At 37.8% G+C, this 72,089-nt stretch overlaps 1 long non-coding RNA gene across 1 annotated transcript; it reads right to left on the bottom strand.

The window, feature by feature from the left end:
* Positions 1-15,916: 15,916 nt before the first annotated feature.
* Positions 15,917-57,651, bottom strand: LOC116468592 (uncharacterized). Its single transcript, XR_009213744.1, has 3 exons — positions 57,621-57,651; positions 25,962-25,993; positions 15,917-16,013 (listed from the first exon to the last, which is right to left on the bottom strand). It is a non-coding gene; the product is annotated as an uncharacterized LOC116468592 (long non-coding RNA).
* Positions 57,652-72,089: the final 14,438 nt, after the last annotated feature.

Here is a 72,089-nt window from a genome sequence, read left to right as displayed (position 1 = left end):
CATTACATTGTCAGATTACGAATTCCAACAAAAAACACTGGGAAACCATGGTCTTGAGCCAACCACCAACTCTGGAGTAGGTGCAGGGATTCTTTCTGTTCCCCATCAATAGTACCTTGACCATATCCTTGGCCACATGCCCTGCTCCCTATGTGGCTCTATCAATTGTGTCTTTTGACAACTCCTTCATTAATGCTCTTTTGAAAAATAATTTAAAGGTCTCTTGAAGATAACAAATACTTCTTGCCCTAAATCCCTCCCCCGAACCATCTTTTGTAGCAGGTTAACTTCCTGTGCTCAAAAACATGCTTTCCACTTTCTCTGCTCAGAAGAAGGGAGTTGGAAGCTGCCCAACCATACTTAAAAACAAAAATGGCAGGTAAATTTTATCAGTCTTGTGCAAAAAACCTATAGAAGAAAGTGGGGCTAATATCCTGCCAGCTGGAGCAAGTCATTTCACAAATTTAATATAATTTTCTCTACTAAAGTGCTTACTAAATTGAAAAAAAAATACTTTTTTTAGTAATTGTAATTCTGCAACTGTGTTCAGTAAGTACTTTTGTACCATTATCATTCAGAAAAGGTGAACAGGACCCAATTTATGGCACAATTTAGCAATCAGTCCAAATTCACACCCAGTTTCCAAGTTATTTCTCACCTAGGAGTTGCCTTTATTCTCAGAAATTTTCCATTGTGGTTCTGAAATTGGTCTGGCTACTTACTGCAAGATGTGGACCTGTCTTAAGCTTATTGTTAACCGAAATAAAATTCTCTTTAGAAATTTAGCAGTGGACTTTCCTACATATTTCATGGAATTTCATTCCATGTTAGGCCCAAACAAATGAGATCAGTTTCATTGGCTCAGCTTCCCTTAGAGATGAGAGTAATCATTCACTCTTAGAAAAGAAGACAGAGGCTGACTTTAGAGAGGGCATGTAGAGATGTTTGACAAAGATACTTGGATATGCAATTAGACATGATTTGATATGATTATTACACTAAAATAATATCACATAGGCTATCATTTTATTAGATGGAACATTGAAACTATTGCCCCGGAAAGGCACTGAATATTTACCCCAACTCTGTATTTACTTCCATCCATACCCTAACTAGAGAAGGAGCTAGAACTTGGATTATCTCAGCGGAAACGCTAAATCAAGAAAGAGGTATCATGCAGAATATGGGGACTTATAAGTAATTTCCTCTGTCCACAACATGAATTCCGTCAATTTAATTTTTCAGATCCAGATAATTTCAGTAGCGTAAGAAAATCGCTATAGATGCTATTGGTAACTCACCTATCACCCATGTACTGTACTCAGGTAGTTAGCAGGTCTCCAGTCCACTGCTTTTCCTGAGAGCTTTTGCAGGAGACCTGGCTGTCTGTTTCTTTGCTGTAAACTAGTCAGTTTAAAAGTGGTCCTAGGAATGGGACCTGTTCAGGAAAGAATGGATTTTATGCCCTGCTTATTGCCTTCCAAATGCCAGGAGCTTTTCAGAGTAATAACAACTGGTATAAAAAGAGAATTTGAAATAAAAGAAGCTTTTATTGCCCTAGAAAGAGGCTGCCCATAAACTTTCCACCTGCTTTAACCGCTGGGGAATGTGTGGGTATCCACGATTTCTGGCCAATGAGAATTTACCTTTCCTATTAGCCTCATATCCTCCAGAATAAAGTACATGATAAAAAATGGAGCAGGAAAACAGGATCAAACCCCTTTAATTGCAGTTGTCAAATGTATTCCAGCCTAGCACTTTACGCATTCTGTCATCAAGAGGATATTTTACTGCTGGTGCTGATGCTTTACTCTTATGGAAAATCTTTCATCTTAGAATATCAAAGATTCCTACAAACACTAATTCATTAATTGAGCCTCCTGATGACTGTTCATAAAAAACAGGAAAACGTATTTCAAAATGAAAGAGATTTAAAATTCAGGTTGTTTGGGTGGCAGCTTCAGTGAACAAAGAATGCCATTTCACTGGTGTCATTGTGACCCCTCACAAATCAGTCACTGCATCCAGAACAGACCTTTCTATAAAAATGCAAACATTTTTCAGGTGAATGTTTCACAGGTTTGTCTTTAGTATCTAATGAACCTTCTTCGTGGCACTCGGTCAAATCATTTGTCTCTAATTCTGTTATTCCTTTGTTCTCTTTCTCTAATAGAATGTGAAACCTTGTGAACTTGCTAAGATTTATTGGTTCCCTTCAGAGTGGCTGTAGAAAACTGTGGTGTTAAAACCCCACCCATAGGGAGAGGGAAACCTGCCCTGCATCAAAGACAGGTTTTCAAAAAAGCTGTCCTCAGAAGCAAAGGCAATAAACATATTTGGCTATTTTGGTCTTAAGTAGTTAAAATGTTGAAACTCAAATAAATCAAAATAAAACATTATCACCTCAAATCACTATATAAATAAAAGAGACTGGAGAATATTTTCTACTCTTCTATCATTCAATAAGTATAATTTAAGTAGAGTCCTGGCCAATCCACTGCCAGTGTGTGGCTGTTTCTCAGGAGGTTTTAAAGTCCAGCTTGGGTTAATGCATGCTCTTGCCTAGTTTGAAAGAAAGGTCGATGAGGCACAGGAAAAGGTACAAGAAATGTGTGCTGAAAATTCTACTGCCTCCCTTCCTAACTGGAATACCACATGGGATTCTAAATTCTACAATTTCTGAATCCATTCAAATGCATTTGAGGTTTGCCAGTATCATAACCAGTAATGTAAGGAAGAATTTCATTACCTGGTCATAAATATTCCCATGAAGTAGTTTGTAAACCCATGCTTAGAGAGCCCCCATGACCAAGACACTCAACTAACATCTAGTGCCTATAAGGTATAAGGACTGTGTTGGTATCACCTTTGACTCCTCAGGTTTCTAGAAATTAGAACCCAGGTCTAAAAATACACACTTAAAATTCAATTATTTTTATTAATAATAAACTAATTTTCTAACTTTCTCTCTCTCCCTTAGCACTGTCCCAATAATGTAGCAGAGTGAATAAAAGTCAAATAAGACAGAAAGGATGTGAACCTCAGATCTCAGCTTCACCCCCTATTATTTGTGTGACCTTGGAAGAAGTTATTTAACTCCTTCAAGGTTCACTTTCCTAATCTACAAAGTGAAAGCAATCCCAGTAAATCCTGCAGAGGGTGAGTAGTGCACAGTAGGCATTCAATAAATGTCATATATGTGGACACACAGGGACTCACATTCACATATATTTTGTGCTTTTTAGAGAAGATCATACATAAAGATTTAGAACCTTCAGGAAAAAAGAAAATACCCAGAATCCAGCCAGAATTATGCAAGACATAATTATATTATGCAAAACATATTCCTACATCAAAACCTATCAAATGGCATATATATACCAAGGGACAAAAATCTAAACAACGCCCAACAAGCAACATTATAGTTTTGATAATGAACAGAATGGATAATTCACAACAGTGCTGGAACTACTCTCTCTCTCTGTAATCCCTTCTGCAGATCAGCACTTAATGCAAAGATCAAATTATCATGAAATGAGACAAAGCCTCATAAACATATGGCAAGGTTCCTTCAAGGTGGAAACCCAAGTCTAATTTTCTTCAAGCCACCGTGATAGACAATTTTTTTTTCATTTTTGTTATCACTTTTAAAGTATTCATGGAGTGAATTTCCTGAGTCTTCATTAGGCATATTTAGAAAAATTCAAAGAATAAAATCTCGTTTGTTAAACACTTTATGTCCTAGCTGGGCTGCCAAAGTATATTTTTTATAAAAAGCTCAATTACAATACAAAACTGTGTGGGATTAATCTCAAAGGGAATGGATTCTTTAGCTATGAAAATTCAGAGGACAGAATAAAACACGATGGACCATTCTCATCAAGAAATACAACATGGGGCCAGGCGCTGTGGCTTACCCCTGTAATTCTAACACTTTGGGAGGCTGACGCGGGTGGATCACTTGAGGTCAAGAGTTTGAGACCAGCCTGGCCAACATGGTGAAACCCCATCTCTACTACAAATACAAAAATTAGCCGGGTATGGTGGTGCACTCCTATAGTTCCAGCGACTCAGGAGGCTGAGGCAGGAGAATTGCTTGAACCCGGGAAGCGGAGGTTGCAGTGAGCTGGGATAGTGCCATTGCACTCCATCCTGGGCAATAGAGGGAGACTCTGTCTCAAAAATAAAAAAAAAATAGAAATATGACATGGATGGAAACACTTGATATGAGCTTTAAAAGTCCAGTAAGATTGAGACAGACAGAATCTGTAGGCAATCTTGTTGGGTATGTAAATAAGAGTAAATTGCACAAACACAATTAGGGAGCAAAATGTCAAGTGGATATATAGTGTGGGAAATGAGATGAGGCTATGCTAGACAAAATGGAAGAGGAAAACACATTCTGGCTTCTTTGGGCATTATATTAAGCACAGTCACCACCTTCTGGTGAGGAGATTTGCAAGATTTACATGCTTATGACTAGAAAAAATAATAAAAGTTTGACTGCAAAATAATATGAGCCAATGATGAAGTATGTAACTATGTAAAGACTAACAACATTTGGGTTACATTAATAGAACTATGGCATCTTAAAAAAAGAAATGACATAGGCCATGGTTAAAGAACTTCATTCAATTCCAGATACCACATTTTGGTTACAAATCAAATGCACTAAAAATTGTATTCAGACAAGAGGTGAAACTGGAAACTAGTTTTGTAATTAAGAAACAAGAAACTCTGTCTTATGAGGAATGACTAACATGCTTACTGCAAAACAGGTCCTTAAATAGTTGGAGAGTTGTATGTGGAAGAGAAGTAGAGTACTCTCAGAAACCACTGAAAGAGTGGGTTGCAGAAATCTATTGGACTTTGGTTCTCAATGCCAAAAAACCTAAAGTACTGGGAACTACATAAATTGGCAGATGATGATGACCCCATCACTAGAAATATTATAGCAGAAATGAAACCACAGTTTGTATCTGTTCCATACAATGACTTCATATTAGATGGGAAATTATACAATGTGAACTTAAAAGTTTTTACAACAATACAATGTTAATATTTTAATTCCATCCATAAAACTGAGCTTAAACAAATAATAGTTCTATATACAATTTTAGTTATGTGCTAAATTGTCTAAAGATTTCCACAACAGATAATTGCTACAGGAAATAACAGGCATCTGTCCATTAGAAATCTTCTATCTGTCTTTGGGCATATTTTCCACAATTTTACCACTTGGAAAAGAAAACAATTCTGAATTTGAACGTATGTCACCATAGTTAAGTTTTTCTCATGCTGTTTAGTATACCCATTTTTAAAGAGTGTCAGGTTTAAAAGATGCAACTTCCTCTCTGTTTTTGCATTTTTGTAAAAATGATATTATACAATGGAGCTCTATTTCAACTATTTATAAATAAAATATTTCCTTTTTATCTCATTCATAAGTTTTTCTTAACCATTGCTGGACTTCTTAGCTTAACTCCAACATCTTCAAGTTCAAAGTTTTATTATTATTAGAAACAGAAACACCTATTTGTGAACTGCATGATCAAACAATGGTTATGTGTGGTAATAAAGCTATTACATTAATACAGAGTCATTAATGCAAATAATCCAGGGATGCAAGGCTGCTTAATAAAGTAGCAAGATAAATCCATCCAGTCTGGGGATGTTTGGATTTTCATCCCTGCACAGATGAGGATTTCCAACCATCTATCTCAGACATGACTGCAGGAACCCAATTCTGTATCTTTTACTATGTCACCCTACAGGTAAAATTTTCATGCCTCTATTTCCTTCACCTTTATCTTCCTTATGAAGTTGTTGGCTTATGTTCCTGCGAATTAAGTTGTGCTGGTTTTCTTCCAGCTCATATGGTGACTTATAGAAAGAAAACAGTTGAGTTATTTGCATGACCTTTTATATTCGTTTTGCATGAAATGAAATCATGTGCTTTTCTTGTAAAAGATACTAATGCCACTCAGCAGTCTATAGGGTTAATTGTTAATGAGCATGACATGCAGCACTGGGTAAGAGTATGACTTTAAAAGCTACAAGCTATAAAGGTCACATATCAGTGGAGTGGCAAATTTTTATGGCATATTGCTAGGAACCTGGTCCGTTCTATGCTCACAATCATGTTATTCTTTGCCTAGTGTAAGCTGTATGCTTTGACAGCATACTAGAGTTTTTTTATTGGAAAACATTGTGTCTTAAAATCTTTCCAAATAACTCTGTGTTCGACCATGGGATTATGTGGCTGGAATGAACCTTAGATATAGATAATATATCAAAGGATTAATAGTATAACTAATAAAGTTATAATCCAATGATAGAAGTTCAGATCAAATTTCCTAAAATATCTATAGAAAGAATACCAGCGGCTAGCTATCACTGCCTGTGTACTCATAATTCCAAATAGCCCTGAGTACTACAAAGACAGTGCAAAAGGTTATGTCACAGGGATTGACTGAGAAGTTACTCTCAAATGGGTGATCAGAGAAGGCTTCCCTGAGGACAGGCATTTGACCTACAGCTTGCATGGTACAGAGAAGCCAGAAAGTTTAAGCTCAGGCAAAGGCAATAGCAAGTGCAAAGCCTAAAGACGGAACTAATAATGAGTGCTGTTAGAAAAAGCAGAGAAAGCCAGGAAGAGTGTATACAATGGAAAAGGTACAGTGTCATTCACAAGGAGGTCTGGAAATCAGCAGTGCACAAAATATGGCATTGGATTTTATTCTATGGGAAATAAGAAGTCATTGATAAGGTTCAGGCAGGGAAGTTACGTGTTTCTAAGTAACTGCTGCTAGGTGAATGGCTGGTAGGTTGTCAAGATTAGAAATCTGGAGACCGGTTGAAATGGTCTTGAAGTTGCCCAGCTGAGAGATGAGTGATGATGGCTGAATTGGTCATCAGTGGAGGTGAAGAGAAGTAGACAGATCTAGTGTAAAGTTTTTGCTAGAACAGAAAACATAGTGTCTTCAGTGCCCAAATCAACAGGGTTGCACCCCTTGTAAAATGAAATTCAGGCCGGGTGCGGTGGCTCATGCCTGTAATCCCAGCACTCTGGGAGGCTCAGGAGGGTGGATCACCTAAGGTCAGGAGTTCGAGACCAGTTTGGCCAACATGGTGAAACCCCGTATCTATCAATAGTACAAAAATTAGCCAGGCATGGTGGCGCATGCCTGTAATCCCTGCTACTCGAGAGGCTGAGGCAGGAAAATTGCTTGAACCCAGGAGACAGAGGTTGCGGTGAGCCAAGATCACCACATTGTACTCCAGGCAAGATCATGCCATTGTACTTGCCTGGGTGACAAGAGCAAAACCCTGTGAAAGAAAGAAAGAAAAAGAAGGAAGGAAGGAAGGAAGGAAGGAAGGAAGGAAGGAAGGAAGGAAGGAAGGAAGGAAGGAAGGAAGGAAGGAAGGAAGGAAGGGAGGGAGGGAGGAAGGAAGGGAGGAAGGAAGGAAGGAAGGAAGGAAGGAAGGAAGGAAGGAAGGAAGGAAGGAAGGAAGGAAGGAAGGAAGGAAGGGAGGAAGGAAGGGAGGAAGGAAGGAAGGAAAAATTAATTTAGGGTCTTTGTCAGTCTTTTAACTACTTTGACCTCTTGCACAAACTTCTTCTTGGAGAGAAGATGTGAGTAAGAATCAACATATTTTTCTTTGTTTTCAAACAGAATATAAGCAAAATCATTTCAAAAAGACATATTTTTTTATAAGAATCAATTTGCTTTGGGAATCTGTTTCTACAAGAATCATAGTTTTAAATGCCTCACTTCCATAAATTGTAAATTGAATTAATGATTGCTGGAATTTATACTTGAAAATCTCTGGGGAGATGAGTTTTGTGGAAACTAACCTAGGAACTGACATACATTCTGCAGTAACTAATAGAATGTAATAGAGACAGTTTAACAACTGCTGATAGGAGGGAAAATGGGCTTTCAGTGAGGACATCTTCCCTCATTTGCTACAGACCAGGAGTTCAGAGGAGTCACCTAGTTTTGCTCAGTAACCAAAAGAGATTAGATTTGAAATTGGAATGAAATACACCATAACCATGAGAAAAAAAAAAAAAACTGATTGGGATTCAGGCAACTGGTACAGAATTTCTGGCTGCTTTTTATGTGAGGATTATCCCATCTGGTTTTAGTCAGTAAAGGGGAAAAGCAGTCTCTGCTGTCGGGATTCACCAATCTTTCACTTGCACAACCTGCTTATACATTGCCTGGTGACAGGAGTCTGAAGCAGGTGTGAAGCCAGCCCATTGCTGTTTTCTCATGGATAGTGACATTATCTACTCACGGGCTGTTACAACATCAAATAGAGCTCTCTGGATGGTAGAGCTAGGAGGCTATTGGGCCAAGAACTTTGATTCTTTTAATTTTTTCCTTTTACAGGTTATTAAAGATAAGTTTCCTTTTTCTTTTTTAAATTTTATTATTATTATACTTTAAGTTTTAGGGTATATGTGCACAATGTGCAGGTTTGTTACTATGTATACATGTGCCATGTTGGTGTGCTGCACCCATTAACTCATCATTTAGCATTAGGTATATCTCCTAATGCCATCCCTCCCCCCTCTCCCCACCCCACAACAGTCCCCGGAGTGTGATGTTCCCCTTCCTGTGACCATGTGTTCTCATTGTTCAATTCCCACCTATGAGTGAGAACATGCGGTGTTTGGTTTTTTGTCCTTGCAATAGTTTGCTGAGAATGATGGCTTCCAGTTTCATCCATGTCCCTACAAAGGACAGGAACTCATCATTTTTTATGGCTGCATAGTATTCCATGGTGTATATGTGCCACATTTTCTTAATCCAGTCTATTGTTGTTGGACATTTGGGTTGGTTCCAAGTCTTTGCTATTGTGAATAGTGCCGCAATAAACATACATGTGCATGTGTCTTTATAGCAGCATGATTTATAATCCTTTGGGTATATACCCAGTAATGGGATGGCTGGGTCAAATGGTATTTCTAGTTCTAGATCCCTGAGGAATCGCCACACTGACTTCCACAATGGTTGAACTAGTTTACAGTCCCACCAACAGTGTAAAAGTGTTCCTATTTCTCCACATCCTCTGCAGCACCTGTTGTTTCCTGACTTTTTAATGATCGCCATTCTAACTGGTGTGAGATGGTATCTCAGTATGGTTTTGATTTGTTCCTTTTTCTTTCAGAGACAGAACCCAGAGAATTTCTAATATGTACATGTGAACTTTTTTCCTTGCTTTTTTGTTTGCTCATTTCCCCCCAAATCCTCAGCATCTTATGACTCTCCTTACTCCCGATATGAATAGTACTATAAATAGTACCACTTTCAAATCAAGGATTACCAAACCTCTCTGAGAGCAAAGAGACATGAAATGATGACATTGGTTAGGGGCCCAAACGATAATCTCCATTTAAACAACCAATGGGGAACCCTAAGAGGAAGAACAACGTCTGTGCCATCCCAACTGGTCTTTTGTCTCTTACCTAAAATTTGGAGGAAAAAAATAACATCTTCTAGAGAAAATATCAGAACTGAACATGTAAACTCGCTCAATTGATGCTTCCTGCAACAAGCAGCTATCATGGATAACCTTGCTAGACCAGCTGCTGAGACTTTCCTCTTGTCACTATTGCCACTCAAACTTATGCCTGAATTTTCTAACAATATTTCTTTGTCTTTTGAATAAGAACCTGTCATTAGGAACACATGATGTTGTCCAATACATAGTATCTGCTTCACTGGTGGAGTTCCTGAAAATACCACCCTCAGCCAAATGGTTAGGGCTTTCATGGCCTTAGGAGTCATATATACGCTTAAGCCAAAAAGTAAAGGAATACCACAAGTCGATGTAAAATTGGCCAAATTACTAAGAGTGCAAGAGAGAAAGGTTATTTTTTGTAAGAGTTGGATGTGGCCATAAGCTCAGAAGTGGAATGCATGACCTCAGTCCCTTTAGTTGCTGGTGTACTCAATCTCATAGAGACACTTTCTCCTTCCGCTGTTTCTAGAGATCATCCTTTCCACAGAGATGGCTTGGCACAAACTACTTTATCTAACCTTTGGAAGTGCCAATGTCTGAACCAGAGCAATCCAGTGACTTCTGGAGTGAGCATTGCTCCGTCACTCAAGGCACATGCTGGAACCAATTGGTCATGAACAAAGCGCTGTAGGACATGCCTATACACATACATATGCATATACACACTCATATAGACATATAGACACAATGACACATGCACATGCAGAAACATACACAGATACATATCCACGTACACATGGAAAATGTTCTCAGCAGCTGAAGCCCTCAATGAGAGCTGGAGGTCCAAGACAGGGACACAGACAGGACATAGAAATAGGGGAATATCTACCTAGAGGAAAATAAGTGATTATATGAAAAAGATACCTGCACACACATGTTTATAGCAGCACAATTTGCAATTGCAAAAATATAGAACCAGCCCAGATGCCCATCAGTCAGATACAGTGGATAAAGAAAATGTGGTATATATATATATATATATATATACACACACACATACACACACACACACACACACACACACACACCAGGGAATACTACTCAGCCATAAAAAGGAACAAAATAATAGCATTCGCAGCCACCTGAATGCAACTCCAGATCATTATTCTAAGTGAAGTAACTCAGGAACGAAAAACCAAACATCATATGTTCTTACTCATAAGTAGAAACTAAGCTATGAGGATGCAAAGACATAAGAATGATACAGTGGACTTCGGGGACTTGAGGGAAAAGGTGGGAGGGGTGTGAGGGATAAAAGACTACACATTGGGTACAGTGTACACTGCTTGGGTGATGGGTGCACCAAAATCTCAGAAATCACCAATAAAGATTTTATTCATGTAACCAAACACCACGTGTTCCCTCAAAACCTATTGAAATAAAATAATAAATTGGTAACAAACAGTTACCTTCTTAAATATACAGTTATGTGAGATTTGAACAACACATAATGATGCATAACTGCAGCCATGCAATCAGAATATATTGTGTTGCTATCATGGCCCCAAATTCTCTCATACCCATTTGTAGATAACTTCTGCCCTCATTTGATCCTCTAAAAAGCCATGATCTGCCTTCTGTCAATATAACTTTGCCTAACCCAGAAAGTCATTAAAATGGACTCAAACAAGTACAACAAAGAAATAGGGGGATGTCATTAATCCCAACAAAGTCAAGTTGGTCTCACAGCTGTATTATTGTTACAGCATCCAAACTGAGATCTGAAATGGCTTCTTAAACAGTTTATTTTTTTTTCCTGTCAAAATTTGCCACAAAGTGTTGGCTTAGAATGGATGGTTCAAGCCTTTGCAGACATTGTGATACCACAATGTGTATTTCTGATTTCTCACCATCAATGTGGCTTTCTTTGCCTCAGCGCATAGGCCTTCAAGTACCTGCTTCTGGAAATAAAGTTATGTTCAGAAAGTAGGAAGGACCTGAGATGGAGAGTTTCCTGACTCTCAAAGTTTGGTTAGATTTCCCTTCTGTTTTTCTAGCAGTATTCTGTGCCTTCCCTTATCATAGCACTAATGTTAAATATTATAATGGATGTCTTTCCCAAGAGTCTGAAGGCTCTTGGAGGGCAGGGTTTTCTCATATCTTCTATCTAGTAAGGTCTTGCATATTGCCTGGCTCCTAGTGAGGTCTCAGTAGTTCTTAAATAAATTACATATTATAGTTCCCACTTGATGCTTTAATTAAATATGAATTCTTAAAGTTGAATTTATTTATTCATCAAAAAATTATTAGCACCTACTATTTATGCTTGGTGATTACAAAGGCAGTAGTTACACAAATAGAAAAAGCAAACACTCTTAAAAGGTTTATTTATAAAGGGTGTGTGTGTGTGTGTGTGTGTGTGTGTGTGTGTGTAACAATGGAAGGACATTTTGAGATGGTGTTCAACTACTTGAGAAGATTTTAGAAATTTCACACTGTAATAAAACAGTGTAATTTAATCTATGTTGATTTGCATAATATAGTGTATTATCTAGACACTGCCTTTGATCATCACCCCCAAAAGAGAGGCATGTTCTTAAAATACCTTTGTTTCTGATAACAGAACTTCCTTATCTCAGTATGCGATGTAAGCCAGGTAGAATAGATTTAAAGCAGACTTGGACCTTTTTAAAAGAAATCTACATGGTTGTAGATGTTTGTTTATGTTTTCCCATTTTATGTATCTTGCTCATTCCTGGTCCCTGTGGACAGCCTGAATAAAAGGTCAGGTTACTGTCAACTGTGAGAAAGACTGTTTCAGAAATGCTTCCAGCTGAGATCTCCTAGGAGATGTCACACCTTGACATGTGTGTCAGGACTTAAGGAGATGCCTTTAAAATTCATATGTAAATATGCCATTTGATGTTGTGCATGTAGATGTTATGGTTATATAAGTATGCATGTGGTATGTATGTGACAGCATATAAATGTGTACATGTGTGTTAAGTGCATAATTATATGTGTTATATATGCATGTTTGGGTTGTATATTAGTGTATGCTGTGTGTCTGTGCATGTGTGTTGTATGGGGGCATTGAATGTATATATGTTATGTTTAGGGGTGTGTGTGTATATGTATGTAAATGTAGTGTGTATGAGGAGAGACATTTCTGTCTTTTTTCCTATGTACATGCTCAGGAAGTGAAAGAGAAAATATGGCATTATCTGTGGAGAATACAGCCTCAAATTAAACAGATTAAAAACAACCTTTCCTAGGCTGTCAGAGAAAATGTTGAAGGGTTTTCAAAAAGAGAAGGAAATCTCTCGGGCAACCATATCTATATTTGCATTGCTTGTTTCAGAATAAAGACAAAAAATACAAATCCACAGCACACGCTTTTGACACAGAATCATATTTTGAAAAGTGCTGGTTGGTAGCACCTCCGTGATGTGCCTGCCTGTGACATTTTAAGATCACAAATTGCTGCTAAGAAACACTCTCTCTTTTCACATTTACGCTTTAAAATCCTTTTCTTCTTAATGGTTAATTAGGTCACTAATCTAAAGAAGCTCTTAAGAGGAAGATGAAATGTTGACATTTTGCAATTATTTGCTACTGTGAATAATACATAAACATACTACTTATGGAGAAAGTAGCTTTCAACCCCTTTTTCTTCCATGAAAGCTCATGCTGACAGCAGAATCCCTGTGCCTTGGGTCACAGACAGCCACGCTACCTCCTTTTCTGCTTTAGGTACTTTGGGTGATTACATTGTGCTTTTCCAAAGTGCAGAATCAGTAAGGGAGAGTCTGTGTGTGTGTGTGTGTGTGTGTGTGTGTAAGTATATTGATCTTGTCTACTTCCAGTTACACCACAAGTGTTAAAACACTAGTACATCATTAATTACTTGAAGTAGAAACTCTTTTAGAAATCAGCTTAATCAGACATAGATAATATTCTAATAATTTAATCCTACAGCAAGCACTTTCTAAGTTCTTTAGTAACAGGATTATGATAAGTATGAGTAATGCAAAGACGACTAGGACACAGTATTTGCCCTTTAGAAGCTAAGGAAGAGATAACTTACAGTATTCAGCCATATTCAGGGACTATTGTAAAAGTATACAATGAAATATTATTCACCCTTAAAAAAGAAAAAAATCTTGCAATATGCAACAATAGGAATGAATCTCAAAGACATTATGCTAAGTGAAATAAACCAATCACAGAAGTACAAATACTGCATGATTCCACTTAGGGAACTATTTAAAATAGCCAACTTCAGAGAATCAAATAGCAGAATGGTGGTTACCAGGGGCTGGAAGTGGGGAAAATGGGAAATTGCTAATCAATGGTCATAAATTTCAGTTACACAAGAGGAATAAGCTCTAGAGATCTGCTGTACAGCACTGTGCCTATCATCAATAATACTGTAATGTATACCTAAAATTTGTTAAGAGGGTAGATTGAATGTTAAGTGTTCTTACCATAGTAAAATGAATCTTCCGATCTCTGTCGTGTCCGTTATTTGAGATGGAGTCTTGCTCTGTCGCCCAGGTTGGAGTGCAGTGGCGCGATCTCGGCTCACTGCAAGCTCCGCCTCCCGGGTTCACGCCATTCTCCTGCCTCAGCCTCTCCGAGTAGCTGGGACTACAGGCGCCCGCCACCACGCCCCGCTAATTTTTTGTATTTCTAGTAGAGACGGGGTTTCACCGTGGTCTCGATCTCCTGACCTCGTGATCCGCCCGCCTCAGCCTCCCAAAGTGCTGGGATTACAAGCGTGAGCCACCGCGCCCGGCCAGTAAAATGAAATTTTAAAAATTTGACTTATTTTGTTATGCCTCTGTACTTCAAATGTTTCTTCTTCCATCTTCCTTCAATCATTTAATCCCATTGTCAAAACCACCATCAATAGCCTCACCTCTCTAAAATCTCAATTTCAAACACTCCTTTCTCTTAACTTAAACTTCTATTATTGTGGCTCTCTTATCCCCATGACTTGACACCAGTATATTATAAAGTGAGCAACCTTCTCAGCATCTTCATCATTATTCACCTGTATCTATCCACCATAATCTTTTTCATGCATTGCTGTGTAGTCTTCCCTCTGGCTTCTTTGCCCCCAGCTTTGTTCCTTTGTTTTAACAGTCTCTTAAATCATATATTAGATCATGCCAGTCACTTCAGTACATGGTTGCAGAAGGAAATAACAAATTATTTAAATCTATCCACTTGTGTTGTCCTCATTGTCCTCACCCTAATCTAGGCTCACATAATCAGAAAACATGGTGCTGAGACTTCTACCTTCTGGTAATTTTTTATTTTCCTAGCACTGATGTAATAAAATATCCAGAAGCTGAGTGGCTTATAACAAAAGAAATTTATTTTATCACAGTTCTGGAGGCTAGGAGTCTAAAATCAGTATGTCACCAGGATATGCACTTTCTGAAAGCTCTGGGGAAAAAATCCTTCCCTTACATTTCCTAGCTTCTGGTGGATGCTGGAAACCCTTGGCATTCCTTGGTTTACAGATGCATCACTTCCATCTTTGCCACTTTCATTATATAATCTCTTTCCCAGTGTGTCTGTGTCTCCTTTCCTCTTCTTACAAGACACTAGTCATTAGATTTAGGGTCTCACCCTAATCTAGTATGACTTCATCTTACATCAATTAATTACATCCGCAAAGACTCTATTTTCAAATAAGGTCACATTAGGAAAATTCAGTTGGAAATGAAGGCTTTTTTTTTGTGGAGGGGAGCAACACTATTCAACTCACTATAGTAGTAATTTAGTCCTAAGGAAGACACAATATATTCACAAACATGAGCTCATTCAAACTCTCAATGACTTGGTGTTTTCATCTTCAAAAGGGGCATTGCACCTGCCATGTCTTCTTCACTGAGTGGTTGTGAACATTTAGATGAACATTTTGATAGAAAATAGTTGCATACTACAAGGGCCAATACACATATATTAAACATTTTTATTATATGGAAAGCATGTTGAGATATATATCTCAACATGGAAAGCATGTTGAGATATATAATTCTTACACAAATAAGAAATAAAATACATCATTTCTTGCACTTTAAATTTAGAGTGCAATTCATTATCCTAATTTGCACATTCAGTTTCTAGTATATCTTCAAATATGTATTAAGAATCAATGTTTTATTTAATTGAAAGTAAATTTAAAGATTATCTCTTATTTTCTTACATTTCAGTGATTGGACAATTAAGCCTGAAGCAATTAAATTATTTGTCCAGGTTTCTCCAGCTCATTGGCTGAAGAATGAGAACCCAGTTCTCCTTGCTCCCAAAAGAAATGAGCAGCTAATATAAGATGTTAAGTGACCTGAGTGGCTAGTAATTCTCAGTCTCTCCTCTTTGCAGACATTCTTCTTGGAATGTTTCTTAATATCAGATAGAGCAGGTAGATGGTGGAGTTAAAAAAGATGATTTGAATTCAGCTGAGATATAGTCTAGTCATTTGATACTGCTCATGTTTCTTAATCTTTCAGATTTGGTTTCCTCAGCTGTAAAATGAGAACAATATTTATTCACAGAGTTAATGTGAATATTATTTGCTTAACATGAATAAATCACATAAATCATAGTCCCTTCCAGGTTTCTTAACTATGTATACATAAAGGTGATTTACTATGCATACATATATACACGCATACATAAACATACACACATTCCCCACACATGCAATAGCATGGCAAACAGTCACACTCAGTAAAAGAGATATGATGATGATGATGTGACCAAAATAACAGAGAAATGAGAGTGCCTCAGGGAAGCAATTATAACACACTTTTTCTTAAAGAATTAATAGAAAGCCAGCCATGTAATCAGACCCTGGTAGGTTCTTTGCTTATGTCACCTTAAAAAATTTTCTCAGCAACACTAGAAAATAAAGATCCTGGTTTTATGGATGAGAAAATTAATGATCAAAACATTCAACTAAGTTGTCCAGACCCACAAACTTAATATTTGCTAAAGACGGATTTCAAATGGATGTCTGTCTAAAGGCAAAGGTTAGGATCTGTCTTGGAGCTGATAGGCACAGGCTGTGAAATATGTAGAAATACAGAAACTAGAATTGGAGCATTACTCAGCATAGTTATTTAGAAAGCCTCTTTGACACCCAGGCACTGATGAACGAGCGAGTAAATGCATGCTTCTGCACCTGGCAGTTTCCAGACACCTTCCAAGCTCAGATTCTGCCTCTGCTCTGCCTCTTGGGATGACTGCTTGATTAATGAGCTCCCATTCATAAAGCCTTCTGATGAGGAATACGCGCCATGGCTGTAAGTGGTAAGTCATATCATTGTTTGGATTGGCACTGAGACATGCAGGCAAAAGCTTTACCCCTGTGGCTAGGGAAATGGAGGGATAATATAATCAAATCTGTGGATTCATGCTCTGCAAGTCTGTAGGCTTATCGTAGGGGGCCACTTTGAGTAGAAGTCAGTTGGATTCCTGGCTGAATGTTATGTGTTCCAGTTCCCTATGTTTATTAAGTATTTTCAAGATTATATCTTAACCTAATCCTTTCCAAGCCTTTGGAATTCATTCTAGTTAGCTCACAGATGGATGAAACACAGAAAAAGTTAAAGAAAATGCTTCTGGATTGGTTTTCCCTGAATGTTTCTGATTTAGGGCAGAATTTAGGTAGGAAGAATAAATTTAAAATATCTATGAGAGATACACAGAAAAAAATACAAAAGCTTAGGCTTAACTTCCTGTGTGTAAGCCTCACCAAAGAGCTAACAAAGAAATGCTGTGTGCTTGCTAGGCCCTGGGCATCTCAGGATATATAGCTGAGTGTGTGCTTATGTTTTAGTTTACCTGTCTGAAATCTCTAAGTGTGTGTCTACACAGCTGTAAGATAATGGATTGATTTTTAAAAAATAATCTAGTCAGTGGTTTTTATTTTGCAGGGTGCTAAACAACCTATTTGATTTTTAAAAATAAACTTCCATTTTAAAGTGCAGTAGACACAGACCAAATGAAAGTTGGCTTATTTGTCCCTTCTAGGTTTATGTTTCTATGAATCAATATTTTTAATTATATAGCACCTTTTCAATAACTCTCAAGTGTGTGTGCAACATATAGTTTCCAAAGAATTAGTCAGAAGTACTTTTGCAAAATATAGTATGCTGGCTTGTAAGGCCAGTCTTAGCATGTGCATAATCATTTGTTCATTCTTTGGTCATTTATTTAACAAATGTTTTTGGAACAACTATTATTTATGAGAGGTGGTAAAGGAAATGATGGGTATGTATGAGTTTAAAAAGAAAAACACGGAAGGCTCAGACTTGAAGACAGGAGTTTCTTTAGAGCTGTATGGTGATGTGCAGACATGTTCTCATGTATTTGTCTTACGGGCTGCAAATAACAGGTGCCACATGAATAGGGATCATTAAACATACACCTAATGAAGTTAAAAGGATTCATTAAATGATACAGTAGTTTGATATTTTAGTCATCATGATTCTTATGTACCACCTTCTCAGTGTCTGAAATGCCACAATAAGCAAACTGTTATTTATTTAATCTTAGAAAAGATCTTGCTTTTGAGATAATTTTCAGTTTAAGGCAAATACCTTCTTGTAAAAGTAGAATAAGTAATGACTAAGTTCCCTTCACCACATCAAATCCTGGGGACACACATAAACACATATATACATGCTCTGAGAATATATAAACATATATGTAGTATTATATATAAATATATATAATATATAATATGTAATGTATTATATAATGATTATGTAAAGTTGTATTTATATAAATATTATATACATTATTATATTACATATAACAATTTATATATAAATTTATAATGTATATTTATATATTTATATATAATATATATTTAAATATATTGTGTCAAAACACACAATACTTAGTAAATATAAAGAGAAGAAAAGTAATATCCCAGTGGAGCAGTCTGCTGGACACCACCCTAATCAAGTGATCAAATTGAGCACACATGCAAGGGTGCAATGGGAAGGACCCAGCAGGTGTGTCTGTCTGTGACAGTCTTGCCAAGGATGCATAACCTGACTCTAATTGCAAGGAAACCTCAGAAGAAACCCAAATTGCAATAACTGGCCTATAATGGTTAAAAGTGTCAAGGTCATGAAAGTCAAAGAAAGGCTTTCATGGAGGCATTTTAGATTGAATGTGACCAAAGAGACATGGAAAGTAAATGAAAAAGATTCCTTAAAGGGCATTTCTGGGGCAATTATAGACACTTGACTAGAGTCTACAGATTAGGTGGTAAGTAGTGATGCAGCAATGTTACTTTTCTAGTTTTCATGGTTGTACTATATTATGTGCGACAAGTATTGGCAAACTTTTTTCTGTAAAGATCCAGAGTACATATTTTAGGCTTTGTGTGCCATACAGCCTCAGTCACAACTACTTAAATCTGCCACTGTCGTATAAATGCAGTCATATACAACATGTAAACAAATAAATGTGGAAGTATGACAATAAAACTTTATTTACAAAAACAGGTAGCAGGTGAGGTTTGGCCTGTGAGCCACAGTTCACTGACTCCTGATATAGAAAAATGCCTTTTTCATAAAAACAAACATATACACTGAAGTTACCAGGGGGTATTGGGAAATCTAATAAGAAAATTACTATCAAGTGGTTCAGGAAAAGAAAAGATGCTGCATTGTACCTGCAAAAATTTGAGATTGTTTGAAAATAGAAATACTTATATACAAAAAATCACTCTATCTTAAACATATTAGACATCCACAAATATAGTAAGCCTTGGAAAATTTAAGTGTATCCAATGACTTAACGTGTAGCTCTAGTGAAGCTAATAACATTAAAGATGACCAAGAGTAGTTTAAATAAAATTCTTTCATGTAATTGAGAGTAGAAAACTGCAATATCACCAGATAAACACATTTTAAATATGTAACATTAAAAAAGCATATAATACTAAGTTTTAATTAAACTGTTTTAAGTAGATTTTTGAGTATTTCTGTTACAGCCCCCAAATCTTGCATTTAATTATTTAAATTGGGTAAAATAATTCATTTGGCTCTTTTTTTAATTGGAAAAACAAGGGACTTTGATCAAATTCAGATTTGTCTAATATCAGTGTATACGGTATCTCCCGCTTCCCTTTCTGTAGAGTTTAGCCCTTATACTGAGGCAATCTAGTTAGCAGAAAAGTCAAGCTTTTTGAATCTGAGTAACTTACCTAATCAAATGAGTTCCAGTTCCCTCAGTATAAAGTTTAATTACAGTGCGTATGTGAACTAAATGGTCTTCTTTTTTTCTTGGCACTTAATGTATTCTCAATATTAATTTCTTTCTATATCTCTTTTACTATTTACATTCAGTTTTTTGCTTTCTATCAGCATCAATACCCGAGAAATGCTATAGAGATTTTCGAGGGAAAAAAAACTTTTTTTTTTTGCCTTCCTGGCAATCCAAATGGTGCAAAATATAAAGCTAACATCAAAGTGGGCAATTGGCAAACATTTGGTGGCAGACTGACCCAGTGAATGTCACTCTGAATTTTATTATTTCATTGGCCCATTCAGTACATGTTCTCCTTTTTTGTTATAAGTATCCCGTCCTGAATATTTGACTACTTCGGGAAAGTACAAGGTAGGCAGAATGGATTTATGTTTTAATAAATTAAATTAATTTTATTTCTATTATGTCTTAGGGCCTTGAAGTACAGTGCAATGATAAAGTTGCCATCCCTTTTTAGGAATGTGTCTTTGCCAAAATCCTTACCAGCCTGCCCACAGAATCAGGCACACAATACCTCTTAACACAGAGCTATTTCAAATTAAAGTAAAACGTAGTTCAACGCTATAAATGGAGAGACACAGAGACACACACACATGCACTCACACAGAGTAGAAAAAACCATGCCTGTCGAAACACATCAATTTTATAAATTAGGTAGCCACTACCGCATAGTTGAACTATAATTAGGTTCTTAATTCTGTTCTTACACCAGAACATTGTCTATTACTTTTATTGAAATAACTAGGCTTCTTCTATTAGCAAGATTTTCTTAAAGAACATCTGATCATTTAAATTTATTAAGACACAGCAGCAATGCCCTTTAACAGCCATGAAGATTGATTGGTATTTTCATTAAAACCTTTTAAAGAAGCTATATGAAGTACTGATGACATTTCCCAGTATGAGTGCCCAAAAATAAAGCATCATTAAAAAAATAATTTAGCAAATCCTCTAATTGTGTATCTATTATATGGCCAGATATAAAGATCCAATGAGTTCTGTACAGAAATTATAACTAGATTCAAAGAGCAAGCAGGCTACCAGACAGGCAAGACATATACAAGTGAAAAACAAAAAGCAGCTACAACACAAAGAAATTCATGATCAAGGTTTAAGAATGACACATATTATTCATGGGCTTCAGAGGATGGAGACTATCTTGTTCAATTGGGTTGATCAGAAAAGCCTCAGGGACCAGACAGCTTCTTAGTAGGAATGAGAAGCGGATGTTAGATTACCAAGAAGCAGTGTCAAAAACAACAAACTCTGCAGATCTGTGGGGTTGTACTTATGCTGGCTTCCTGCCAACAACATACCTGATTTCTGTTGTGTCTGGGAGTCACACAAGGGCTTTACTCATATTTTTAAAAAGGAAGACTCGTGTTTAGAGAGATGTCTCTTATTAAGACAGAGATGCTACCATCTCACCTTCCAGTGCAATGGTAGAATAATCCTATGTGAATGACTCTAAACGTCTACATTCACGTTCGCACACTTTCAGGTCATAGGCAGGATGAAACTCTTAAAATGTTTTCTGTGGAGCATAAAAACATGTTTATACATGCTTTCCTTTTGCTTGTCTTGGGGATATTTTAGGGCAATTCAAGCAACACTAATCCTTGCACGTTTTTACATTCTGAAATGATCTTTTTTTCCCTGCTAACATATTCCCACTCCTAGTCAAGGGCACAGCAAATTATCCTCTATCTTAGTCAGAAAAGTAAAGCTCACCCTAGATTCCTGACTTGCCACTAATATCCAATGCATCAGAAAGTCCTCTTACTTCCAACTTCCAAGTATCTCCAATTCTATTATTCATCATTATTTAGGTCAGATCTCCCCTATGTCTAGTCCTACCTAATTTGCACCACTTTCCTCCTTGCGTGTTGTACTCTAGACTCACTGAAATACCTTTTATTTTCTCAGGGTTTGTCTATGTCCTTTGTACTTTGTCCACAGTGATCCCTCTGCTAGAATGACCAACAGTCCCCCAGGCTTCTGAGCATGGGTCTTCTTTTCCAGAAATTTTTCTGCAGTTTTTCTCCCTTGTTGGATTGTGTGTCTATTCTTTGGGTTCCTTTGGAGTCCCTGCTGTATTACATCATATCACTAACCATAATATGCAGTAATTGCTTATGTGTGTCTCTCTTTCTTTAAGAGATCCTAATCTCCTTAAGTAGTTACCACCACCCCCTGAACAGATAGGCCTGTGCAGAAACTCTTTCAGACTCCCTATTCCTCTCATAGTACATGACACATATGAGGTACTCAACAACTATTTAGGGGAGACAATAATATTTTAACCAATGTTTTCAAACCAGAGGGACCCCAATAGTGTACTTTCTGATAAAATGAATTCTGGCCTTAAAAGAGAAAAATTAGGAATAGTCAACATTGAATTTTATCTGATTATATTTTATTGTAATTTTTAATGCATAAGTATTTAATATTCCTCAAATACACTGTGAATGGCTCCTCCCAGATTAAGAATTCTACCTGTTAGGGAAGATGACATTTGCTATGGTTTGGATGTGGTTTGTCCCCATTAAAACTCATGTTGAAGTTTAATGGCCAGTGAAGCAGTGTTGGGGGTGTGGTCTAATGGGAGGTGTCTAGCTCACAGAAGTTGATCCTTCATGAATAGATTAATGCCTTCCCATAGGAGTGAGTGCATTTTCACTCTTGTAAGACTAAATTAGTTACTAAAGTTTGGGTTGTGATAAAAATGAGTTTGGCTTCCTGGACATTCTCTTATTTCCCCTCTCACCATGGGATCTCTCTGCACATGCCTGCCTACTCTTCTGCTTCTCTGCCATGTTTCAACCTAGCACATGGTTCTCTCCAGAAGCTGGACAGATGAGATGCCATGCTTTTGAACTCCCAGCCTGTAGACTTGTGAGCTAAATAAATCTCTTTTCTTTATAAATTACACGGCTTAAGTTTTCTGTTCTAGCAACACAAAACAGACTAAGAGGGAAAATTCGTACTGAGGAGTGGGATGCTGCTATAAAGATACTATAAAGCAGCTTTGGAATTGGTTAAGGAGTAGTGACTGGAAAAATTTGGAGCAGACTATAAAAAGCCTGAATTGCCATAAATACAACATTAAGGGTGATTGTGGTGAGAGCTCAGAGAAAGACAAAAAGGTGAGGAAAAGTTTAGAACTTCTTAGAAATCGGTTAAGTGGTTGTGACCAAAATGCTGCTAGAATTATAGATGGTAAAATAGAAATTAAAATAAATATTTAAAAAATAATAAATAAAAATGGTGAAGGCTGTTTTAATGAAGTCTCCTCATGGAAATGAATAAAAAACTTATTGGGAAGTGAAGGAAAGTTCATCCTTTTTAACTATGGGAAAGAATTTGGCTGCACTTTTTCTATGCTCTAGGGGTTTGTGGAAGGCTGAACTTAAGAGTAATGAAATAGTGCATCTGGTGGAAGAAATTTTGAAGCAAGAAAGCGCTCAGGCTGCTGTATTGTTACCTCTAACTACTTATAGTGAGCTTCTACAGAAAAGGGAAATAGAGCAAAAAGATTTGGAAAATTTGCAATCTGGCTGTCTGATAGGGAATAAAAGACTATTTTCAGAGAGAAACCCAAGGGTGCAGCCAAGCAGACTGCTTACTCTTACTAAACATTATAATATATAAAAGGGAACCAGGTGCTATGCATCAGAACAATGAAAAAGCCCTGAAGGCCCTGAAGACATTTCAAAATTCTTCAAGGCCACCCCCTCCCATCACAGGCTTAGAGGACTAGGAGGACAAAACATTTTTGAGGAACAGCCCCAGATTGCTGCTGCCCTGCTCCACCTTGGAACACTGTTCCCCACATCCCTGGAGCAGCCATGGTTCAAACGGTCCCAGGTATGACTTGTACTACCACTCTAGAGAGTGAAAACCATAAGTCTTGGTGGTTTTCACATGGTGTTAAGTCTGCACATGCACAGAATTCAAGAGTTATGGAGGCTTGGTGGCATCCGCCTAGATTTCAGAAGATGTACTAAAAATCCTGGGAGTCCAGGCAAAAACCTGTCACAGGGCCAGAGCCACCATAGAGCCATAAGCCTAGTGGAGCTATTGAAGAAGGGCTGCTGCCATGATACCAGAACTGTAAAACTACCAGGATATAATTCTAGCCTGAAAAAGCCACAGGCACAGAACTCTAACCTGTGAGTAGTCACATGGGCTGTACCCAGCAAAGCTATGGGTATGGGACTCCCCGAGGGCTTGGACATCTGCCCCTTGCTCCCATATGTCCTGGAGACAGCACATGGAATGAAAGACCATGCTAGAGCTTTAAAATTTAATGTCTGCCCTGCTGGGTTTCAGATTTGTGTGGGGTCTATTACTCCTTCCTTTGGACGAATTTCTTTTTGGGGGAATAGAAGTATTTACCCTATGACTGTACAACTATTATACTTTGGAAGTAAATAATTTGTTTTTGATTTTACAGGCTTACACATGGACTTTGGACTTTTGAGTTGACACTGGAATGAGTTAAGACTTTTGTGACTATTGGGATAGAATGATTATATTTTGTACCCAAGAAAGCAAGAAAGGCATAAGTTTTAGAGGGCCAGGGGCAGAATGCTATGGTTCGGATGTGGTTTGTCCTCACAAAAACTCATGCTGAAGGTTAATTGCTAGTCTGGCAATGTTGAGAGGTAGGTCCTAGTGCAAAATATTTGGGTCATGGGAGCAGATGTCTCATGAATAGATGAATGCCCTCCCATGGGAGTGAATGAATCCTTGTTCTCACAGACTGTATTAGTTACCAGAGAGCAAGTTGATATAAAAGTGAGCTTCACTTTCTCTACTCTTTCTTGCTTCCTTTATTGCCACGTGATCTCTTTGCACACACTCACTCATTTTTCCACTTCTCTGCTGTGTTTTGATCCAGCATGTAGCCCTCCCCAGAAACAAGTCAGATGTGGTGCTATGTTCTTGGACTTCCCAGCATACAAAATCATGCGCTAAATAAACCTCTTTTCTTTGTCAGTTACCCAACCCCAGGTGTTCTGTGACAGCAAAACAAAATAAAGACAACATCCATTAAACATATTAAATGAATTCCCACTTAGTGTGAAATCCAAGAAATATAACTCTATTAACTTTTATCTATTTTTCCTGTTAGTTTACTTCTTTTGGTTCTTACAAACAAAAAACAAAAAACCTAGCCAACTGTTTGTATAAATTTAACAGATAGCATTAAATTCACTTAGAAAAATAGACCGATTTAGAATAAGGTCAATATAAGTGAAGGTCAGCTACAGTTTAGAATGGAGTCAAGGGTTGATGCCACCTCACACATTCATTTAAATAATTCTAGATGCACAGTCTAGCTGTGGAGTCTGCAGAGAACTAATCTCCACCTCCTGAGGAGAAAGAATGTGGACATAGGCCATTCAAGGACATGAATAAAAGTTAACAGACTTTGTTCCACCAGAAAACTGGTGAAATCTGGGTCTTTGGGCATGATTCCTAGAGAAAAAAAACTAAAAACTAAAGTTAAATCTCAGATTCCTCACTTATTAACCATTTTATATTTATGAGGCTTTATCTGGGAATAATAAAAAGATACAAATTTCATGGGAAAAAAGATGCAAAAGAGATAATGTATATGAAAGCACATTTAACATTAAATGCTATTATAAAATTGTATGAAATTGTATAATAGACATTTTTTGTGTAATTGTATTCCATAACGTAATAACATGCAAATATAAAACCATCCTCAATAGAGTTTATTTTCCTAGTATCTAAGATATATTTATATTTTCTATTTACTTCATGGCAGGAATAGCCACTATCAGTTGCTAGATAATACACTGAACAATTAGGAATTTTGAATTCTGTTGTAACCATTAGCAGACAACCATGTTATGTTAAACAAGCCACTCAACCTAAGATTATGTCTCCAGGTATCAAACAAGTTTGTCCCCAGCTCTAATATTTTTAAAAGCTGTATGTTTATTTCTGAGATTTTAGTATTTTTTCTCTTCTACTTTTCATTTAATTTTAAGACAAATCTAATACAGGAAGTAAGTTAGAACAAAAGATGAAGACTTAAGGGAGAGTGACTTTGAAAATGGATTATTTCTTAAAAATACAAATTATAAAATTATGGGTCACAGAAAAATTAGTTTCCACTCCACTTCTCTCAAGCACATAAAAGCACTTACCAGCAGAACAGTTGCAACAGCTCAACGGTGCCCTGGAAAAGAAGAATTAGAGAAATGAGTCATTCTTAATGATTTTTGCCAAGGAAATATTCAAAATGTAGCTAGATAGGGCAAGATTAGAAAAAATTTCCTTGGTTGGAAAGTTTTCAGTGGCCTAGAAAAAAAAAAAAAAAAACACCCTTAAAACTCCATAAATACCAGTTAATTGGGAAAAAAATTATCATCTAATATTAAATGCTCATTAACAAATAACAACAAAACACACACAGAGATACATATACATGCAAAAACAGTTACTAAAATAAATTCACATATCAAATGCCCCATAAGTACAAGGTATTGGGGGTAACATTAAGAGCTCTAAGATAACTCCTTGTCTCAACAAATATATAATCTAGGTGAAAAGAGAGACATACATAGATGTTCTGAATCAGTTAGGAGGACCACGACATCTTTCATCATCACTTGGCTTGATTCTGAAGCTCTGACTTACATATGGCAGATACATACTTCCTAGATCTTTATTATCCCAGAATTGTCTCCTTCACCTTCTTGATGTGGGTGTGCAGCTAAAGTGAGCTTACCTAGCCATCAGAGTCTCTACGGAATTCTCTGCATATTTCAAATCTGGTCTGCATGTGACATTTCTGTACACTCTTAAGATTCCTACCTTTGGACAAGAAACTGGGTCATGGGAGCAAGAGGGAGTTGGAGGAAAGAAAAGAAATTGGTACTGATTATCTACTTATTGCCCTTTCTTTTGACATTGTCTTGTTTCTCTGACCACAGTCTTGTTCTGCCAGATTTGTTTCATTTTCTGCATGACTTCATCTGGATGGGCATTTCAAGCTGTGATTTCCAAGTTTGATCGCCCATTGTAGACCCTGTTATCACTGAAAAAGAGGCTTTAAAGTTCAAAGTAAGCTAGAATGAGCAATGTCTTAAAAGTTTGTATCTTTCTGATCCTTCTCTTCTGTTGGCTGCTTCAAAGAATGTCAAATTATTGTACATTGTGTAGCAAATATCTCCAATGGGTATTCTTTAAAAATGCACTCAGAAAACCAGTCTTCCAGCTGAAAGGTTTGATGGTGAAACCCCTTGTTATTAATGTAAAAAACTCGTTCTGTGAGCAGAACTTCAGCAGCCACAATTCTCCCACATGGTTCCCAGCTCATTGTTCTTGTCCTCAAATAGTGACTGAGGTGATCTGAATATTTCCAGATTATTTGAAGTAACAATTGAACTCTGTTATCCAGATGCACTGCATTCCCCACCACCTTCAGACACCAAAATGCCCCAAAGATGCTTTTGTACACCCTCCCTATTCAATCCTAGGCATGTTGTTAAAGCAAATGAAACAATTAAATCTTCTTTAACAAAGCATAGATATTCACCAGTTCTTACTCTTCCAGAATTCTAACCACAATCCATTCTTCTGTGAATGTCAGTTTCTATGGATCTGAGTTAAATAGATAATTGCTCAATTTCTACAAAAATGTTTTTATCTAATCTACTGGCATGATTATTTTTTACCTTCTTAGAGCTCAAAAAAGAGTTTTGAAAATACACGTAAAAAGGGAGCCCCCACCCCAGCCAAGGGACGTAGTGATTGATTGTGTGACCTTGCCCGGGAAACTATGCTTTTCCTATAGATCTTTGCAACCCGTGGATCAGGAGATGCCCTAGTGACCCCATGATACCAAGGCCCTGGGTCCGAAGCATAGAGCTGTGTGGATTCTTGGTGGCCCCTCAGGCATGCATGGAGACCCAGGAGGTTTTGCATACTCCAGCCCTGGGAATTCCAGTGAGATAGGAGATCCTCTGTGCACTCCCCTCGGAAGGGGGCTGAAGCCAGGGAGCCAAGTGGTGTCACTCTGTGGGCCCCACTCCCATGGCACCTCTGGCACCTCACAAGTTAAAGACCCATTGGCCAGCCAGCTAGTGGCAGCAGACTGGAGACTGCCTGAAATGAGTTCTCTGGGAGAGGGACAGCTGCCATTTCTGCAGCTCAAGTCAGCTGTTTTGGCCTGCCAGCTCCAGGGAGTCTGGGCAGTCCGGACTGGGAGGAATTTCCCACGGCGCAGCACAGCTGCTGTGGCAGATCATGGCAAGACGGCTTCTTTAAGTGGGACCCCAATCCATCTCTCCTCACCAGGCGGGAGGAGAACTTCCCTATGGGAAGCTCAGCAATTCCAGCCAGAGTGTTAGGGACAGAACTCTGATCTCTCCCTGGGATGGAACCACTGAAGGCAGGGGGACAAACACCATATTTGCAGTTCAGCCTGCTGGCTTTGGAATGTCCAGGCAGCCTAGATGAATAAAGTTCCCCTCAGCACAGCACACCTGCTCTGCCAAGGGGCAGCCAGACTGCCCTTTTTTTTTTTTTTTTTTTCTGAGATGGAGTCTCACTCCATCACCAAGACTGGAGTGTAGTAGCTGATCTCAGCTTACTGCAACTTCTGCCTCCCAGGTTCCAGCGATTCTCCTGCCTCAGCCTCCCGAGTAGCTGGGATTATAGGCACACGCCACCATGCCCAGCTAATTCTTGTCTTTTTAGTAGAGACAGGGTTTCACCATGTTGGCCAGGCTGGTCTCAAACTCCTGACCTCAGATGATCCACCCACCTTGGCCTCTCAAAGTGCTGGGATTACAGGTGTGAGCCACCGCACCTGGCCCAGACTGCTTCTTTAAGCAAGTCCCTGATCCTTTTCTTCCTGACTGGGTGAGACTTCCCAATAGGTCTCCAGACACCTACAAGGAGCCTTGGGGCCAGCATCAGGTCGGTGCTCCCCTGGGATAGAGCTCCCAGAGGAAGGAGCAGGCTGCCGTATTTGTTGTTTTGTAGCCTTCACTGGTGATATCTCCAGGTATGACACAGCGCAAGGTGACTAGGGTCTGGAGTGGAACCCCAGCAAACTGCAGCAGCCCTATGGAAGACGGGACAGACTGAAAAACAACAACAACAACAACAAAACAGAAAGCAACAACAACATCAACAAAAAGACCCCACAAAAACCCCATTCAAAAGTCAGCAACCTCAAAGATCAAAAGTAGATAAGCTGAAAAAGATGATAAAGAATTAATACAAAAATGCTGAAAACTCAAAAAGCCAAAGTGTCTCTTCTCCTCTAAATGATTGCAATACCTCTCCAGCAAAGACACAGAACTGTGCTGAGGCTGAGATGAATGAATTGACAGAACTAGGCTTCAGAAGGTGGGTATAATGAGCTTCGCTGAGCTAAGGAGCACGTTGTAACCCAATGCAAAGAAGTTAAGAATCATGATAAAACATTATATGAGCTGATAACCAGAATAACCAGTTAAAGACGAACATAAATGACCTGATGGAGCTGAAAAACACAACATGAGTACTTCACAATGCAATCACAAGTATCAATAGCCAAATAGACCAAGTGGAGGAAAGAATCTCAGACCTTTAAGACTATATTTCTGAAATAAGACAGGCAGATGAGAGTAGAGAAAATAGAATGAAAAGGAATGAACAAAACCTCTGAGATATACAGGGTTATGTAAAAAGACTGAACCTATGACTGACTAGGGTCCCTGAAAGAGAAAGGGAGAACAGAAACAAGTTGTAAAACATACTCCAGGATATCATCCAGGAGAACTTCCCCAATCTAGCTAGACAGACCAACATTCAAATTCAGGAAAGGCATAGAACCTCAGTAAGATAGTTCATGAGAAGATCAACCCCAAGACCATAAAAATCAGATTCTCCAAGGCCAAAATGAAAGAAAAATTTTCAAGGCAGCCATAGAGAAAGGCCAGGTGACCTACAGGGGAAAGACCATCAGACTAATAGCGCATCTTTCATTGGAAATCCTACAAGCCTGAAGAGATGGGAGGCCAATATTCAATATTCTAAAGAAAAAAAATTCCAACCCACAATTTCACATCTGGCCAAACTAAGCTTCATAAGTGAAGGAGAAATAAGATCCTTTTCAGACAAGCAAATGGGGAGGGAACTCGTTACCACCAGCCCTGCCTTGCAAGAGCTCCTGAAGGAAGCACTAAATATGTAAAGGAAAAGCCATTACCAGCCACTACAAAAACACACTGAAGTACACAGACCAGTGACACTATGAAGCAACAACATAAATACGTTTGCAAAATAACCAGCTGATATCATGATAACAGGATCAAATTCACACAATATTAATCTTAAATGTAAATGGACTAAACGCCCCACTAAAAAGGCACAGAATGGCAAGCTGAATACAGAGTCAACCTCCATTGGTGTGGTGTCTTCAAGAGACCCATAACACGTCAAAGACACAAATAGGCTCAAAATAAATAGATGAAGGGGCCGGGCACGGTGGCTCATGCCTGTAATCCCAGCACTTTGGGAGACCAAGGCAGGTAGATCACAAGGTTAGGAGATTAAGACCATCCTGGCTAATACGGTGAAACCCCGTCTCTACTAAAAATACAAAAAATTAGCCTGTAGTCCTAGCTACTCAGGAGGCTGAGGCAGGAGAACGGCATGAACCTGGGAGGCGGAGCTTGCAGTGAGCTGAGATCATGCCATTGCACTCTAGCCTGGGTGACTCCATTGCAAAAAAAAAAAAAAAAAAAAGAGATGAAGGAAAATTTACCAAGCAAATGGAAAAGAACAAAAAAAGCAAGGGTTATAATCTTAGTTTCTGACAAAACAGACTTTAAGCCAACAAAGTTTGAAAAAGACAAAGAGCATTAAATAACGGTAAAGGGTTCAACTCACTGAGAAGTGCTAACTATCCTAAATATAAATGAACCCAATACAGAAGCATCCATATTTACAAAGCAAGTTCTCAGAGACCTAAAAAGAGACTTAGACTCCAGCACAATGATAATGGAAAATTTAAATGCCCATTGGCAATATTAGACGGCTCATGGAGACAGAAAATTAACAAAGGTATTCAGGACCTGAACTCACCTCTGGATCAAATAGACCTGATAGATATCTACAGAACTGTCCACCCCAAAACAACAGAACATACATTCTTCTTATCGCCACATGGCACTTACTCTAAGACTGATCACATAATTGGAAGTAAAACATTCCTCAGCAAAAGAACTGAAATCATAACAAACTGTCTCTCAGATCACAGAGCAGTCAAATTAAAACTCAAGATTAAGAAACACACCCAAAACCACACAACTACATGGAAATTGAACAACCTGCTCCTGAATGACTCCTGGGTAAATAATGAAATGAAGGCAGAAATCAAGAAGTTCTTTGAAACCAATGAGAACAAAGAGACAAATGTATTAGAATCTCTGGGACAAAGCTAAAGAAGTGTTAAGAGGAAAATTTATAGCACTAAATGCCCACATCAAAAAGCTAAAAAGATCTCAAATTTACAACTTAACATCACAACTAAAAGAACGAGAGAACCAAAAGCAAACAAATGTCAAAGTTACCAGAAGACAAGACATAACCAAAATCAGAGCAGAACTGAAGGAGACAGAAACACACAAAAAACTTCAAAGATATCAACGAATCCAGAAGCTGTTTTTTTCTGAAAAAAATTAATAAAATAGATAGACTGCTAGCTAGACTAATGAAGAATAAAAGAGAGAAGAATCAAATAGACATAATCAGAAATGATAACAGCGATATCACCACTGACCCCACAGAAATACAAACAACGATCAAAGAATACTTTAAACACCTCTATGCACATAAACTAGAAAATCTAGAAGAAACAGATAAATTCCTATTCACATACACTCACCCAAGACTGAATCAGGAAAAACTCTGGCCTGTAGGTGCCTTATTTCCCTAAATGGACCAATAATGAGTTCTGTAATTAAGGCAGTAATAAGTAGCCTACCAACCAAAAACACATAAAAAAGCCAGAACCAGAAGGATTCACAGCTGAATTTTAACAGATGTGCAAAGAAGAGCTGGTACCATTCCTATTGAAACTATTCCAAACAATTGAAAAGGAGGGACTCCTCCCTAACTCATTTTATGAGGCCAGCATCATCCTGATGCCAAAACCTGGTAGAGATACAACAAAAAAAGAAAACTTCAGACCAATATCCCTAATGAACATAGATGCAAAAATCCTCAATAAAATACCAGCAAACTGAATCCAGCAGCACATCAAAATGCTTATCCACAATGATCAAGTTTGCTTCATCCCTGGGATGCAAGGTTGGTTCAACATAAACAAATCAATAAATGTAATTCATCACATAAACAGAACTAAAGAAAAAAAATGAATAATTATCTCAGTAGATGCAGAAAAGGCCTTTGATAAAATTAAACATCCCTGCATGTTAAAACTCTCAATAAACTAGCTATTGAAGGAAAAGGACATAAATGGACACTTCTCAAAAAAGGACATTCATGCAGACAACATGAAAAAAAGCTAATTGTCATTGATCACTAGAGAAATGCAAATCAAAAACACAGTAAGATACTATCTCATGCCAGTTAGAATGGCAATTATTAAAAAGTCCAGAAACAACAGATGCTGGAAAGGTTGTGCAGAAAAACGAATGCTTTTACACTGTTGGTGAGAATGTAAATTAGTTCAATCATTGTGGAATACAATATGGCAATTCCTCAAAGATTTAGAGGCAGAAATTCCATTTGACCCAGCAATCTCATTACTGGTATATACTCAAAAGACTATATATCATTCTATTATAAAGATACATGCATGTGTATGTTTGTTGCACCACTATTCACAATAGCAAAGACATGGAATCAACCTAAATGCAGATAAATGATAGACTGGTTAAAGGAAATGAGGTACATATACATCATAGAATACCATGCAGCCATAAAAAGGAAGAAGATCATGTCCTTTGAGGGAGATGGATAGAGCTTGAAGCTTTTATCCTCAGAAAACTAACACAGGAACAGATAACCAAATAAAGCATGTTCTCAGTTATAAGTAGGAGCTGAACAATGAGAACACATGGACACATAGGGGGAATAACACACAACAGTGCCTGCTGGGGTGGGGGAGAAACAGCATCAGGAAGAATAGCTAATGGACTGTGGGCTTAATACCTAGGTGATGGGTTAATCTCTGCAGCAAACCACCATGGCACATGTTTACCCATATAAGAAACCTGCACATCCTGCACGTGTACTCCAGAAGGTAAAATAAAAGTTGATGAATAAAAAAATGAAAAAAATTGTAGGATATTTTGACTATTTGCTTTATTAATTTGTGTTGAAAATCCTTGATGTATATTCAATTTCTTCTCTTAGTAATGATACATGTAATTTGAATTTTAATAAATTAAGAATATATAAAACAGTAAAGTATTTAACTCTATAAGATTAAGATAATATTTTGTTTTATAAATTGGTTTACATTAAGTATTTAAATAAAGTGTATTGCATTGAATATCACGTATCACCAACTTAAGCATTCAACATCGTATTATTTTTGCGGGTAAAGTTAAGCTTCCTGGTTGAAAAGGGAAAATATTTCACAAGTGCAGGTAAACATATATAATCTGATATAAGCAAAAGCAAATAAAAATGAAAACTAACAATGTGCCTAAAAGAGATATGCAAGAAACCTCATTAATTTGGACCCTACATATCTTAAACATAGAATTATACAGACACTGACTAGATTGAAATTGGTCATTGAACTATCTAACTACAAAGCCTTATATTTCTGAATGAAGTTAAAATAAAATTGCTCAAGTGGAGTGAAAATAGGTGCCTCCTTGAAAATTAATGCTTTGAGTACAGTTGACCCTTGAACAATGCAGGGATTAGGGACAACAACCCTCCAACAGAGTCAAAAACCCACATATAACTACTACTTGCCCACTATTGATCAGAAGATTTACCAACAACATAAATAGTTGATTAACACATATTTCGTATATATATATGTGTGTGTGTGTGTGTGTATATATATATATATATTCTTATAATACAATAAGCTAGCAAAAAGAAAATGTCACTAAAAAATCATAAAGAAGACAAAATATACTCTTCGTTAAGTGGAGGTGGATCATCATAAAGGTCTTTTCCCTTTTCATCTTTACATTTAGTAGGCTGAGGAAGAGGAGGAAGGGGAGGAGTTAGCCTTGCTGTCTCAGAGGTGGCAGAGGCAGAATAAAACCCACATATGAGTGGACCCTTGTAGTTCAAACACATGTTGTTCAAAACCCAACTGTACTTAGAAAATTATTAGTATCTTTATTTTTGAATTTTGGTAGAAGTGCTGGTTATAAATGATTCTTATCTATCCCTACATTATGTTCTTCAGGGACCTTGAGGAAAACATGAAAGCAAACTGACTCATAAGAAAATTAGTATACTGTTTGATTGTGATCTGTATTATTTAGTTGTTTTTATTTGGTCCCGACTATATAAACTCATTAAACAATATTTGAGAACACTAAGTGTTCCTCTATTGCTTTGAAAAAAATTAACTTTTTGTTTTGTTTTATTTTTAAATGTTTTATTATTTTTAAAATGATGTATTTGGAGCATATTTGAAGCATTAATAGTACATTGTTCTGAGGCACATTGGGTTTTTCTGCCTGCCCTCACCAAGACCAAACTGCACGCGTGTAATAACTTTTGTAAATCTTAGATAAATTTTACAACCCCATCTCAACGTGCATGCTGAAGGAATGAGTTATCACCTCACTGTAATATTTTCTTTAATGAACCGTTATTCCATTCTTTTGTTGCTGTGTACTTATTTGAAAACGAATGAAAAATTCTCTTCTTCCTAAAATGCATTTAAAAAGTACAAATTTTCCCTTCCTTCTCCCAGGAACTCTAGCCAAGTCTTATTATGTTTAGAGTTCGTTTATCCCAGAGGGCAATTCACATCTTTTTGTATTTCTGAATCATAAGAATAAAAAAAAATAAAGCTGTAAATGCAAATGTAAAAACCCTCAAAATGACACTGATTTGTATGTGTGATTGAAATAATATCGTTGGATTGTCTTTAGGGAGATGTGGGCTGTTGTTTCTAGGGAAAGATACTGCTCCCAGCATGGGAGAGAGTTGAGTTCTAAGTACATGGAAAAAAAGAGGCATAGAGGGGTCTGTGACTGGCCATAATGCTCATGCAGGATAGAACAAGTATCCAGTAATAGCAGGGTCTGGGAATAGATGACTGGACACTGAGCATTAATCATCATTCCATTGGGACCTGCAGTGAAAGAGGTGGATACCTGATTTCTAGTGGACCATGGTGATTAGAACAATGAGTCTTACAATGAAGCTCAGCATTGGTAATGTTGGACTGCCCAGAGGGAAGTCTCTCTCCCACAAGTATGCTCCTGAGAGAAGTTTCTGAGCTGGATATGATTGCATTCAAAAGATAAAGAAATGTGACCTTTCTTTCATTTTATGCATAGTGGAGAAAAACATACCTACTATTAAAACATTGTAATATGAGAATCCAAAATAAAAACGTTCTCTTTCTTAGGAAATACACTTCAGTAGTTTGGTTAAGGCTCTTAAGTTATTAATAACAAGGTTTGATAGATTTTTTTTTCTTTTTTTGAGACAGTCTCACTCTGTCACCCAGGCTGGAATGCAGTGGCGTGATCCCGGCTCACTACAACCTCCACCTCCCTGGTTCAAGCAATTCCCCTGCCTCAGCCTCTTGAGTATTGAGTATCTGGGATCACAGGTACAAGCCAGCACGTCTGGCTTTTTTTTTTTTTTTTTTTTTTTTTATTTGGGGTTTCACCATGTTGGACAGACTGGTCTCAAATTCCTGACCTCAGGCAATCTGCCTGCCTCGGCCTCCCAAAGTGCTGGGATTCCAGGCGTGAGCCAACATGCCCAGCCTAGATTTTTTAAATGATGCATTTAGAGCACAGAGAATAACACAGTTTTGTAATGTAGTTGTTCTGTTTTGTTTTAATGCTGTCTTGACCCACTTTTGATCCCTGGCTAGAAGCCAATCAGTTTCCCCCTTTGCTCAACCCATTAATTCCAAACCTCAACCACCTCTCATGTCAGGCTCTGACTCTAAACACAGCCCTAATTATCCCAGTGCCAGGTACCAGATAACCAGAGACAGTGTCTATGCCCCAGAGGCTGCTGAATTATTGGAATTAGCCAATCCTAAACTTGCTTACCCTGCTTTGCCTGTTCCTTCTCGTGGACACCACAATAAAGGTGCTTGTCCATAGTTTCCCTTATTCTTCTTCTGTCCTGTGACGAACCCAAGGGCTTACTCACATGACCATGTGTCATACGGATGCACTTTCTGCAGGGAACTATGAGTATTAAAAACAACTGTAAAGCTCTATCTGATCTCTCTTAATCTGAGTCTGACCTCCCCATATCTCACCCAAGGTGATATGGCTGAAACATGTTTCCCATTTACCACCAGAGCCCATTTCTGTGTGCATTTGAGGCTGGGAATTTGGGTCTGCAGCTTTTCTGCTGGGTCTCACTGCATCTTCTAAATACTTATCTGTTCTTTCTGTAAACATTTTTGCCCTTTTGAAGCTAAGTATCTCCCAGTCTACCTTATTTAGTCACGATTTTGGATATAGATATGCTGTTGGTTCTCTTCTTCACTCAAGGTCCTAACATTTTGCTGGGTGACTTCAGTACCTACTTGTCTATTTGATAACCTGGCATATTGGTTCATATTTGTTATTCAACCTGCTGATGTCTATTGTTCTTCACTTCTATTCATCTTCAGCCTCTTGTTCCCAAAATTACACTTGGGTATGCTTCACTTCCAAAAGCAGTTCTGAAGGCCAGAAGTCCAAATCCAATTTCACTGAGCTGATAGTCAAGGTGTTAACAGGGCTAGTTTCCTTCTAAAAGCTTTAGAAGAGAATCCTTTTTCTTGCATTTGCCAGCTTCTAGACACCACCTAAATCCTTGGCTTGTGATCCCTTCTCTATCTTCAAAGCCAGCAGTGTAGCAGGAATTTGACTATAAATAATAAATTTCAGGCTTTGAGAACAGAGGTGCAGAGTAGATCTCCATCCAGGTCTCAGGCTGGCCACTGGTTTGTGCACACATGGGACTAATCAGAATAACAATGATAATGCTCAACAATCTTGAACAGACAACGGAACCAAGCCCACAAAAGGCAGATTAGAACTTGCACCCCAAGTGTGACATGGCCAAATGCATGCTGAAACAAACCAAATCAAATTAAAATGACAACAATGTTGATTTTAGGATTTAAATAAGACCCAGGCTATTATAACATAATTGTCAAATGTTTAGTAAGAAATTCAAAATTATGTGGCATAAAAAGGAATGAGGAAAATCTCAAATCACAAGAGAAAAGATAATTGACAGATACCAATCCAGCAATGACACAGACGTAGGGACAATTAGAAGACTTTAAAGCAGCTATTATAACCATGCTCCAGGAAGTAAGGACAGACATTCTTCACATGAACCAACAGTCTCAGCACAGATAGAGATGATATAAGGAAGAAACAAATGGAAATTTTAGAACTAAATAATGTAATTTCCAAAAATCCTGGATGGGATCCATGACATATGGGAATGACAGAGGAGTCAATGAATTTGAAAATATAGGGATAAAAATTATCCAATCTAAACAGAGAAAAATTCTAAAAAGTGACAGAAACTCATTGACCTGTTAGATAATATAAAAAAGTCTGGCATTCATTGAAGTTTCAGTAGGAAAGGTGAAAGATAATGAAGAATAAGTACATTTGAAGAAAAAAATGACAGACAACTTCCCAAGTTAGATGAAGAATGCAATTCAAAATGTTCATCAAACCCCAAAGAAGATAAACTCAAAGAAATCCATGCCCAAGCATATCATAATCAAATTTCTGAAAAATAAAGACAAAAAAGAAATCCTAAAGGCAACAAGAGGAAAATAACACTTTCATATAAATAAGCAATGATTCAAATAACTGTGGATTTCTCATCAGAAACCACAGATACCATAGGAAAGCAGAATAAAATTTATAAAATGTTCATATAAAGAATTAGCCATCAGTATTCCTATCTCCAGGAAAAAAAATATTCTTTAGAAATGAAGGTGAAATAAAAATACTTTTAGATGAAAGAAAAAGAAAATTAATTTTCAGCAGATATACTCTAGAAATATGTTAAAGGTTTTTCACATTGTAGGGAAATGATCTAGAGGGAGACTTGGAACTTTAGAAAAGAAGGAACAGAATAAATAATAACTATCAGAATAAATATACTCGTGTATTCTCCACTTCTTAAATTTTAAAAACTGATTTAAAGAAAAAATATGTAATATTACCTGAGGAAGTTTCTTTTTTGTTGTTGTTTTTGTTTGTCAGTTTATTTGCTTGAGTCAGAGTCTTGCTTTGTCACTCAGGCTGGAGTGCAGTGGCACGATCATGGCTCACTGCAGCCTCGACCTTCTGGGTTCAAGGGATCCTCTCACCTCAGCCTCCTGAGTAGCTGGACCTACAGGTGCTTGCCACCAGGCCTGGCTAATTTTTGTATTTTTTTTAGAAATGAGGGCCAGGCGCGGTGGCTCACGCTTGTAATCCTAGCACTTTGGGAGGCCGAGGCGGGCGGATCACGAGGTCAGGAGATCGAGACCACAGTGAAAGCCCGTCTCTACTAAAAATACAAAAAATTAGCCGGGCGTGGTGGCGGGCGCCTGTAGTCCCAGCTACTCGGAGAGGCTGAGGCAGGAGAATGGCGTGAACCCGGGAGGCGGAGCTTGCAGTGAGCCGAGATCGCGCCACTGCACTCCAGCCTGGATGACAGAGAGAGACTCCGTCTCAAAAAAAAAAAAAAAAAAGAAATGAGGTCTCACTATGTTGCCCAGACTGGTCTCAAACTTATGGGCCCAAGCAATCCTCCTGCTTTGCCCTCTCAAAGCTCTGAGATTACAAATGAGAGCCACCACACCAGGCCTATGTGAAGAAGTTTCAGTGTATATGGATGCAATATAAATGACAACTACAACATGAAGGAGGAAGGGAAAAAGAATGTAGACAGCGGTAAGTTTACTACATTTAATTTGAAGTGGTAAATTTACTACATTTAATTTGAAGTGTTAAAATATTAATTCTAAATAGGCTCTAAAATGTTAAATATACATATTGTAATATTGAGAAACCACTAATATATACAAACCAATGTTAAAAAACTCAATAAACTCATTTAAAAAGAACACTAAAAGTATTCAAATTATTCAAAATGTCATAAAAGAAGAAAGAAAACAATTATAAAAAGGAGAATGAACAGTAAACAAATAATAACATGGCAGACCTAAATCCAAACAAATCAATAACATGAATGCAAATGACTATTTAAATTAAAAAACAGAGATTACCAGAATAGATTTTTGTAAGACTCAAGTATATGCTGCCTATGTTAAATGGACTTCAAATAAAATGATATAAGTAAGTTAAAAGTAAAAAGATAGAAATTAAAATACACCATGTGTTTGCAATAGGAGTAAAAAAACTGTTTTGTTTCTATTCCTACTCTCAATACAGAATTTAGGTCACCTCTGGTCACCTAAATGTATGGAGATTTCACCCCACTAACAACTATCACTCCAGAAGACAATGGTGTCATATAATCCAGTTCAATTCTGATACTATTTTCCTGGAGATAGCATAAGATCCCACAGGTTGAGAGCTCAGTCCCACAAGACTGTCCCCTACTTCAAATGCCAATCACAAGTAGTAGGTTGTCACCTACACTTATGACTGAGTGGCTGTAAATCAGGGTTCCCATGACTCCCTCCTTAGGTTTGATTAATTTGCTAAGACAATTCACAGTAATCAGAGAAACACATTAAATGATTGATTATAAAGGATATTACAAAAGATCCTGATGAACAGCCAGATGATAGAGATGCACAGGGCAAGGCATGTGGAAAGGAGGGTAAATCTTCCATGCCGTCCCCCAGTGCAAAAACATCTAGGCACCTCCATGTGTTCAGTAATCCTGAAGTTCTCTGAACTCTGTCCTTTGGAGATTTTATGGAGGCTTCATTACATAGGTGTGACTGATTACATCATAGGCCATCAGTAACCAAATCAACCTTTAGCACCTCTCCCCTTCCCAGAGGTTGAGGGATGGGTTGAAAGTTTTAATCTTCTAATCATATGGTTAGTTCCCCTGGCCACCAATCCCAACTCAGGCTATCTAGGAACTCCTTAAGAGCCACCTTAATTAGAATAAAAGATGCTCCTGTCACCCAGGCAATTCCAAGGAATTTATGAGCTCTGTGTCAGGAACCAGGATCAAAAGCCAAACATATATTTCTTACTACATAATATCACACCATGCAAACTCTAATAAATAGAACTGGGTAATCAAAAGAATATTAATAGAAGACAGAGTAGACTTCGCGGCAAAGGAAATTATGAGAAATAAAGAACAATGTTACGTAAAGATAAAAGGGTCAATCCACCCAAAATTCAGCAATCCAAAATATGTATGAACCAAACAATGAGTTTCAAAATGCAAGTAGAAAAAATTGGTAGAACTGAAAGTAGGATTAGAGTAATTCCCAATTATCTTTTGAGACTTTAATATCCCTTTCTCAAATATTGTCCAAACTACTACACAAAAATTCAGGAAAGATGTAGGACTAAATAACACTATCAATAAATGAGATACAATTGACATTTACAGAAGTCTCTACCCAATGCAACATAATACATATTCTTATCAAGTGCTCATAGATCATTCATCAAAATAAAAAATATTCCTTGTTTCATAAAACAAACTTGAATAAAATTAAAATAATTGAAATCATACAATGTGTTCTTTGATTAAAATGAAATTAAACATTGATAATTTAAAGAAAATTTAAAAATCTCCAAACACTTGGAAACAAAACAAAACAATTCTAAATAACCTGTGTTTTTCAAAAAAGAAGTCTCAGGGGAAACTTTAAAAAATATTTTGAACTGATTGAAAATGAAAATACAACATATCAAAATTTGTGGGATTGAGCCAAACAATGTTTAGAAGAAAATTTATAACATTAAATTATTATATTAGAGTAGAAGAAATGTTTCAAATAAAAAATTTAATCTTCTACCCAAAGAAACAGTTGTTTAAAAAGACCAAATAAACCTAAGCAAGTAGAAGAAAGGAAATAATAACGGGCACAAATCAATGAAATTGAAAAATAAACAAAGGTCAATTTTTTTAAAAAGATCAATAAAATTGATAAGCATTCAGCCATGTTCAACATTTTTAAGGAGAAAAAATACATAAATCATAAGAATCAAGAAAAAAAGAGGAGATATCACTAGCAATTGCACAAACATTAAAAAAAGAGAAAACTGCAAATAGCTCTATGCTAAATAAATGTCACAACCTAGATGAAGTACACCAATCTTATAATAGTCATATTACCAAAATTCACACAAGAAGATGATGGACTCATACAACTTGATTTTAACAACCACTATGAAGCTACAAAATCAAAAGAGTGTGATATAGATAATATGTATAATCTTGTATTTATTAAAAATTAAATTCAGCCAGGTGCAATGGCTCATGCCTGTAATCCCAGCATTTTGAAAGGCTGACATGAGAAGGTCTTTTGAACCCCAGAGTTTAAGACCAATCAGGTCAACAGAGTGAGGCCTTGTATCTAAAAAAAAAAAGGAAAAAAAAAAATCAATAAAAATTACATATAATTTATTATTAAAAGTTTTTGGAAAAAAAAGTCTCCAGACCTAGGTAGTTTCATGAGTGATTGCTACCAAATACTTAAAGAGGAATTAATAACAAGTCTACACAATTCCTTCTAGGAAATAGGAAGAAACACTTCCCAAATGATTTTATGACACTAGATTATCCTGACACCAAGACCAAATACAAATCATACATCCTCCTGAAAGAACTCACCAAAAACCAAACAACAAAAAAACTGTAGACTAATTTTTTTCATAAACATAGACACAAAATACTAGTAAATCAACCCAGCAATATTTGAAAGAATAATACACCATCACCAAGTGGGATTAATCCTGAAAATGTGAGGCTAGTTCAATCTTTGAAAATCAATCAATGTCATCTATTATAGTTACAGAATAGAGAAGAAAAACCACATGGACATATGAATTGATGTAGAAAACTCATCTGAGAAAACAACTTGCATAAATCATAGAAAAAACGCTTATCAAATTAGTAATTGAAGGAAATGTCCTCAACATGATAAAGAGCATTCACAGAAAAACTACAGCTGATATTTTAAATGATAAAAAACTGAATGCTTTCTCCCGAAGATCTGGAATCAGACAAAATTGTTTGCTCTACAACTCCTATACATCACGCTGAATGATCCAGTCGGTGCAATAAGGCAAGAAAAACAATTCTATAAGATGTACAGAGAGCAAAGAAAAAATATTAACTATTCACAAATTGTACTATTGTCTTTATAGGAAATTTTATTGGATCTACTAAAAAGCAAACTGAAAACCGAACTTAGAATTAATATCATTTACAATAGCTTTAAAGGAACAAAATGCTTAGGTATAAATTTAATATACATCCAGGTACAGGATTTGTATGCTGACAATTATAAACACTAATTAAAGACATCAGAGGAGACCTAAGTAAATGTAGATACATATCATGTTAATGGATTGGAAGACTTGATATAGTTCAGAAGTTAATTCTCTTCAAGTTGATCCCTAGAGCTAATGCAATTCCACATAAAATCTCAGAAAAATATAACTTTAAAAAGTACAAATTGATTCTATAATGTTTATGGAAAGGAAAAAGACCTTTAACTGCCAGAACAATTTTGAAAAAAAGAACAAAGATGATGGACTCATACAACTTGATTTTAACAACCACTATGAAGCTACAAAATCAAAAGAGTGTGATATTGATGAAGGTAAAGTCACATAAATCAATGAAACAGAATACAATCCAGGAATAAATCAACAATATAGCAAATTGGTTTTGACAAAGATGAAAGTCAATTCAATGAATAAAGGATCATCTTCTGAAAAATAGTTTTGGGAAAACTGGACCTTCATAAGTAAATGAATAAGCAAACAAACAGCAAGGCTGCTTCAATCTAAACCCCACACTGTATTATGATTCATAAATCTAAATATAAAACATAAAACTATAAAACTTCTAGAAAAAAACAGAAGGAAGTCTTTGTGGCCTTGGGTTAGGCAGTGAGTTCTCAGATATGACAACAAACACTGTCTATACAAGAAAAAATAAGTTATACCTTATCAAAATTTAAAAAATAATTATTCTCTGTGAAATACATTGTTAGAATAAGACAAATTCCAGATAGGGAGAAAGCACATATCTGAAACACAACATATTTCCAGACTATGTAAAAAATTATTCACAAATACTCCTTAACTTTGTGTACTGGAGAAAAAAAGTATAAAATTATTAATACCACCACAATTATCAAATCTCAATATTAAGAAAACAACTCATTAAAAATGGGCAAAATACTTGAATAGCTGTTTCCAAAGAGGATATACAGAAGGTGAATATGACATGAGGAGATGTTCAATATCATTTGTCATTAGATAAATGAAAATTAAAACCACAGATAAGATACTATTACAAATCTATTAGGATGATTATAAAAAAAAACTGTGATAGTACCAATTGCTGGCTAGGATGTGAAAGACCTAGAACTCTCATACATTCCTGATGGGATTCAAAAGGTACAACCATTCTGGAAAACTGTTTGGCAGTTCCTCATGAAGTTGAATATACACTTATCATATGCCATTGTAATTTCAATCCTACACATTTACCCTGGGTGAAAATTTATGTTCGTGCAAAAACCTGTAGATGAATATTTATGGCAGACCTCCAAACTGGAAATAACCCAAATAGTTTTCAACAAACGAATTAATAAACTGTGGTATGTCTCTACACGTAAATACTAATAATACTAATGAAAAGGAACAAACTACTCGTACATACAATAGCATCAATATATCTCAAAGGAATTATGCTGAATGAAAGAAGCCAGTCTCCAGAGGATCATATAAATGTATTAATCCATTTACCTGAAGGCAAAACTCGAGTAATAGACAACATATTAGTACAAGGGAGATTTTTGAGGTTGCTAAAACTGTTATGTATTCTGATTGTGGTGGTTGCAACCTAAACTTATCTGTGTTAAAACTCAGAACAGTACATCACAAAAAAGCCAATTTTACCATATTTAGTTTAAAAAATAAAATTCTTGAAAATATCTGATTCGACAGGGGTGAAAAATACATTATTTTATTTGCTCCTAGGGTTTTACTCATACTCCAGGTACATCTGAAGTATTTTCAATATTGTTTTGTTTATGTCCAATATGGTAAATGGTAGCAGGAGAGCAGGAAACAATTGTCTTAGAATCACAGCCCAAGGCTAGGTCAAGGCTTATGTGTCACGATTTTAAAGACATTGTGAACAGAGCCGCCATATTGCCCACTTCCATGGCCACCATACTGCCCACCTCCATGGGCACCATTCCCGTGTAATGCCACTGAATGCTGCCCCTTGGAGTGGCCTATATTATGAATACCTTGCCATCTCAAAGCATTATTCCTTCATCCACGCCCCTCACACACAAATTGCTTGTGATACTTCAAGTTTCACTAGTAAAAGTAACTTCACTTATTTAATGTAAGACTCTAATCTTTACTTGAAATGCCAGTTTTGAGAGAGGTCATATTCATACTAAGTTACTATAGTGGCATGCACATTAAGTCATATCTGTACCTTTTATAATTTATTTTTTAAATTTTTTATTGTGGGAGAGAATAAAGCCATTATATATATAGGAAAAGTCAAGCGGGTTGTTTTGACAATTAATGTCTTACAGAAATTAGGTACTTGTGTTCTAGATTTATTATTTCTGGGTTTGCTTGTTATTGCCACCATGTAAGAGCTATGGGATTGGGAAGACATTTACCCTTAGTTTTCTTATGTGTAAAATGGCAATAATAATAGTACCTACCTTATAGAGATATTCAGGATTAAATTAGTAGAAAAAGTATAGTGTGTTCTATTAGCTCTCAACAAATAGAAACTTAGTGAGAAGGAAGAGGCACGGGAACACTGGAGAAATTTCCCAACAACTTACTACTTTATTTTGCCTAAGGCTAGTGCATTAAATCTAAACTCATCCATTTGTAAGAGCTCTATATTCCATGATCTCAGGTAATGATGATCAGGGTTACCCCCTTGGTATCTCTAGTGGGCTTGTGGCTATTTTCAAAGCTAGATAAGTATTACTGAATCTTAAAAAAAATAAAATAAAAACAACAACAACGAAAAACGCTTCTCTTCCTGTCTTTTAAACCTCAAGTTGTAAAATTCTGTGCAGTCTAACTAACCCTGAAAGGGTTCCCCACGGTGTGGTACACACTAGAGCAATTAACTGATTACTGCTGTTTTGAAAATGTAGCCTTTGGCACCGTAATAACCACCTCTTCCCAGCAAGACACAGTCTTGTTTATCATTATTGGTTTGGACTCTTCTGAGAGTCTTTGACGCATATGACAAGGCTCATATCCAAGCCAATTTGAATTAATTTCTTCCATAAGATTCCATGAAACACTGGCAAATGCTTTTCAAAATCAGAGTCCCTTGCACTTTCACACTTTCTTCTATTTCCACTTCTCTTCCCATTGACATAAATTAGAATTAAGTATTCATATTGAGCAGAAAACAACTCCTTTGTTTTACACAGTTATGGAAAGTTTACCTATTGAAATGTTATTGGATAAAAATCACAGAGTTATAGTTTTAAAGCTGGAAGTGATGAAGCAAATTATGGTTTTATTCATGGATTGGAAATAACAATGATTTTTAAAGTATATTTTCCAATAAAGATCACACATAGTTGTTTCTTCCTTTTACCCAATACACCTTGCTTAACCACCTCTCTTCCTTCCTCTCCAAACACAAGTGTTCAGTGCTAGTACCTACATTTGTGGTCACTTCAGCATTTGTTCATGCAATTATGTATGTGCTCTTGACCACCTCCCAACCTCTGAAAAAATTAAAACCTTTCTTACCCACCCTAAATTCAAGCAGCTTGTCTACCTCTGGTCTTCTCACTGCAACTCACCCAAGTGGCCCATCTTTTCATATCTATACCCTTCCACTCTTCAATAAGATGATAATGTCTCTACAGCAGGTAGCATGACAGTGTAAAATGATACTTTTATTAAAAGCACGTTTATTTTGTGATCGACCCCTTGCTCTGCCCCACTAGAAGAGTGTCAACTGAGAGAAGTCACATAATCTCTCAGAGCCTTAACTTACCCATTTACAAAATGAGAAGACACTGTAGATTGTTAAGGTGCCTGATAACAGTGAATGTGCATAGTCATGTTCATTTCCTTCCAACTTAATATCCTCTCAGGCAGGAATTGCAGTGAGATGACCCAAATGTACCCTTAATATTGACCAAAAGTGTGTTTAACATTATGGTTTGAATGTTTCCAGACCAAGCATGCCTCTCTCCAGGTTTCCCTGTCCCTACCACTCTCCACTGTACAAATGTGGCCACCATAAAGTATGTTACTACTTTATGGCAGTAACTTGTCTACTTTTTAGAGACACTTGCATTTGCTAGAGTCCTTAAAACAAGTGTTCCATATGTAAATACAAAGTTCAATACATAAATGAAAAATTGGTAAAGAGGAACCATTTTCTCTGATGGTACATATTTCTGTTGGTGTGTAGGGCTGTATTCTTTAACCACCAAAGCAATAGCTATTTCCAAGACAGTCACTGATTTCATTTGTCACTTTATTGTCAGAGTCAGAGAAGTGAATTAAAGCTGGAGCTGTCATCATCATTTTTTGAGAACATTCCTTTTCCAAGCCCAGGTTATAGTTTGTTGTTTCACTGGATAAAAAGGCATTTCTTAACAGAAAATGTGGTCCGCACCTTCACTCATGACCTTCTCTTTTCCTGAAACACCAAAACACTTTTCCACAAATAGAGCTCTCTTAAAATCAAGGCCAGAACTAGGCAAATATAAAATCACATTCTTTTATATATGATATCTATGCTCAGTTAGAGGAGAGACTGGATCAAAGACCAAAGAAGGCTGGTGTGTGTTGACAAAGGCACCAGGAATAGAAAGTTCCTCTCAGCTTTCAGGAATTCCTGATGATGTGGATGTAGACTGAACAAGGCCACTGGTAGGTCATAAGTAGCCTCATATGAACTGGTAAAAGATGCCCCTTCTTGGTGGATGCAGCATGGCCTGGCAAGCTAAGGCCTGGATAGATTTTTGTTCACACTCATTCCCCTTGGCCATGGGCCAGTGTATAGTTACCATCCTGCAGAAATATACAGGGAGGCCTGAGTAGTGAAATTGTATTTTGATGTTCATATTTTCTTTATGCCTCTTTATATTTTCCCTTTCCCTTTCTTTCCCATTCAAAGGCCTCTGTGTTCAGAGAAGAGGGCAGAAAGAACTGCTGAAATCAGGAAGATGAAATCCCACTCCAGAACATTCCAAACTAATGACTTGGGATAGGATCTTTCTGCTTGAAAGAGTCATAAAGAAAAAAAGATACAACAGATTGAGGAAGAGGGAAGAAGGTCGAGCAAGGGTGTGATTGAGTCCCAGTGAGAAGATCCCTGAAAGAACAAGTAAATATGACAGAAAGAATGACTGTGACTGGAGCAAAAAGGACATTTATAGTCTTCCAAGCAGAACATGCCCTTGTTGGTAAAGTAATAGTAGGGACTACTGTACCCTAAGATGAAATCTGGAAATTAGAGAGGCCATGCAGGCAGGAACAAGGGACATTTCAATAGTGACCTTTGTGGGTTAATATCCAAGAATCTAAGCCCCCCTCAACCAAAAACTGTTCTTCAGTCATAAGACCTGCCAAAAACTGGCATAACCCTAGGGAAGTGAGGGTCATAGGAGGTGGATCCCAAAAAACTATGGTTAAAGTTTCTCCCAGTCAACATGGTAGTATCTAAACAATAATAAAGTGTGAGTTATTTGAAAATAATGTGATATTTGGGAACATTCCTGTCTTTGTATGACACTTGTTACCATCTAGGAAATCTACCATGAAGGTCATTACTATAGTCATTGGAGGGGGAACAGTGCCTGCCACAGTCTCCGTTCCTATTGTAGTTGGGCCCATTCTCAAACTGGAGGCACCTCATTCCCAGACAGATAAATGCCAAAGAAAAAGATGATGTGATATTTTCCTGCCTTTTCCCCGCCTTCACAATGATATGGCTTTGGTATTATTTCTTAAAATCAAGCAAAGACTCATTAAATATGGGCAGTGGGTTATCAGCCAGTCTGTGGGAGAGGTCTGTATAAGATAGGGGATATTTCAGATGTCCCTAACATGTCACCACCTTTTCTCTGTTCTCAGGCAGTTGCTACCTGATATAGTTTGGATATTTGTCCCCACTCAAATACCAATACTGGGGGTGAGGCCTAGTGGTAGGTGTTTGGATTATGGTGGCAGATCCTTCATGGCTTGCTGCTGTCTTGATGCTGATAGTGAGTTCTGGCAAGATTTGATCAATTAAAAGCATGTGGCACCTCCCCCCGTGCACTCTCTTTCTTGCTCCTGCTTTCACCATGTGACATGCAAGCTCCAGCTTCGCCTTCCACCGTGAGTAAAAACTCCGAGACCTCCCCAGAAGCTGAGCAATGTCGATGTTATGCTTCTTGCACAGCCTTCAGAACCACGAACCAATTAATCCTCTTTTCTTTATAAATTATCCAGTCTCAGGTATTTCTTTATAGCAATGCAAGAATGGACTAACACACCACCATGGCAGCTACTTCCTCTTCTGCTCGGAGGAGAAGTCTGACTCTAATTCAAAAGATACAGCCAATTTCCGTCATCCTCAGCACTGTTCTCTGCCACCCTGCCCTGGCACAGGGACATTTCCCAGAGAGAAGGTCTAAAACGTTTCTGCATGACTGCTTGGCACAAGTTGATACTGCAGGACTTAGAATTTTGGGAGAGCAAACCACAACATATGTACATATTTAAACTTCTCTTGCAGGGAGAGAAAAGATTGTCACCTTTGAAAGTGGTAGCTGTCTCAGGAAATACCATTGGCCTAGTCATAAAAGGCCATGGGCCTGGAGGTCAAATAAAATTTGTTAAGTGATGTATTCTCTGTACCAACCTAGAGGTGGCTTTTGGGTGACAATCATAAGTGGTAGGCTAGGTAATTACCTGCAACATACATAAAAACAAACAAAAATCTTTACCTCTCTCTTTGACTTCTCCTTCTACCCCTTCACGCACCCCAACAGGATGAGAAAATGAAAGGATAAAGAAAAACAAAAAACAACAAAACTCTCTGTAGAATTTTACCATCTCAGTCTGTATGCTACCAAGCTAGTTGGAGGAATTGCATCCACTCACAGCATGAAAATACATTGTCTCAACCAAAGTAATTTAATTCCATCCAAATTTGAATGAGGGCCCTATCTGATGAGGTTTTGGCCTCTGTCAAAAGAGGAAGTGACAGGTGGGAGAAGTGACCAGGTATGCAGTAGAATCACCAGATTTCATAAGAATGGATGTGGCTTAGAGATTTACAGAGCACCGAACCTTGCCTTGAAGATCCCAGGAATAAATATGCAACAAAAACTGTGTAAACAGATAGAGAAAGAAAAGAATAATCCCTCCTCTGTGTGTGTGTGAGGAGATTTTATTGTGCATGCAGGTGGTGTGATACAGGACAGTGTATGCTGAACTCCATGCTGCTCTACACCATGAGGCAGGGAAGGCCAAGTTGCTGAGGACAACAGCACATTTTACTAAGTCCCTGAAACCTATCATCGTTCATAATGTCACACCATGGAAAACTGGAAAAGCAGAACAAATGCAGGCTTTCTTATCTAAATGTCTACTGCCTACAAAAAGCAAATGCATAGTGTCCTTTTTCAAAGAAATACGAAAACTCATAGAAACACTTAGACCCCTAAGAACATGCCCATCAGTTTTTCATATTTGCAGGCAAAACTGAATAAATGTCTTTGGATTCATCTAGCATGCCCCCCACCCCCAGCTTTTTGTCTCTTTCCCTCTCTTTTTCTCTGTTATTTTTAAAGTAATATATTATCATTTGATGAATAAAGTGAAGTTTGTGTTCTCAGAAGCACTGTGTGTGGCATTTTCATTTTGAAAAGAAGAATGCTTAGTGGGGTTGTGCAGAAACAAATCTGTTGTTGTCACAGATGTGCATGTGTTTGAATAAGGCATTCCAGAGTCATAATGCCAAGTTTAATATATATCTTTTCCCACTTGACTCCAAGTCCATGGGTATTTCTAGTATACTATGTGGCAAAAATGTGTTTCCCTTATGATCTAAAAGTTGCAAATACCACCAAGTTCTGTATTAGAGGAAATGTGTGAAAAAGATAAGGCCCTTTTGAGATTAAACCCTTGTCTTATGCTCCCCTATATACAGATTTTGTTTGTGAAAGCAGTGATTCCTGGCAAATACCACCAGAAGCCTGGAGGTATGGAGGAGGATATGGAGTCAAATATGGACACCACCAACCGGAAAATATTTTAGTAAAAAGTTACATATTCTTGGAAGCCCGCTGAAGTATTTTTTTTTTTTTTTATTTGTGCAAACCTCTGACTTGGCTCCGTGGGAGTCACAGGTGAATTTGGAGAAAAAAATTAAAAACTGTAAACAGGACAATGTGGGAGGTGGAAATATTACAGAATGTCATGTCTCCTTGATAAAAGGAACAAGGTAAGGATATCTCACAGAGGAAGACAGAGGGAGAGAAAGACATTGTCCTGGTATTCAGGTCATAAATAACTTTCCTCTAGCTGCTTATTTACTCCCTAATTTCTTGACAACTTTAATCAAGTCAGTCATTCAATATCTGTCTTTCACTTATGGATTTTAAATGATTACCTCCCCCCCACCATTATCCTCGTCTTTCTTAAAATTACATATTTGCTATTCTATAGAACCCTGTTTTGTTCCCTAATATTGTGACATTTATGATAGTAAACTTAATTTTTAAAAATGTGATAGCTTTTGGTGGTGTACAGCTGAGAACCCAGAATTCCTAAAATATGTAGGGGAAAGAGCCAACAGGGCCCCAACATTGACTTGTGGATTGTATAACCTTAGGCAGCATTAGTCACTTTGGTCACAGTGGGAATGGTGTTCCCTGGTGTTTTACAATGTGGTACAATTGATTATTTTAAAATATGGATCAGTAAATTACTGTAGGCATCATGATCACAGTTTTAAGAATTGCTCAGGTAGAACAGTGGCAGTAATGGTGCAAAACCACTTCATTACCTGCTGTCTCTTCCTGTACATAGGTTTCTGCTTTGAGGACAGTACCTTGAACTACCCAGAAGGATTAAAAATATCTCTCTACCTCTGGGTTGTGCTTCTGGGTCCTCTGGTTCTCTTAGGTGGACACTCTTAGAGTAACATAAACTCCACTTAGCGGAAGAGATTTGGTGAATGTCGCAGGCTCAGCTTCCGCAAGCTACATTTTGTTTTGCAGAGATGTTGCATGCCCAGACCCAATCCATCTTAGAGCCGGGGTACATGGACATTGGTGCGGAGGTCCTGCATGTCTGCTAAGTTCTGGCTTAGAGAAAGAGGTCACTACTGACAGAAGCTTCACATTACTTAAATCACTAACTGCCAACCTAGTCAGACTTAAAAGTCCTATTTGAATGTTGCATGCTGATGCTGCTAAGATTCCTTGGTTTCAAGGGAAGGAATGTTGAGAACATGGTAGATCTGTCCCTGACCACTGCTTGACTAAGCACCTCCAGTAAAGCTGGTGAAGCATTTCCAGAGTCAGTCACCTAGATATAACATGATTGCAGAACCTTTCGGGGTCTTCAATTTTATGGTTTAGGGATGAGAAACACTTTTTAGACCTTTATCTCACAGCATTCAAAATGTCCAAGTCGGTGAGAGGAAAATCACTCATGCTTTCTGTAACGGCACAGAAGCAAGTTTATGCATAATTTTCTTAGTATTGTGTGTGGAAAACAAACAAGCATAAATATATCCCACTGGCTGGTATTTTTATAATGGAATAATTTAATGTGGTAGAATAATGAAATAAAAAGGTAGTTTCAAGTATTCTCTATTCTCTTATATTCTTGTGATTTTTTTATATCCACTGTTAAGATTTAGAAAAGTAGCAATATGGAATAAATAAGAAGTAACCAAGATTTCTTAGACATAAGCAGCTTTGAAGAGTGTAACTCTTTATTAGGTAACTGCAAATGATTGCAACCACAGTGTTGCTTTACATTAAAAAACGTGACATGGAAAATATGGATCAAAGATATTAGTGGCTTTCAAGGAACCTCGGTAGATATCAGAGAGATTATTTTGCTAACTATAATTTTTTTCGGGACACTGAAACTTTCTATTGTCAATAAAACCCAGAAAATCAAAGGGTTACTGCCTACACTTCTTAATAAGATTATAAGAAATTTGATGAATTACATTCTCCAGGTCATTGAGGATCATATTTTTCAATTTCAAAATTTGATATTGAAAATATTACTCTGATGTGCCAGTCTACTTCCATGTTTCAGCATGGAGAGTCTTGTAAACATCTTTGATTTTTTTTCTTTTTCTTTTTTATTTTTTTTCCCAATATAAGACCTTGCAGGACCTCTATGCATCACTCTGATTCAGACATTGTAAGATCAGAAAAAGATGTAAAAGGTAGTCAAATGAGGCTTTATCCTGAGACAGAGCCTAGCGATTATTTTTCTTCTTATGTCTAAGTTCAGCAATCACCACACTTTACCATCTCCTCCTCCCTCTTCTTTTTTTTTATTCATATAAATCCAAAATAAACATAAATCTAGTCATTTAAAGGTTTTATTAAAATGTTTCAGATTGAGGTTTTATTATAAAACACACTTTAATTAACCACAGTTTTATCTTCTGGAATACATGAGTTTAAGCACAGAATAATTTCATGTATAGGCCAAGGTCTGCAGTCCTGGCCTGTATGCCTCCCATAGTAAGGGAGGCAGAGCCTGGGGAGAAGGAGATAGAAGGGTTCACCATGTCAGCCCAGCATGACCCTGCCTGAAACGTGGCGAGAGTAACTTGTTATTGTGGGGTAAATTGAGGCATCCAGGAATACAACCTCACTTTCAAAGGCCCTATTTTGACAATTTTGCATGATTAGAAACATATTCCTTTATCTTAAAAATTCAGCCCTTTAGTTACAAATGTGCCCAGAAAGAAACATAGGGTAAGCCACAAGGAGTTCACATTCAAATATTAACTAATGCCCTAAGATTCTTTCCGACAATAGCTTTTTAAAGGTTGCGAAGCAAATATGAAGATGCATGTTTTCAAAGTCTGAACAAGACTGGATAAAGGAGTGGGGTATAGAAATGAGAAAGACGCTTGTTTTAAATATTCATCTGTGAAAACTCATAGCATGGGCAGCTCTGAGCATCACTTAAAAATGAGTGAAACCTGTATTCAACATTCTTCTACATTTTTCTTTTTTTTTTTTTTTTTTTTGAAGTGGAGTCTCGCTCTGTCACCAGGCCAGAGTGCAATGCCACGATCTTGGCTCACTGCAACCTCTGCCTCCTGGGTTCAAGCGATTCTCCTGCCCTCAACCTCCCAAATAGCTGGGACTACAGGTGTGCACCACCACACCCAGCTAATTTTTTCTATTTAGTAGAGATGGGGTTTCACCATGTTGGCCAGGATGGTCTCAATCTCCTGACCTTGTGATCCTCCCACCTCAGCCTCCCAAAGTGCTGAGATTACAGGCGTGAACTACTGTGCCCAGTCTAACATCCTTCTACTTTTTGTGCCTTCCTCCTACCACAAAATTCCAGGCCAACAGAGCCCCAGGGCAAACACATGTCCCCCACTTGATATCTCTGCCTTTCTTCCCTACCAGTCTGGTCTGCCCTTACACATCACAGGTCCTGCATATGGCCCCCTCCAATGCACTTATAGGCCCAGTTTGCTGATAGACTAAATCTGATAAAATATTTCCAATGGATAAGAAACAAAAAAGATAGAAATATGTTCTATTTTCCTTAATGCAGGAGATCATCTCTCTAACACAGGATGAAACTGTGCTATTTTGGGGACAGGTGGAGTCTCCCTTTTGTCCCTCAAAGCATACCCACTACTTAAGTGGCCAGTTCTTTCAACTACACTCCAAGTCTTTTGATGTTGATACACCCTGAACATAAAAAAGGGTGACACATGAAGTTACCAGAGGTGGTGGCTGAAGTTGGTAAGTAAATGGTGTTTGCTTTGACATAGTCATTGATGATTTATTCCGCTCAGATCGAGTCTAGACAAATAGCTCAAACCTCTTAAAAGTTCGATCTAGTTTTATTAAAAGTCTTCCAGTTTTTAAAAGTTTGTAAATGTTCAGAAAAAAAAAAACCTGCTGTGATTCTAGGATCCTTTCGCATGTGTTCTTACTCCTTTTTAATAACAGTGGCCTTGAGCATATCAACCTACTCCTCAGTCAACAAATTCTGTGGGGGCCTTAAGCAAGTGATTTTCCCTCTGCAGTCTCCTTAACAGCTAAAAATGTCTCTGCGTAGTATCATTTCATGCACTTCTCATATTTCCTCATCAAGGTCCAAATGCAGTATGAATTTCCATGGTAAAATCTGTTTTCTACGAATATAAGAGTGGTTGATCATAAGGCAGCATTCTGGGGCCACCAGATGTGAACTCTGGTTTGTCACAAGGAGTAAGTTTCTTACGAATAACCCCTTCCCTTTTGCATTGTGCTTTTACCACTGTCCTGCTTCCATACCCTCTTTCTCAAACCCAGCGTTCCAACTAAAAAACCTGATCTGATGGGGTGGCTTAGCTCTCACCCAATATGGAATGGCACTCAATGGTAAGTCATCGACCTCTTAATGATGGCTGATATATAAATGTCTTTGGCTGTCCCTGCTTACCAAGGGCCATTGGGTCATTTAACAAAAGGTATAGGAACTTGGTAGGAGGCAACTATTATAATACACTTCTATACAATAGAAGAAGTCTATACTGTAGAGTGTCGACTTCTTCCTTAAAATAGGCTTTCAGGAATGACAAGCTAAGACGCCTCATCAGCACAGTATTTTTCCAAACTTATTACTTGCCTTATGTCCCCTACTAATCAGTAATCTCCTTGAGTAACATCCCAGTGCCTAGTACAGTACCTTTCAGATAGAACAGGCTTGATAAACACTGAGTGGACTGAATTTAATAAATTGAGAGAGCCACTCATTTGGGTTTCTAATACAAAATGGCCTTAGCTATTCTGTTTTTAAATATTTAGCAGTTCAGTTAAAAACGCCCCTGTGAATCTTTTATGACATCATTTATCTTTCTATTTCTTTTCAGCTTTAAATTGCACTGCCAGATTTATTTGCTGTGGTATTAAGTTTCCGTGTCTACCCAGTTCTAGTCCAGCTCTTCTAATGCAATTCAGTCTTTTTACTGCAAGACTCAGACTCAAATATTAAATCAACATTTGCCATTAAGACTCCACATTTGTCTATGGGATGATGATTGGATTCATCTTTTGGAAAGGAATCTATATAAATACATCTTCTCTAATAATATCCAAAGATAATCCTCTCCTCCTCCTCATCCCCTGCCGTGTTTCTTAAAAATGTGGACTCCAGGACTCTCTAAGTTGCTCTCCCCAAAGCTACAGTAACATCTCCTCCACTGGTAATGTCATTCCATTACCTCCACTGTCTGATATTCTGATGTTTGCTGCCAAATACATGGTTTCAGAAAAATCCTGCACGCTTTGCCATTTTTATTAGAAGCAGAATCTGATCAACAACATTCCAATTATAAGAGTAAAAAGAGAAAAAGGTAATCAGGCTTTGAATTAAATCACATCTGGACAGGCCTGTTGTTGAGGGCACTAATAATATATTGCATATGTATTTGGACAGAGCATGCCAGAAGTGAATTCCACATCATTAACAAAGTTCTCTATCAATCACTCACAATCTGGCAGCTGCAACCGGCAAGGTGCAGAATCAAGTCTTCTTCGCTGCTGAATATGTATCATCATGGCCCATGCAAGTCCCTTCTCTGCCTACGGGGTCTGCCAGGCTCACAGCTGCTTGAAGAGCAGAACGGGGGTTTGCATTAACACTCTTCAAGTCATTTCTCTCTCAGACAGGGATCTTGCATTTTAAACATCATTGCACAAAGAGCTTGGAACACCTTCTCAGAGTCAATTCTCTTGGCTCACTTACAGAGAACAGGGAGAAATATGTCACTCCTGCAAATAGCCACAACAGTCCTCAGAAGGCAATGGGCTGAATGAGGCATGTGTGGTTGCCACTGTCTCTCTCTGCTAATGGTGAGGAGAAAATCTCGGATTTTCAGCTAGCGACCAAGTCAAGTCAGATGGAGTGGGAGCTTAGTATGGCCCAGCTTGGTAAGCACCTTCATTTTTTTAAAGCACCCTCAATATCCCTCATACCATCTTTGGAAATCTAATATACTATAGCAATTTATATAATACTGGTTTTGATCCTTGCAGCAAATCATCAAGAGGATGTGCTATGTGGATTAAAGACCTGAGTGCCAGAGCCAAACTGACTGGCTGAATTTCTGCTCAGCTGTTTACAGCTCTGTGATCTTGGTCAAGTTATTTAACATTCCGTGCTTCATTATTCCACCTGCAAAATGGGGATAACAATAGTAGCTGCCACATACGGTTGTTGTAAGAAATAAATACAAGAAAACATGTAAAACACACTTAAGGGTCAGGATTGGTACCAAGTAAGCCTCAATGTTAGAAGTCATTCAAATTCAGGAGAACTATGGTTACTCTGATCTGAACTAAATGATGGTTGAAGCTGAACCTACAGATTTCCATGATCTCATAGCAAAGTGGCAAAAAGGGAGTAGGCATTCCCCTCTACGGAATACAAATAATCCTGTATCCCCTCTGAAGTGTCCAAAGGGAAGCAAGCACTCACTGCAGCTAATGGAAACACTTTAACAGATTTTTTTGTGGCGGTTGGGAGGAGTTGAGGCTTATTAGCAAACATGTATTTCAATTTTTGTGGAATTATCTAATCTGAAGCCCTTTTTTGATAATCAAAATTAGTATCAAAGACTTATTGAGCCCGGGTGTGATGACTCATGCCTATAATCCCAGAGCTTTGAGAGGCTGAGTGGGGACAATCACTTGAGCCCGGGAGTTCAAGATCAGTCTGAGCAATATAGGGAGATTCTGTTGCTATAAAAAAATTTTTTTAATTAGCTGGGTGTGCTAATGAACACTTGTGACCCCTAGTAGATGGGAGGCTGAGGTGGAAGGTTTGCTGGAGCTCAAGAAGTTGAGACTGTAGTGAGTGGTGATCATGCCACTGTCCTCCTGCCTGGACAATAGAGTGAGACCCTCTCCCCAGCAAAAAAAGACATTGAGTAGCTGCTATGTGTAAAGCTTTGATAATGACTCTGAAGTGAGAAACTGAAGTCTTACTACAGAGTTCCTCTCCACATACCTACCAACGGTTCAGTATATGAACACATGGAATTGACAACATGTGCTGGTGAGTATGAACGTCCATCTGGGATAGGAAGGACCTGCATGGAAGCCTTGTCTTTTCCTGGATGAAGTGGGAGCAGAAATTATGCATCTGGGTTAAGAGAGGGCTGGACAAAGTAAGGTCAAAACGGTTCGGGAGACTACTGACCTTGACTCATTATGGATATGAGAGTGGGTGATCACAGAACATCCATAGGGCTTCCTTTACACTAGAAACTTCCTTAAGGAAAAAAAAAATCAACATTTGTGGTTAACAAAAAATAATTTGTTTCTCTCTTTTCTAATACACATCTGTCATATGATTAATAATGGCAAATATTGCTGGAGCATCATGGGATATACAAGCCGTGTAAGACTCAATACCCTATACCAACAAACTTGTCATCTAATTAGAGAACTATACAACTTATGGATTAAAAAACAGCAAGTATAATACAGAAAAATACACTAAAAAATATCAACCAAAAAAACCAGGGCTACATAAGCTAAGAAAGCAGAGAAACATGTACATCCCAAAACAACGGCAATTATGCTGCATCCCAAACCTGTTTTTTTCAGAACGAATGGGAACTAGGGGATAAAGGAAATCTTTTTCAGGTTGCAAGAGACCCCTTGAGTAAAAACATAAAACAAGTCAGACAAGCTTAAGAATTCCCTCTGCTTCTCAATAGCCTCTTCTCTGCCCAATTTTCTGTGGTGACAGGTCACTCCTTGTCACTTTAAGCCCCAGCCCTTCACCATTAATTGCCCCTCTCAGTTTTTATTTATTTTTCATCTTAGGGGAAAAGGAGGAGGGGAATAGATTTCTTTTCCAGCTGTTCCTTTCTTGTAGAACATTCTACAAACTCCAACCCCGTCCCACCTGCCTGAGAAACTATACCAAGGGGAGGAGGGTAGAAAGGAAAATAAAGGGGAGGAGAAAAGTGGTTAAAAACTTAATTTAATATACTCACTAAAGATGCTGAAAAATGCACTTACTTCAGAACCTCCACCACTGAGTACTGTGAAGTAGCATTTAGCTCTAATAGGGTTTCTGCTTCATCAGCTACAATAATTATTTTCCTTAATTTGCCTTGGACATTCTATATAACGATCTCCATGTTTAGGAGGGGGTGTTCTTTCTATAAGCTAAAACAAAATGCATATGTGTGATTTGCTTCACCTCCTACATTTAGCATGCTTTCTTTTTCCCAGGCCTCAAGTGTGTCTTCACTCTCTCTCTGTCATCAGTATGAATTTCTGGACATTAAGACCATCCATCTCCACTCTCCTACCCCATCCCTGCCCCCAATCTAATTGGCAATTTGCCACCTCTACCCTTGTCTTTAAAACTAGATCAGCTTTCCTGCAACTTGCAAGAATATTCTGTCCCCTGCAAGAAACCCCAGAGAGACTGATCTTGAAAATGTGCAAATGTATTATTTAAAAAATGATATTGAAATCAAACTGTGATGTGTGTTTATATCTTTTTGATCTCATTTTTGTCCTTTTTAACTATCCCCTTACCCTGTTTCTGCGAGTGTTAGCTACAGATTTTCAATCACACCCACCGGCAAAGCCAACCCGCAGGGAGGCTCTCAGCAGTGCCCTTTCAGAAACAGCCCAGCAGATGAAAGGCAGATGGAAAATTCCAGGGGTTCCGATCTGAGCATTTAAATGATCATTTAGCGTAACACAAATCTGTGAGATATGTATTTTTAGTTTCCTATGCAGAGCAATAGAATGGAGACAATGCAAAGGACCCTGGTGAGTGTGTTGCACAGAAAATATTTGAGGAAGAACTACAGTCAGCAGAAAATGAATTTGGGGAGACCCTGGAAAGGTCTCTGGACAGCAGAAATGCAATTTATAATAACCTTTTCCACTTTGGGCAACTCCGTCATTACAAATTGCACTATCATTTTTTTTCTTTTCTTTTGAGTTTTTTTTTTTAATTATCATCTGGTACAGGAGTGATAGAAAAGCACACAGTTTTACATCCATTCTACAGATCCTAAATGATTCAGAGCCTTAGGAACAAATCGGAGACAATGCTACAGCCACATCTCTGATGTCCAAGAAGGGTTCCCTTGCACTACTTTATACTCCAAACTATGCTAACATACTATCTAGAAAACAAGGCTATCACTTGAGAACAGGCTCATCACCTCAATACTTAGATGATATTTAAAGATAAAAATTTCAAATCTTTTAATGTAACTGTCAGTAATCTCTATGCTAGACAACAAATGCTTGCATGTGCTATGATATATGATTTATAAGATTTAGAATTCTTCAAGGTGCCCTTTCCACATCCTAAGATGAAGAAATAAGTGAAAATAAGATACACCAAAAGTCACTCAAGTGTCTGTTGGCTTAACAGCAAGTCCAGTCCCAAGTAACTGTTTCCTGCCACACTGTCCAACCAATGATATTAATATGCTAAACAGTTTTTCTAGAGACCTGCTATAGGTTAGAACAGCTTTACACATGTAGAAAGCACCAGAAGGACATTTTAAACAGAGATGTTACCTATTAAATTCAATCTTCATGTTTACAATAAGAATATTGTGACTTCCAAAATAAAGCCAGATCTCACTAATGGGCTTTATTTCTCACTGATGGGAATAGCAATGGGAATCTGAATCAGGTCCAATTATAGACTAGTTGAAGGAGTGCTTGTACCTAGCTTGCTTTCTCATATCATAGAATGTGCACTTTCTCTTTGCTGCATACTTTTCTATTATTTGTCATCTTTTTTTAAGAGATGAGGTCTCACCATGTTACCCAGGCTAGAGTGCAGTGGCTATTCTCATGCATAATCATAGTGTACTGCAGCCTTGAGGAATCCCTCCATCTCAGCTTCCCGAGTAGCTGGGATACAAGTGTGCACCACTGTACCTAGCTTATTTTTCACTATTGTGTCAGCTGTATCTTCAGCTCCTGGGTTATGGGAAACACTCCTAACAAGAGACCATAGACGTATGAAGGCATTAATGAGTAAAAAGTATGTATTAAAGAGAGGGACAATTTCCACCTGCTGTCTCTTATTTAAAAATCTTTCTATTCTTTCCTCCAACTTTCCTTTTGAACTTCTAGAGCTACTTTAACTCCTATGAAGTTCTCTGATTTGTAATATACAAATCCACTTGGCTATGCATTTTAGAAATAGCAAATAATAACATATATTGAGCATTTCTAGGTGGCAAGCATGCAGCTGAGTTCTTTACATGCGTGATCTGATTTAATAGGCATATTAATTACAAGAGGTAGGTGCTGTTATCCCTGTTTTTTGATAGTGATGATACTCATCTTCCCTCTTTTACTTACCCACATTGACGCCTAAGAGAGAACACATAGTATCTTTCCATAAATTAATTTTGTCCATTTTCTTTATTTTAATAAATGACATGATCACCAAAAATACAGTTATTATCCTGGATCGCTCCTTCTCTCATCCTCCACATCCAATCTGTCAGCAGTCCTATCAACTCTGTCTCCTAAATATATCCTAAACACTTGCACTTCCCTCCAGCTGCTTGTGTATTGTCCTGGTTCAATCTACTACCATTGCTCGTCTAGACATGTGCAGTAGTCTTCTTACTGGCATGCCTGCTTCTATTTCTGTCTCACTATAATTGAAAACAGTGATCTTTTAAAAAATAAATCAGATTTAATGTCCTCACTATAAACCCTATAATGGCTTCCTATCACATTTAGAATAAAATGCAAACCCTTGTATCCTGGCCTTAATGATCTGGCCACGACCAATCTTTAGGCTTGATCATTCTCTACCTTGCTCTTTCTTTCCCAAAAAGACTGTTTCCTAAACTCTTCAATTTCATCCCTGCCTTAGCATCTTCACACTTATTTCCTCTACTTGGAATGTTCTTCTGCAGCATTTTACAGAGTACGTTTCATCATTCAAATCTCAGCTTTAAATGTAACCTTGAGATGCTTTTGCTAACCACCAAATTTAAAGTTTTCACCTAGCTATTCATAACACTTATCACTGTCTGATATTTCCCTGTCTTACTTTTTCATCTGCTTATTTATATTCAGTCTCCCTATAACAGCAGGGGTCATATTTATCTTATTTACTATCAGGACCAGCTACATAATTTATAGAGTCTAGCAAAAAATGAAATTATGGGGTCCTTTGTTGAAAAAATACTAAAAATGTCAAGACAATGACAGCAGAACATTAAGCCAAGTGCATGGCCTTCTAAACTTGGGGGACCTGTGTCAACACCTAAGTCGCAGGCTTATGAAGTCTGTTCATCATTGTACTCAAGCACATAGTAGCTGCTTGAATACATTTTTGAATACATTGTTTATTCATTTATTTGTTGAATTAATTAATTAGGTTAAGGAAACTGAGCTGAAGATAACAAACTTTTTAAACACAAATAATAAAATGCAAATTGAGAATAGAAATTCAGGCAGTCTGATCTAGTATTTCCTCTCAGCCACTGTGCCACATTGCATCTCAAGGCAAACAAAATCTAGACCCCCACTTCCCCCAAATATTCATTCTCTTCTTTCAGTAAAATCTAACATTATGCAGAAATAAAGAATGACAACAATTAGCTATAATTCTAAGGAAGTATGTGTTACGCATTCTAACTGAGAAGGGCGTAAAAAAAGTTATAGAAATTGAAATGTGAGTGAGGTGGGATGGTTAGAAGTTACATTTGAGGTAGATTTGAAGGCTGATAGGATTCTGGTGCATGGGCAATAAAAAGAGTTTATTATAAAAGAAGATCCAATAGAGGAAGCATACAGAACAATAATGTGGTGAGAAGTTGAGCGTGACTGAGGAAAGGCTACATGAAGGGGAAGAGGCAAGAATAAAATAGACCTATCTGTCAGGTCCTGAATTTGATAACTATTAGATGCTTAGGGGCTTCATTTTTTTCAGCAGGAAATGAGAGCCAGGGTAGTGCCATTCTGAAAGCAGAACCTGAGGAAGATAAATCTTGCTATATCAAACAGAGTGAGCAAGGAGGAGAAATCATAGGCCACGTGCATGAGCATAACTAGAGTGCTGACAGCAGGGATTCCAAGGAAAAGAAAGATCATGGAAATCACAGAGACAATGGAAACCTAAATGATTAACTGAGGACAGTGAAGTAGCAGGCTTTTCAAGTGATAATTTTGAAGTCTTAAACCTCCGGCATACCTACTATGTGCTTAATGCTTTATATATGTTATGCTTAAATAATGTATGTAAAATATATTTGTACATATATTTTACAGACCTGGGAGGAATATCTTATTTATTTTCAAATCACTCCGGAGGAAAGGCAAGGCTCAGAGAAGTGGATTAATTTGCTGGAGGCTACATAGTAAGCATAAGGGATGGGATATGAACTCACAACTGTGTGACTCTAATGAATCCTGTCTGGGTAATTGGGGAAATTAAGAATGGAAACAAGGAAGTGAGGACTTGGAGCTGGTTGAGAAACATGAGTACTTCATTTATTGCCTTACAGAGGTCATACTTGTTTTATATGAGTATGCAATGTCCCTTTGTTGTGTTTAAATCTAGAAACTGTCTTTGCTTGTAGTCACTTACTAAACATTCTATAAATTCTTTATAAATATTATGCAAAGTTGCAACACATAGTTGGGAGTAAAAAAATACCTAGACTTGAGGAGAACTAGATCTCATTAATTTGGTCAAATTAAAAACCAATGGTCATTACGAAATAAGAAAAAAAGGCATTTTAGTAGATTTAGGATTAACAATAAATAATTATTCTTCCCTACCTGTTTTCTGATCTCCTGGGGTTATTGAGGGTTGATAAAAAATAAACCAACACCAGCAGCATTTACTGAGGTAATATTCTCCTCAGTGAATATTTTACTCAACTACCTGCCATGAACACACCCTGATCTTTAGAATGGATTTTTAGCAATATTGCCTATTAGACTAGTACATCAACTCACTCCCTCCCCCATATCTCATCAGAAGCCATTCCAATTTATTCAAAAGCTACTTGTTTTAGAGTAACTCATCATCCTTTCAGAATCTGAAGTATGTCTCCCCTTGAGAACCATAAGACCATTTTATTTAATTTTTTTTAAAAATTGAATTAAGGCCAGGTGCGGTGGCTCACGATTGTAATCCCAGCACTTTGGGAGGCTGAGGCGGGCGGATCACGAGGTCAGGAGATCGAGACCACGGTGAAACCCCGTCTCTACTAAAAATACAAAAAATTAGCCGGGCGTGGTGGCGGGCGCCTGTAGTCTCAGCTACTCGGAGAGGCTGAGGCAGGAGAATGGCGTGAATCCGGGAGGCGGAGCTTGCAGTGAGCCGAGATCGCGCCACTGCACTCCAGCCTGGGTGACAGAGCGAGACTCCGTCTCAAAAAAAATAAATAAATAAAAATAAAAATTGAATTAAATATTGTTTTTCTCCCTCGAGGGAAAACACGCTTCAAAGTGAAGAATTCCCATCCAAAGAAGCTGTAAGCCCTATATCTTGTCAAGAAGTTCATTTTCATACATCCTCTTCTATTCTATTGACACATAAAACTGAGTTTATATTTATCTTCCACTTAAACATTCCTTATTAAATATCAATAGCACAGAGGGGTAGGTGAGAATCATTTTCTGTTTTTTATCTAATGAGGCCAATTTGGGAACTGAGAAAGAAAGGAAAATCAGGCACAAAGAGTTCATATGCTGGTGATAACTAATCAAAGCTTGGTGTAGAATCAATTCATTAAAACTCTATTTTGAATACCTTTCACATACAGAGCCATGGGCTAGATGCCGTGGAGGGGGAGAGGGTAATACAAAGGAAGATTCTGAAATTCAAGATGACCACTGTCTATTTGGGATGGTGTCATAACCATTAGAAAAAGTAATTACTCATTACAAGATAAACGCAAGTTTCATATGACAAAAAATATTTTAACTATTTGTTTTGTTGTTGTTGTTGTTTTGAGACGGAGTCTCGCTCTGTCGCCCAGGCTGGAGTGCAGTGGCGCGATCTCAGCTCACTGCAAGCTCCGCCTCCCGGGTTCACGCCATTCTCCTGCCTCAGCCTCCAGAGTAGCTGGGACTACAGGCGCCCGCCAACACGCCCGGCTAATTTTTTGTATTTTTAGTAGAGACGGGGTTTCACCGTGTTAGCCAGGATGGTCTAGATCTCCTGACCTCGTGATCCGCCCGCCTCGGCCTCCCAAAGTGCTGGGATTACAGGCTTGAGCCACCGCGCCCGGCCTATTTTAACTATTTGTATACTCAGACCACAAAGCTAATTCCACAGTGTGTCATTTAAATATGAGGGAAAAAATCCCGGGGCATTGTAAAATTGTATAACACTTAGAGAAGGCAATTTAGCATTACATGTCATATATACAAAGACATTTACTCTTTGGCTTTGAAACTACTTCTCAAGGTATTTATCCTACAGATATATAGGCACACAGGCAAGAATGATTCATAAGCAAAATAAGTCCATGTATAGATATTTTATATTTGAAAATATCTGAAACAACCCATATGCCCACCAGTTGGGGACTGCTGAACTATATTACGGCATATTCATCTGATGAATTTTTGTAGCTATTCAAAATAATGGGGTAGCTTTTTATATATGGATTTAAAAAGATCTTCAATACATATTGGTTAACAAATCAAAAAGCAAAGTACAGAACAAAGAGTACAGTATAATACATAGTGTTTCCTTATAAAATGTATCAGAGATGTCACATATAAATATGAGCTAGTGAAATACCTTTCAGGAGATATATATGTGTGTATATGTGTGTGTGTGTGTGTGTATATATATATATATATATATACGTTATAGTTAAATTACTTTCATGAGATATATATTCATGAGATATATGTGTATGCGCACACACACACACACACACACACATATACATCTGAAAATTACTTCACTAGCCACTGTCTATTTGAGAAGGTGCCACAGACATTAGAAAATGTAATTATTCATTAAAAGAGAAATGTAAATCTCTTGTAATAATTACACACACATATACATACACACATACACATCTCTCTCTTTTACACACACACACACACACACACACACACACACACACACACACCCCATGTATATGCCTAAAACACACTGTAAACTGAGTTTGCCTAAGGGAAGCAGAACAAGGATTAGGGGCAGGGAAGCAATAGAAACTTTAACTGTATATATTTTTGCATATTTATCATTTTGTTTCGTGGTCTTGTGTGCACATATTTGCCTATTCTAAAATTAATCCAATACAGAAAATTAGTAATATAAAACACATGATGACATGAATTGGTTGAGTATAACAGACTCTCTACTGCTGGAAGTCAGTGAAATGTAGGTGTACTTCAAGGCAATACAATGAGACCTTACTGGAGGAAGAAGCCTACTTCGGGATTGAAGTTGGAGTAGTGGTTGAGTGTGGTGTGAAGGTAACTAAGTTTACCCCCATCTCCAGAAAATGAATGAGCTTCCAGTTCCTACCAAATTCACTTTCTAGACTGGTGGTCTCTCCTCAAGGTCACTCTGAAGGACCTGTAAAAGGAAAACACAAAGACACCCAGGAAATTCTGACAGCACTCAGGGCTGACTGGGTGACCAAGTTAAGGCAGGTTGGGACACTTTAGAATTGGACTGTGTAGGGGTGCTAGTTCTGGCCTAAGGCAGGAGGGTCCTGCACAGCTATAGTAAATAAGATTCTTCAGGAGTAAAATCTAAGCATTTTGAATTACAATCTATTTACATGCTAAGCAAATTTGCCCCTTCTAGATGCTGCTTCTCTCTCAAAAGCCTCTCAAGTTTAACAAAATAGATTGGTGACGGTGGTGGATTTGTAGTTTTCTATTGCCTGAAGCTCTTCATCCTACAGCTGATCAATTCTCTCACCTCCACCCTCGGACTCTTTGGGGCTTTGTAATCTAAAGTCTGGCCATTAACTCTGTAGCTTTATCTGGCATAGTAGTTTATATCCTTATTATAGGAGAAAGGGCATTCAAATTGGAACGTACAATCATCCTTGTTGAGAACCATCTCTCATCCCATATTACTCACATCCATCTATGCTGTAGAAATTGGGAGTGAATCAGGATCCAAACTAAGCAATCCACCTGGCTTTGGGACACTGCTCTGTCTCTTTAGACTCAGAAGAAACTTCTTTCAGAAAAGATGAAGATTTTAATAACCCTGAATTACTCTTCCTCCTTTCTCCTTCCCCTTTTAGGACTCAGGCATAAGTATTATTTCCTGGATGGGAGTAACACTGAGCAATAAATCTATGTACGTTTAACTGATAAGCTGATAACTTTTCAAAAAAATGTGTCTTGTGTTGTGAAAGACAAAATGCACCAGACAATCAAGGAGATGATTTTACTCAAGTTCTTTAATATGGAGAGTGGTCATTAATGAAAACCAGTTCAAGGAAGAGAAAGAGGGCCTGCACTGTTACAGAGGCAGATAGGTGAGGAAGTGGTTCATGAGTCTTATTGGAGTTACGTGGAAGAAGGGAGATGGGCCGTATCTCAAAATATGTGAGAAGATAATTGTTCTTTGTAGTTAGTTGAAAACAAAAAAATAGGGAGTACCAAAGTTTGAAATTGTTGTTTGCTTCCATCTTCAAGCAAACTTCAGTCAGCTTGAAGATGACTGAAGCTCCTCCAGCTCCAAATGTAGCCTTTTAACCTTTGTTTCCTTGGTTGCCAACCCCAGTTCTCCATCAACTTTTCTCATTATGACCTGTCTATACAAGTAAGACGTTCCTGATCTAATTCTTCCCTGTATTCCTTCCTGTATCATCCAACTCATTTTTAGTTCTGATTCACTGATATCTTCTTTGATGTCCCTAATAACTTTTCTTGTCACTAAGGAACCATTTTCACTACTTAAGCAATCTGAAAGTCTGTCACCTAAATGTCCTTTAATGACCAATGTCACTGAGCCTTGCTTGTCTATTTCTATGGTGAAAGAACTTCTTCAGCCCTGGAAAAATACTGGCTGGATCTCTTTTTCATGGGGTCTGTCCTGAGATGAGAAAAACAATGACAAAATATTATCAGTTATACATGAATATGGAAAGCCTAACTATCTTCAAATTTTACCAAAGACAGATCAGGAGGAAATGAATAGGCAGGAAAACAGGAGAGATATAAGTGATCTAGGTTGAGCAATAACTGTTGACAGGAAAGGGGTTATTATTAAATACTAGGACAGGTTATTAAGGATGGTTATGAAAAATGCAGAAATGTCCAGGCTACAGGAATTCATCCTCTTAAGAAAGCACAATGTGTACTGATATTTCTTTAATAAAATATATATAAGAGAAGAATATATTTGTTATCCAGAACCCTAACCATCCAGTCACATGATCTTACTTTCCATTTGCATCAATATATCCCTAGATTCAAGCCCTGGACTGCTTAGAACCAGAGGAAATTAAATTACGAATAGAACTCTAGTCATAGCTCTGGGACTTGAATTTTCTTCTTTCTTTTTTGTTTTTTACTTTTACAAATATTTTAGGGATATATTTAAACATTGTTAGTCATTTAAATATAAGAAGAAGTTCAATATTATTGTTGTTGTAATTAAGTGGAACATGTTTTCACTCTTTTTTTTTAAAGCAAATTCAGTGCTAACTCAAGGTATCTACAAAATACCATGCTAAACTCTAAATGTGCCTCTGTTGCCAAAGGTCTTACACATGTCCTGCACACATGTGTTTCCGAACATTTATATTCTTATGCAAATAAAATGTATCTACAAGGACGCATATATCTACATTCATAACTAATTATACTCCTAAGTACTCGTCATTGTCTTCTATTTATGCATAATTAAATCCCCTTGCTCTTTATCTGCTTCTGTAAGCTTTAACATAGAGATACAAGGAGAAAAAAAAATGAATGACACCCCACACTCACCACACACAACCCACAAACCTGCTGGTTTTAAAGAAAAATCTCTCATTTGCTCCAGTTGTCTATGCCAAGCTTTTTGCAGTGAAACACCCCTACAGTGTGTTCCAATGGGTTCTCATTTGGGGAAAGAGAATGTTACAGAGGGGCAATGACATTTCCTATGTCTGTTCCTGAGCCATTTTAAAGACAGTAAAATGTGCAGGAAAATGTTCAACTGATTTTATAGCAAAGCATCATGGTGCTGTTATCAGCTTCCTTGCGGGAAATGGTAATGTGTATTCATATAAACACAATGGGGTTGAACATTACCTCATACTCATTCGGATGCCTCCCAGCACCCAGGCAACTCACACAAAAATGTCTATTTGCTCCCCGTATCAGTTTTCAGCAACCAAGCTTCCTCAACTCTACAGGCCCTGCCGCTGCCCAGCAGCTCAACAAGCAATTGAGTCTATCTTTTGCAAGCACATCCCCACTCCTACCATCGACAAGTACTACCACACATTTGTTTGATTTTCATTTCTAGTTGGAATGTGGGCCTAAAGATAATTGTAAATATCGGCAGCCTTCTTCAAGGTAGTTTTTGTTGTTTGTTTTACTCCATAAACACATAAGAGCAATAGTCATTTGTTTTTAAACCAAAATACCAGAGAAAGCAAAATAAATAGAAAACAAAAACAAAGTAAAAAATAACAACCAAGAAGCAAGCATTATGACACAAGTGCAATGTCAAGAACAGAAAACAGACTCAGATGTCTGGTTAAAACCCCCATTTGGAAATGTAGTGATTTTATGAGGAGATCAAAAAACAACCAAAAAATCCTTCAAAAACCTATCACTGGGCTGAATATTCAGCCGTGGGTATATGAAGTCAGCTGTCTATGGTAAGCCTGTTTTCAGGCTGTAATTCTGACTACTGAAAGGCTAGTTCTGGCTCTCCAGCTAGCAAGTCAATCTGAGCAATAAATACTAATTGAGTATAAAGACTAATGTTGGCCGTTGTGACTTTTCCTGAACAAAATGCTATGGTTCACAAAATGGGAATAACTATATCTGACCTAACTTCTACTGGGAATTTTGGAGAAATTAGTAGAAGATGGAAAGAAAATTCAGGAAGGATCCATAACCAAATAAGCATCTAAGATAGGTATTGGAGCATAACAGTTTGATATACTGAAGAGGAGGATAAAGTTATGTTCAGAGAGAAAGAGGCAAGAAATATCTTAGCATATTCAATCTATCACCATTTTAAACGCAGGCACACAACAATAAAAGGGCAAAGGAAAGAAAAGTGGAGAATAACATTATATAGTTTGAGGATCTTGAATAGCAGAGAAAGTAGAATTTTAGATTATATCCTTGATGACAAGAAACCAATGAATGAATGTATTTCAGTATTTCACTTCTCATTCCAAGAAGGGTGTTTCTTAGGTTGTATCTCTACCACAGTCATACTTAGGAAGAAATGCAATTTTCAGAGCAAAGTCATGGCCTAAATATCCCTGATCTTTTCATTTTCTTTAAAAGGTGAAAATTAAGTTAATTTTTACATCAAGTGAAGTCATGCAGGAAGAAATCTCAGCCAAGATGCTTTAAAAATTATATGGGAAGAAGGGAAGAACAATTTCCCTTCATGCTGGTGTAACGAGGCTGGTGATCAGGGGCAGGTTTTATGAACACAAGTTCCAGATCTTTAGGATTACTCTGGTTAACCAATTGATGGCCTCTGAAGTTAGCACCCAGGTGTTGCAGGACTTTTCCTTAGTTTAGCTAAAAATGGGGTTCTTGTCCGTCCCACAGCCACAAAAATTCAGGCTCACAGACCGTGTAAAGGGTGAGTAAAGCAGGGTTTTATTGTGTGAAAAGGGGGAAAAAAGGGGAAACAGGGATCCCTCGCAAGGCCAGAGTCCCCTGCTAGAGCGCCTTCCGCTCGCCATTTGAATCCCAGGTTCCACACAGGAAGAGCAGGGGCCAGGGTCCTCCCTGCTGCAAATGTAGTGAACTTCCTGGGGCTCCACCTCAGTGGGCAGGCTGCTTGGAGTTTCTCCAGGGACTCTCTTATTCCCCCTCTAAAGAAGTTCATCTAACTGCCATTAGATTAAGGATAAGGAAGAACACCAATTTTAACTGCTTCCTGCTGACAGGGGGCACTGTTTTGGGGAAACGACAGAGTTCCCTTAGAGGCCTATCTAAGGGTTCCCAGCAGAAGGGGCCACTGTCAGAGGTTCCATTGCATGACTGGAGTTTGATGGCCTGAAGGCAAGAAGAGACAAACCAGGTTATTAGAAAACAAGTATCAAAATGAAACAAGTGGAAGTGGAAAGGCAGCTCAAAGATACCAAGGCCTTTTACCAGTTTGCAGAGGGAGAGGGAGGCCAAAAGCCTGACTGGTAAAAAAAAACTTTTACCCTTTTGCCGGCACTTTGGGCTTCTGGGTTCTCTTCCCCTGGACCCAATCTTAAGCCAACAAGTTTAGGGTTTGGGAAATTAACTCTTTTCAGTTTGGAAGAAGCATCTGAAGAGAGCATGTTCATAGTACAGAGACACAATTACCTACGGAGACACAATTACCTATCAGTGAAGAGGGGACCGAGGAGGAGAAAGGAATAAAAAGAAGGCATTTTTTCAAAGAAGTCCCAGGGTTTCAGGATGCATTCTAAAGGGGTACAGACTGAAAATGAATGGCTACACATCTAGAAAGAGGGGAGCAGGCATCCCCGGTTCCCTTCTCTTCATAACAGATATCCAGGGGTAAGCGAGGGAGAGAGAGAAAAGCGTCCTCTTTCCCTCTTCCATCCTCGCATCCCCAAGTTCCAGTGACCTTGGCAGGTGCTGCCACGAATGTCAAAGCAGCTCGCACCCATGAAGCAAGGGGGCCAGGAGGGTGGCAATCATCCACTCCTTCCCGCATATGCCCTATCTCCCCTGCTGTCAGTAGCCTTGGTTTCCCTAGACCTCATTTATGCCGTGGATACTAACATGGCCTTTATCCATGAAACAGGAAGCTTGGGGTTGGCTTAATCAGCAGGAATCAGCCACACTCACCTGTGCTGTGCCTTTTAACCTCTGTTGTCATTTGCCTCTGGATCCCTCAGATCCAGTATTTTTTCCTAGGACTTTGACCCAAAGCTTGGAATTGAGTCTGGAACAAAAATGTATCTCAAGGGGTTGCATGGACGGCTTATCAGAAGCCAAATGCTAAGGTGAAACTGAAACTGAGTCCTCTACCAACAAGGGAGAGAAAATGATGTCATGTGACACACCCACATAACTGGTAGCTATAGTTATACTTGCTAGGATTTGGGTGCATGGTGCTTGGCTTTGGTTAGCTCCCTTGGTTTTACTTTCCCAAAAGGAAACCTCTGGTTGATGGGGATCCTATTTATTCCATCACCTGACAGGATTTGCAGGATAACTGCTCAGAACTAGAATATTAATCTGCATTTCTACATTACCCATCCCTCTTGTTCTTTTTGAGCTGCAACCAGAGATTGCTGGTTGGTTCACACAAACAAGCATGGTTAGTCTAAAAATGTAGGCAAAAACTTAAAAACAAGTAATGACCTTAGAAATTAATGACAAATGTAAGTTTTGAAACATGATTCGTCTCTCTCCATTCCTCATGCTTGTTAAAAAAAAAAATCATCACAGGACTGAGTTGTTTAAACAGACTATAGTTTTATACTTGGCCTGATTATTTGCATAAAGTACAGCCACA

Source organism: Hylobates moloch, unplaced genomic scaffold, assembly GCF_009828535.3.
Source record: "Hylobates moloch isolate HMO894 unplaced genomic scaffold, HMol_V3 SCAFFOLD_5, whole genome shotgun sequence".
Lineage (NCBI taxonomy): Eukaryota > Metazoa > Chordata > Mammalia > Primates > Hylobatidae > Hylobates > Hylobates moloch.
This window is presented reverse-complemented; position numbering and strand designations above follow the sequence as displayed.